This window comes from Lepus europaeus, chromosome 5, assembly GCF_033115175.1.
Source record: "Lepus europaeus isolate LE1 chromosome 5, mLepTim1.pri, whole genome shotgun sequence".
NCBI lineage: Eukaryota > Metazoa > Chordata > Mammalia > Lagomorpha > Leporidae > Lepus > Lepus europaeus.
In genome coordinates, this window is record NC_084831.1 from 104,299,775 (window position 1) to 104,370,181 (window position 70,407).

Genomic DNA, 70,407 nt, shown 5'->3' on the forward strand with positions numbered 1-70,407 from the left:
TACTGTATGATAACACGGAAGGATCATATTAACACAGTAAATGAAAAATAACAAGCCTCAGAAGATTAGATACTGTATGTTCAAATATAAGTTCTTTGTGAAGTGAAAAAAACTAAAAGAAAATGTTTTTAAGTTAAATTTGTATGCACATGTGTGAAAGCACAGATTTATATATGCTATATATAGATGAACTCTTCATGATTGCATTAAAATTTTTATCCCATACAATTTATTTAGTTGAAAAGCAAAGAGACAGAGTAGGAGAGAGAGAGAGAAAGAAAAGATCTTCCATCTGTTGATTCACTCTCCAAATGGCCACCCCCGATTGCTTTCCCAGGCACACGGTAGTGAGCTGGATTGGAAGCAGAGCTGGACTGGAAATGGTACTCTGATATGGAATGCTGTGTCACAGGCGGCAGCTAAACCCACTGCACTACAATGCCAGACCCCCCCTTTAAAACTTTTAAAAAGTTCTGTTTAAATAGCAAGGGTTGCTAAATACTAGATCAGAACATATATAAAGGCAGGCAGTTGATAGGACAAAGGATCACTTAGGTAGATTTAAATACTGGGAATTTTTTATTTTACTGCTGGGTTCATGGAAATCAGTATGTTATTGATAAATAATATAAAATTTAAAGGCCATGGATGAGTCATTAATTACTGTGTCATGAACTAAGAATTATGATCAATCCATACCTGAGTTTAAAGAGAAATATGTTGGTAAAAGCAAACATTTATATAGTCCTTATAATGAGCCAGGTACTGCTCTGAGCTCTTTATATCATTTAATTCATTTAACCCTCCCAATTAGGAGATTCTATGATTATTCCCATTTTATATACAAGAAAACCAAGTCACAGAAAGGTTAGTAGTAACTCTTTCAAGGCACATGGCGGAGTTGGGATTTTTTTCCAGGCTGGCTGGTTCCAGAGTCCATACTCTTAATCACTACTCCATAAGGTGTCCAAATAAATGAAAGATATAATTATATTAGGGCTTAGTCATGTAGAAGTCACAGCAGAGTGCTTTCTAAACAATATTAAAGAAGGAGCCACATGTTTAGCCTGGTAAGTATATTAAAACCCACAGAATTATATACTTTAAATGGGTGAACTTTATGGTAGATAAATTATGTCTTAATAAAACTGTTTTTAGCAAATCCACAAACCACAAATAAGCAAGCCTCCTTGTAATGCAAACTGGGTTCTAAGTGATTTTCTGCTATTTTAAGGATTTAAATACATGCCTAAGGCTAAAATATACTCTTTCTGCAAGCCAAACAAAATAAACATCACTGTGAAGATAGCATTCACTTCATGAAGGGAGATGAAATACAAAAGTGTGATCTACTACTATTATGAGTGTGGAAAAACTGTCCAATTCCTAGCCCTTTTCTCATCTGCCAGGAAATCAAATGGCCCATAGCTCCCAAGATAAATTTCATATTGCAATCACAATTATCCTTGTGTGTTTTGAGAATACACAAACAATAAAACCTAGGAAGGAAGAGGGTGCAAAGACATTTGGTTGAAACATACTAATATTTTTTAGTTGTGAAATTCCACGTGTATTACTTTTGCTGCTTTCCTTTTAAATCTAAAACTGATTTTAAAGGAGATGGAACTCTCTCAAGCTATTTGTGACTACCAGGCTGTGTGTCTTTAGGGCTTTTGAGTCAAATAGCTCCAAGGGGCCAACATGATGCTCTTTAAATTGGGCTAAGGCAGATTCTCTTCAACATTATTTCTTGGTGTTTGGCAAGGCACTGAAAGGAGAGATGGATCAACATGCTGCGACAATATTCAGGGAATCTGTTGGTTAACTGTTTTCATGACCACTGAAAGATCCCCTCACCCAAGTCAGTTGTCTTCACAGACCTGGGCGTTGATCACAAGATAGAAGTCAGAGTGCACCTCCATAGCTGTATCACCAACACCGAAAGAAGAATTCAAAGTCCCGGCCCTCTACACTCTGGGTCATGGTTATGCTCTCTCAGGCCTCCCTAAAGCACATGTAAACACAGGCTGTTAAAACCTCACTATGCGGCTTCCTGTTTTAAAGAACACAAAGGACATGAAAAGTCATGTATGTTAACTAAAACATGGATCCAACATACTGTTATTGTTGAATTATTACGGATACAGACACACAACTCAGGCTGTATTTTGGATGCTGATAATGGAATGCAGGCCTTTTTCACCTAAACATTCAACTTACCAGTCCTTTTGGATTCAGGCAGACTACTGAACTGAACCTCTTATGCAAGCCTTCCCAGGGCAGCCAGCTGTGGGCGTTAACTTCCAGCAAGCTGCCAGGTATTTCAAGCAGCAAGCCCTAAGCCTGGCATGCCTCAAGCACTGCCCCATGTCCTGGGCCCGTTCAGCTATCTGAATTCTCTCCCTCAACTCTTGTTCATCTTCCTATCAGGAAGTTGGGGAAAGTATAATGATTTGGACATAATCATTTCCTTTGATCACTGAGTCATCTAAGCAGATCAGTTTAGGCCCAAAACAGTCACTCTGCAGTCTGACTTATCTGGATTGCGTATTACATTAAATAATACGATAATTGCCTACCTTCATTTTCCCTTTGTGTTATATTAATATAACCTTAAAACAAGAAAAAAATCCCCTAAGGTTGTTTTTTTTTTTTTTTTTTTTTTTTTTAAGAAACACTGTTTAAAAAATAATACATCTATTGCCTGGTATCTAGACTTTTATCTTTTTTAAAAATTTATTTTATTTATTTGAAAGGCAGAGTTCCAGAGAGGCAGTGGCAGAGAGAGAGAGGGGAGAGAGAGAGAAAGAGAGAGAGGTCTTCCATCTGCTGGTTCACTCCCCAGATGGCCACAACGGTCGGCCGGCGTTGTGGTGATCTGAAGCGGAGCTAGGAGCTTCTTCCGGGTCTCCCATGCGGGTGCAGGGGCCCAAGCACTTGAATCATCTTCTACTGCTTTCCCAGGCCATAGCAGAGAGCTGGATCGGAAGTGGAGCAGCCGGGACTCGAACCAGCGTCCTTAAGTGATGCAGGCACTGCAGGTAGTGGCTTTACCTGCTACACCACATAGCCAGCCTCTAGAACTTTATATTTAAGTATCATTTCCCTCTAAAGGAACTAGAACTTCTTGGAGAAATGGCTGGTTCCATGTCTGGAGTGGAAAATGTATTGACATGATTTCATAATTATTAAAATCAGGTGTTAGGTACATGGAAGATTTTTATTGGATTCTAATTTTCATGTATTTATTTGAAAGGCAGAGTGACAAAGTGAGCAAGGGGCAGGCAGAGAGGGAGGGAGAGAGAGAGAGGGAGAGAGAGAATCTTCCATGCACTGGTTTACTCATTCCTCAAATGGCTATTGTGGTTGGAGCTTGGACAGGCCAACATCAGGACCCAGAAACTCCATCCTGGTCTCCCACACAGGTGACAGGGGCTCAAACACTTGGGTCATCATCTGCTGCCTTCCCAGTCGCATTAGCAGAAGCTGGATCAGAAGCACAACCAGGACTCCAACCAGCACTCAGATATGGGATGCCGGCTTAACTCTGTTAAGCCACAATACTGGCCCTTATTTCTGTATATTTTTAACTTTTTCTATAAAATTGTTTTAAAAAAGCTAAAAGTAATTTCTATTTTTTAAATTCACAGAGTAATAACATGTACATGATAGACTTTATGTATGTATGTATGTATGTATGTATGAAAAGGCAGGGTGACACAAGGAGATAGAGAAAGTGAGGGACCAGCGCAGTGGTGCAGTAGGAAAGCAGTGGAAGATGGCTCAAATCTTTGGGCCCCTGCACCCATGTGGGAGACCCGGAGGAAGCTCCTGGCTCCTGGCTTCGGAACGGTGCAGCTCCGGCCGTTGCAGCCAATTGGGGAGTGAACCAGCAGATGGGAAACCTCTTTGTCTCTACCTCTCTGTGTAACTCTGTCTTTCAAATAAATTAAATTAATTTTAAAAAAGAGAGAGAGAAAGTGAATGTCCCACCTATTGGTTCGCTCCTCAAATGCCCACAACAGCTGAGGCTGGACCCGCTGAAGCCGGGAGGCTGGAACTCTCCATTGCTGTTCTTCCCTCTTGGGCCCATTTGCAGAAAACTGGATCAGAAGAGAGTAGCCAGGACTCAAATCGGCACTCTAAAAGGGATACAAGCAATACAATACAATACAAGCAGGCTCAACCTGCTGCCCCACAATGCCTGCCCCTAAACTTTTTTTTTTTTTTAAAGCTTTTTTTAAAAAGCATACAAAAAAGTTAAGCCAATTCCAGGCTCTCAGTCTCCCTCCTTAGGGCAATCTACTAAGAATTTCCCACGTATTTGTCAGAGAGAGTTTAGCGTATTTTACACATCCTCCTGTGACTTGTTATTTTAGCAGTTGGTTTTCAACACAATGAGTACACATTACAATAATGTGGATTTTCATGCTTTACATCTTAGGCTTCTTTTGCTTTTATTTGATCTAATCAACACACACATATTTTCGCCTTTCTCAGGATTATTTACAAAATGAAAGGTGACTTGGGCTGGGTTAAATAGGTTGCAATCTGCAATCTTAAAAGTTTTCAGGTTAGGTTTCAGTTTGGGGGACATTATCGCTATCCTGAAAAAACGCCGTATTTAAAAACACCCCGCATGCTTTACTACACACTGGATCCTGAGAGATGAACTTGAAAAGAGGATGACTAAGATCCTCAAGTCGCCTCTGCCAGGCGCTTGCCTTCGAGGACCGCAGTCCCCCCCGTGCGGCGGACTCAGCACCACCTCCTCCAGCGGCCTGGGAGCTCCGGGCCGCGCGCTGCACCTGTCTAATCCCGCTATCACCAGCGCTCCGCACAGGTGGTTTCTGGTCTTACACAACGAAGGTTTACGAAAGACCGAAGTTGAGTTTTGAGGCGGATAAAGACCAAAGGAGCCTGAAAGGTGGATTTGGACCGGCGGCAAGGTGGCCGTGTTCTACACAGAACTACCTACCCCTGGTGCCGGGAGGTAGCAGCCACCGCGGGGGAAAAAAGTGACGTATCCGCACGGAGCGGAGATGACTCACTCGGTGCTGTGCAGCGGGGGAAACGCTGCTGCACGCAAGCAAGTGCGGGACGACACAACACGAACTCAAACAGCCGCGGGCTGCGAGCTCGCGAACGTGGGCCGCCCCGCTCCGCCCCCCGGGCTGCTCGGCGGGAACGGGGAGCGCGGGGCAGAGCCGGGCTCCCTCGCCAGGGCTGCGTCCTCCGAGCGCCGCTGCCCGGCCCTCAGGGCTCCTCGCGGCAGCGCCGCCCCCGGGCGTCAGTGTGACCCGGGGCCTGGTGAACCGTGAACTCCCGGCCCCGGCCTGCCCCGCGGGCCCCAGTGACCGCGGGCGGCGCCTTTTCGCGCACGGGAGGTGGGGCTTTTTCAGGTTATTCTCGTAGCGGCCAGAGAGACGGCGGTGGTGTCCGCTGGGAGCCCCGGCGGCGGCTTCCTGAGGGATCTCATGGGCTCCGGCAGCCGGGGGGCTTGTCCAGCCCCTTGTCCGGTACAGGTAGGACGGCGGGGGAGCCAGAAGTTTCGAACTTCAAAGGGCAAGAAGCACAGCCAAATGCGCCGCGGGACCAAACATGTTTGAGGGAAGAGCGCCGCCGGCGCGGGGAGGCGGGCCTAGTTCACGGTCACCATCTCGCGACATCCAAGCGACGTCGCCCAGCAAGTGCGTGTTCTACTGCTTCACCTTCAGTCAGCCTCCTCAGCATATGGGCCTACCCCTTTAAGCGAGTGATGGACAGTTACTTCAGCCTATCAACTTCCTCGACCACATCCAATCAGATTTAAACTTCTTTCGGCCGCCAGAGGAGTTGGAAGCGAGGGTGAGAGAAAGTGAGACAGGAGCGCTCTGTGTCTCTCGCGAGATCGCTGTGAGCCGGCCTCTCAGAAAAAAAACGCCAGAACGGATGGTCTGGCTTCCTAAACAGCGGGATAAAGGACGGGGTCACAAACCAATGAAAGGGATGAGGAGGTGGGATCGCTGCTTTTACTGCGCCAGAAGTACCGTTACAGAGCAGACTTTTTGCCCAATCAACGCCTCCAGACTTTTGGTCAAGTGACCAGAGTGCGCGGGGCGGAGCCACAGCCTGGCGCGAGGAACCGTTAAGATAGACAACGGACTTAACCAATGAGGTACTCGGACTAGTGCGTTGGGAACCCAATAACAGTGGTTGGGCGGGCGCCTTCCCGGAGCGCGGGGAGATGTAAAGATAGACAAATAATTTTCCCAATGAGACTGTAGAAGAGAGAGCTAATTGACCAATGAGGATTTCGGGGCGGGATCCTTCGCCGCGGCGGAGTCCAAGATGGCGGCGTGCGGTTCCGCTGTGTGAAACGAGCGCGGGGCGGCGGGTTAATCTGCTCCGCGGAGACGACCTCCGACGACCCGCAACAATGAAGGGGAAAGAGCGCTCGCCAGTCAAGGCCAAACGCTCCCGTGGTGGTGAGGACTCGACTTCTCGCGGGGAGCGGAGCAAGAAGTTGGGGGGCTCTGGTGGCAGCAATGGGAGCAGCAGCGGCAAGACCGACAGCGGCGGCGGGTCGCGGCGGAGCCTGCATCTGGACAAGTCCAGCAGCCGAGGTGGCAGCCGCGAGTATGACACCGGTGGGGGCAGCTCCAGTAGCCGCTTGCATAGTTACAGCTCCCCGAGCACCAAAAATTCTTCGGGCGGGGGCGAGTCGCGCAGCAGCTCCCGGGGTGGAGGCGGGGAGTCACGTTCCTCAGGGGCCGCCTCCTCAGCTCCCGGCGGCGGGGACGGCGGGGAATACAAGACCCTGAAGATCAGCGAGTTGGGGTCCCAGCTGAGTGACGAGGCGGTGGAGGACGGACTGTTTCACGAGTTCAAACGCTTCGGTGATGTAAGTGTCAAAATCAGTCATCTCTCGGGTTCTGGCAGCGGGGATGAGCGGGTAGCCTTTGTGAACTTCCGGCGGCCAGAGGACGCGCGGGCGGCCAAGCATGCCAGAGGCCGCCTGGTGCTCTATGACCGGCCCCTGAAGATAGAAGCTGTGTATGTGAGCCGGCGCCGCAGCCGCTCGCCTTTAGACAAAGATACTTACCCTCCGTCAGCCGGCGTGGTTGGGGCCTCGGTAGGTGGCCACCGGCACCCCCCTGGAGGAGGCGGTGGCCAGAGATCGCTTTCCCCCGGTGGCGCTGCCTTGGGATACAGAGACTACCGGTTGCAGCAGTTGGCTCTTGGCCGCCTGCCCCCTCCGCCTCCGCCACCGTTGCCCAGAGAGCTGGAGAGAGAACGAGACTACCCGTTCTATGAGAGAGTGCGCCCAGCATACAGTCTTGAGCCAAGGGTGGGGGCTGGAGCAGGTGCTGCCCCTTTTAGAGAAGTGGATGAGATTTCACCGGAGGATGATCAGCGCGCTAACCGGACGCTTTTCTTGGGCAACCTAGACATCACTGTGACAGAGAGTGATTTACGAAGGGCTTTTGATCGCTTTGGAGTCATCACCGAAGTAGACATCAAGAGGCCTTCTCGTGGCCAGACCAGTACCTATGGCTTTCTCAAATTTGAGAACCTAGACATGTCTCACCGGGCCAAACTTGCAATGTCTGGCAAAATTATAATTCGGAATCCTATTAAGATTGGTTATGGTAAAGCTACACCCACCACTCGCCTCTGGGTAGGCGGCCTGGGACCTTGGGTGCCACTTGCTGCCCTGGCACGAGAGTTTGACCGATTTGGCACCATACGCACCATAGACTACCGGAAAGGTGATAGTTGGGCATATATTCAGTATGAAAGCCTGGATGCAGCGCATGCTGCCTGGACCCATATGCGGGGCTTCCCACTTGGTGGCCCAGATCGTCGCCTTAGAGTAGACTTTGCGGACACAGAACATCGTTACCAGCAGCAGTATCTGCAGCCTCTGCCTTTGACTCACTACGAACTCGTGACAGATGCTTTTGGACATCGGGCACCTGACCCTTTGAGGGGTGCTCGGGATAGGACACCACCCTTACTATATAGAGATCGGGATCGGGACCTTTATCCTGATTCTGATTGGGTGCCACCCCCACCCCCAGTCCGGGAACGCAGCACCCGGACCGCGGCTGCTGCTGTGACTGCTTATGAGCCACTGGACAGCCTGGATCGCAGGCGGGATGGCTGGTCCTTGGACCGGGACAGAGGCGATCGAGATCTGCCCAGCAGCAGAGACCAGCCCAGGAAGCGAAGACTACCTGAGGAGGGCGGAGGACGGCATCTGGACAGGTCCCCTGAGAGTGACCGTCCACGGAAACGGCACTGTGCGCCTTCTCCTGACCGCAGTCCAGAATTGAGCAGTAGCCGAGACCGTTACAACAGTGACAATGACCGATCTTCCCGGCTTCTTCTCCTGGAAAGGCCCTCTCCAATCAGAGACAGACGGGGCAGTTTGGAGAAGAGCCAGGGTGACAAGCGAGACCGTAAAAACTCTGCATCAGCTGAACGGGATAGGAAGCACCGGACAGCTGCTCCCACCGAGGGAAAAAGCCCTCTGAAAAAGGAAGACCGACCTGATGGGAGCACACCCAGTACGAGCACTGCTTCATCAAAGCTGAAGTCCCCTTCCCAGAAACAGGATGGGGGGACCGCCCCTGCGGCAGCTGCTTCTCCGAAACTCTGTTTGGCCTGGCAAGGGATGCTTCTACTGAAGAACAGCAACTTTCCTTCCAACATGCATCTGTTGCAGGGTGACCTCCAAGTGGCCAGTAGTCTTCTTGTGGAGGGCTCAACTGGAGGCAAAGTGGCCCAGCTCAAGATCACTCAGCGTCTCCGTTTGGACCAGCCCAAGTTGGATGAAGTAACTCGACGCATCAAAGTGGCAGGGCCCAATGGTTACGCCATTCTTCTGGCTGTGCCTGGAAGTTCTGAAAGCCGGTCCTCCTCTTCCTCAGCCACGACAGACACTGCCACCTCTACTCAGAGGCCACTTAGGAACCTTGTGTCCTATTTAAAGCAAAAGCAGGCAGCTGGGGTGATCAGCCTCCCTGTTGGGGGGAACAAAGACAAAGAAAACACCGGGGTTCTTCATGCCTTTCCACCCTGTGAATTCTCCCAGCAGTTCCTGGATTCCCCTGCCAAGGCACTGGCCAAATCTGAAGAAGATTACCTGGTCATGATCATTGTCCGTGGTGCGTCCTAAAGTCCATGTGTATCTTGTATTTACTACTTTGACATGGTTCCTGTTTTGTGATGTGTAATGGGATACAGCATCAGATAACTTTTTTTTTAATTAGTTGTTTAGTTGTAGTTTTTTCTTTTTTTATATATTTTTTATAAACCTCTTTAAAATAGAAGGACAGTTTAGTTATTATTTTAAATGAAAGGGATACCACAAAGGTAGCAGGCAGACAGATTGGTTTGCTTCAATTAGGAGTTCCTGCCTTTATAAGTAATTTCTTTCCTTTGTCTTGAGTTTTTTTTTTATAACCTTGAGCTTAAAAAAAAAAAGTCCTCAAAGTTACAAAACCAAAATTTTGAAAAGTTTGGAATTTGGAGAAAAGAATCCACTGACTATTAAGCTGGTAATATCTAAAAACTGCTTGACTGGTATATAAGTAAATAAGTCCTGTACCAGAAGTAGTTGTGTGACTAAAATTTGATCAGGGATCCCAAAAGTTTATGCTAGTAAATGTGTAGCAATATAATTATTTAAATCAGGTATTTCTCTTAAAATACAAGTTATTTCCAGAGAGTTGCTTTACCATGCATTTTTATCATTAGTTGTTGAGTTCTGTATCCCCTAAATGCACTTTTGGTTTGTAGCTGTAACTAACTGTTCGGTAAAAGTTGAGGACTATGTTACAAACCATTGGTGTCTTATGCTTACAATAGTATGCAAGAAGTGAGTAGGTGCTTTTAAAATCAGAGTTCTTTGGTCAGTTATTGGTGTGTGGTGGTGTTTTTACTGACTTTTTCAGAGAGGTATAGCAGGTATAATTCTAATTGTGCATATTTCAGAACTAAGTGTTCTTCATCAAAGATGAGTGTTTTTGTATCCATTCAAATTTCTGGTTTCAGTAATAGAAAGAAGAGTTGTCTGCAGGCTTGTAAGTCATCTTCTGTTTCAGTGGGCATTAATCAGCCATATCTGGATTGCAGAATCTTTTTTTTTTTAAGTCATGGTCTTAAATTTTGCTTGCATTTTTATTTTCATATTTGCCCGGTGATTACATAACATTATTGAAAGTTTTTGGAATTTCGTGCTTAAAATTTTCACTGCTGTCCAGCCACAGATTTGAAATGTCAATGTGGGAAAACCCTTTTTTATTGCTTTATTTTCCCAGACACTTGGAATTAATACAGAATTTTTTTTGAGAAAATTTTTTCAAAGCTGATGATGGTATCACCTTCTGGTTCTTAACAAGGGGTTTTATTGCTTAACAGTAATGATCCCCCCTCCCCTCCTTCTACCACAGCCTTTACTTTCTCAGGTCATTAGTAAGTATATTTTTCTCTTTTGATATAAATGTTGAGACCTTTGACTCAGGCCCTTGATATTTAATTATGATTAGAAGCTCTAGGACCTCCTGGATCATGGTCATGTTTCTATTCTGTGAAAGTGACTTATTCAAAGCCTGGCAGAACCCAACTGTTCTTTCTGTTATCAAAGCTGGTAGTTTTGAAATAGCACCAATAATAACCCAGGGAAATGTCATATAATTTTTATTTTCCATTATGACAGGTGTCTAGTGCATGTCAGCATGAAAGCCTCATCACTACTGTGTCATTCTTTTTGGTTTGTGCATTTATGATTTTTTTTAGTTGTTTTTTTTTTTTTGTTTTGTTTTTAAACTGGAAAAACTAGCCATTTTGAGAGAAGGAAGGTAGGAAGGTACTAGGCTATGAGCACAGAAGTCCTTGATGTGCGCTTTAGGAAAAATGTCTGATATCCTACAAGTAGGTTTTGGTGCTTTTTCTTTCAGAAAGCAGTACTTGGCATGAAGTAGACACCTGTTCAGAAACTAATGCAAGTAGTCTGCATACATGGGATCAAAGTACAATTTGTGGCTAGATACATTTTTCCAGTTTAAATATCTCACTAACCATTAACTTTTGGATATCTTTCCATATGGTAGTAGACAAATGATTTTGCTCTTTCAGAGAGTGAAGTCCATGAAATGTAATATTACTATAGTCCAAAACGTGTGTGGTTTTTCTCTCTTTTTTTTTTTCAAGTTGGTGTGACAGCTTACTGAAGAGTACTGTGGTTTTTTTCCCCTCATGTTTGTTTAAATTCGTATCTGACATTGCTGCTTTTGTTAGACCTGGGCAATTGTGCTTCAATGTTTTGAAACAATGACTTGATGCCATTTCTAAATGTATGTATAAGAAACTAATTATGTTAGTTTGGTGCTTACCTGCAGAGTGCCATCATCCAGATGAATCTTTTATTTGTGTTGCCCATTCTGTTGTGCAGATTTATAATATCTGTAAACTATTTACTTAAACATTCAGAATTTGAATGAAAGCAGTTGTCTAAACATGGTTCTAATCTTCATTAGCTAGAATTTCATAATCTCAACATTGGATGTTCTTTGTAACAACCAATTTTTTCTTTTTAAAATTACGTTAATTTTTTTGGGGGGGAGAGAACTCGATTGAAATGAATGGGAAGGAAATTTCTTCAGTATTTCAGTTTATAATGACTTATTTAGTATTACTCGTAAAAACATCAAGATAATTAAGACTTTTAGATCGAGACTTCAACATCTGTGGAAAATTAAGCAATCACTCAGTTCCTTTACTTAATTTTTTGTTATTATTCTGTTTATTGTTATTGAGATTCCTGTAAAGAATTTTCCACATGAAAAATTTGAATTCCTGGCTTAAGATGTGTACTTTGAGAGCAAATAAGAGTTTTCCCTTAAGGCTTACATCTTAAAATGTCTACCCTCTGGCGGTGTAAGCTTTGCTTTTGTCACGATTTGAAGGTAATACATTCTGACCCTTCTTAACTCACTTAGATCATTTTGAGATACAATGGTAAAAGTCAGGTGTTTGGTTATTGTTTTCAGAGTCAGATACTATTTATTTTAAAACTATTTTATGAGCAGGTACTCACAATGCTATTTTTTTGGGGGGAGAGGGAGTTTAAATCCACTTTCTTGAGATAGTAAAGTTGTTCATTATGCAGGCATAGCTTGATCTGCAGTTTGGGTCCATATAGGAACCATTCATCAAAACTCTGTAGTAACAGAATTAGGAAATCCTCTTGAAAAGAGGGCCTTAATGACCTTTTATGTGAAAAGAGTTTTTGGAGAGAATTTCTGGACATCTTTTTTCTGTCTGCTACAGTGTTTGATTTTAAGATAGGAGTTAGGTAAGAGACCGAAAAGAAAAGTGGAGCTGTCCCTGTTAACAGTGATGTCCCTAAAGGGAGAAAATGATTTCAGGTAACCACAGTGAAATGCCAAGCCTAATGAAGAGTTTTTTATGTATGATTTAAAACAGTTGAAAAGTGAGAGTCTTGAAGTGTTCTTTGACTGTTTCACAATTGTTTTGAGTGTTTTCTTAAAGTAACAGCTGCTGTCTTTGGTAATAGAGATGAAGGTGGATTTTTAAATGGCTGTGTCCCTTTCTATAATGGAGTAGTCTGTGTTGCTCCAATATAAATTACAAAATGAAAATAGAAAGGGTGAAAGTTTCACTAAACTCCACCATTTTATAGTTTCATTTAAGTTATATCTAGAATATACTGGTAGACTAAATTGATGGTCAACTTTTTTTCTGAGTTTTGACATATTTTACTCAGTTACATGAGTATAAAGGATATTTTCAGTCCTGCAACTCTCAATTGCAGTCTTTAAAGAAAACTCACCGTATTGTTCTACTTGTTATTTGTCTATTCATACAGTAAATTCATTTCAAGGTTTGTGCCAGTGGGTATTATTGGTGCTTTTTGAAGTTGAGTTGGGACTATCCAGGAAGGTCTTGTTAATGTAACGTTCATCTATAATGGCATAGGGGAAATATATATATTTTTAATATTGTAAACATTTGTACTGAATAACCTTTTTTTCCCCCCCGCAAGCAAAACTGGTGAACAGCGGATGAAGATATGGAATTCAAAGCTCTAATGGACCTTTTTGAAGAGAAGTTGTGGCTTATGTGGAGTTTACATGGGCCTCTGATGGAAGAAAGCTAATCTGTTTAGTATTTGTGCATTTTACTAAAATGGCAGCTTAAAGTTGTGTATCTGCTATTGTGATGCCAATGCCGGTGTTTTAAGTGGAAAAAAATGACCTCTTTGCTTTGTGCTGTGTACACAAGATTTCTGGAAAAGTAAAGAAAAACCCTTTTTATGGCTCACACAGCTTAAAAGTAGCTGTCACTCAAACGTGCGCTCACAGTTGAGCTGCTTTTGTTTTATTCTAAATAAATTGTTTCTTTTGAGGAAAATGTTTTTCTGCCTGGAAGTGAATTGACGACAAACCTTTGACCCCTTTGTTTGCAGCCAAGGGGGTATTTGCCGCTGCTCAGATCTTGTATGTTTTGAGCAAGAAGCAGGGAGATCATCAATTTCATTTTGACTATCACGGTGTGTCAATTCTGAAGGATCACTAGTGTTACTGTGACCCCCTTTGTTTGCAGTGAAGGGGATCATTTGCTTCTCGGTCCTCAACGTGATGAGGAAATGGTGCTGTTTGCTGGCACGCAAGAAGCCGGGGCAAGCACCCTAAGCCTCACCACAGTGCACGAGTCGGGGGCTTTGCTGGTTTGAAGAGCCGGAGTTGCAGAAATTTAAGTTGTGATTTATTTTGTTCACCCATCACGTTTGACCTTAGTTTCATTTTTAATTTGAAGAAAAGTTTGAAATTGCTTTATCTTGCACTTAACATTGCACCAAATTGCCAAAAGAAGGAGAAATGCTCCGTTTGCTTTTTAAATGTTAAATGATGATGTTAATAAAGCCTTTCCTGACACATTTGAGGAGCTCCTCCGTCTCCAGGGGCTTCTTACGAGAGTTATGCAGTGATGGGTTTAGTTCTGAATGGATGAAGAGTTCCTGAGAGCTAGCGTTTGTAATTAGAACCGTTAACTTGGTATCTGTGCCTTATTTGACCTGTGGTTCCACGTGCCTTGGATGTGCATGCACCGTGACGGTTTCACAGGTACGAACGCACACTCAGGCCCAGTCACCTCGGTTGGTAGTACAGATTGTGAGGAAAAAAATGGAGGCATCCTTAAGGAGGAAAAAGTGTTTGCCTTTAGTTCCTGCATTATCCTGTACAGGGGCTCCTGAGCTTTGGAAGCCTGTTTCCAGTACAGGAGAACAACACCCCTGTTGGCCGCAGGAGACTTCGGTGCACAGTGACAACGCTGGAGTTCAAGAGGAAGCCAGCAGTGCTGCACCATTGGCTTCAGACACCATTGTTGTTGTTTGCCAGTTTTAAACGTAACTAGTTGCAGACGAAGACCACCTTGAAATGCAGGCTTGTTGGGCTTGTTTTGAATTGTAACCTCGGATGGAAGAGCCCTAGTGCTGTCTGTCTCCATGCGGGATGATGATTGCCTGGCAACAGGTGATTATCAACAACGATGCCACGGTTGTAACTCTGCAAGGTGGTGTTCCAGTGGCAAACAGCTGTATAAACTCTTGTAAACAGGTAAGAGAGTTTTGAGAGGTCAAAATGCATTATAATTAATAGGGTGATGGCTTTAAATGTTTTGGGTTTGTTTTTCTGGTTGGAAATCTTGAGGCACTCTGCTGCCACTTATCTGCCTGCCTTTGCTGAAATGTCTTAATTACAAAATTCCAGGCCAAACCTTTTGTTCTACTGGGTGTGTTTTTTTTTTAAATTTATTTTAACATTTGAAAAAATGCTTTGAATGTCGTAGTTGAAGTTTTAAAATCTTGGTTATGGATTTGAGCCTTATGGATTTTGACATTTTTCCTTTAACCTTGGCCTTCCTTCACTCTTTGTTGTGATTTAATGATGCAGGATTTAGCAGTGTAAAAATGGTGCTCATTTACAAACCCTGATTTGTAAACTTCAAGGGTTAGGGTCTTAGAGTATACAACAATAACGAAGAATGTTGTCAGATTGGTGATGATACTTCCGCTGAAATGTTTCTTTTTTCCCTTGTCCTACAAAGAAAGAGATTACTTATAAAATCAGGCAACTGCAACTTTAGGGAAATAGGCAGAATTATTAAAAGTCTGGCTTTTGTTTGCCCTTAACATTTTCATTGTCCATGTGGTCCTACCAGCCCCCACTGTTCATTGCTTGAGTGTGAGGTTTTAGCAACTTAGCATAGGCACAACTTTTTAAGTATATATTACAACTTAGGTCTCGCTTTATGTTAAATGAGATAAAAAATTGGGTAGAAGTTTTCTTTCCTCCCAAACCAGTTAGTCTTTGCTAATTACAGTTGCTCATCTATAGTAGCTACTTTTCCCACAGGTTTGCTTGAGACTTGGATTGTTTACCTGGACAATTTGTGTACTTATACTTTGATACAGTAAAAAGGAAAAAAAAATTTTTAAATGGGTTTTTCAGGCTTTCAGTGTGCCATTTGCAAGTGTTTGAAATGTTTGCTTATGAGGTGGCTGCCATAAGACTTTGCAAAATAATGGCTCTGCATTTCCTTAAACATTTTGTGCTTGTTGGAAATGTCAGTTTTCAGTGTATTTTCTTTCTCTTGCTGGTCTACTCTGTAAGCCCCTTAAATGGTTTTTCCAATTAGTAAGCAAATGTTTTAAATCCCCGTGGAGATTTAGGAATATAATGCAATACTTACGTATTTCTACATGTTTGTTGTCTAAGTAAGATTTCATGCTTTATCACTCAAGAGCAAGAAAAAGTGTTGCAAAATGGCATTTGTTGATTTGTATATAAGCCATATTATGTAAAATGGGAAAGTAGCCAGAATGACAATTTTTTGAACTGTAGTACTCCTGAAATTTCAGTTATTCCATGTTGCAGTATGAAGGAAAAATTATTAACTGAGTTGAGTGTTAGGTACAGAGTAGTGATTTTATAAATTGTAAACTATCCTTTTGACTTGTATGATTTCCCAGTGTTTCCTGTGATCTGAGTGGGATTCTGTAAGGGAAAGCATTTCAGGATCACCTCAGAATCGGGCTCATTTTGAAGTTTGGCTGTTACTAAAATTGAAAGTAGGGATTACCCTTACTTCCAACTGTGTAAGTCTTTTAATTGTTTACAAATCATAATTCTTTATAAGCTATGTATCTGAGGCAATAAATGTGCTTGTGACTTGTACAGCACTGATTTTTCTTTTTGCAGTAGTACAAGAAATGTTCAAAAAGTTCACAGAAATTGTGTATTAAGAACAAAATTGCATGGAAATCAAAAATTTAGGCATCAAAATAAGCTTGTTTTAAGTCCATTTTCCGTGAACTCTTTGAAGTATCCTTGTGTATTTCTGATTATGGCTTCTCTGACCACCACTTCCGTCTCCTAATTACTCTCTGAGTGTCCCTGCTTAAAAGAGCCTTTCATTTAATAGCTGCTAAGTTTTTAATTCTTAGCAGAGGAATTGATTGAATGACAAAATTTCTCCAAACCTCAGATACATTTGGTCTTGGTAACCAAGAAAGCATTTTGACCTTGAAATAAAATTATTTAATGTGCTCAACCATAACCCAAGTAACATTCTGCTTCCAGCTAAAGTCTCTCTTTAACTGGAATGCTGGCTGTATCTTAGTAACTAATAACTAAGGTGCTGAAAATAAGAGGTAAAACACCAGTCTTTTCCTTCTTTAGCAATTTAGACTCTTAGTTATGGAAACTAGGTGTAAACAAGTAAATAGTTCAATATTGGGGAGAATTTTAACAATTTTAATATAGCTATAGGAAAGATGTCCCAGGCCAGTGTTTGGTTAATTGCTAATGAATTTTTACAGGTGATCTTGGTATATGACTGTATATTTCAGACTGGAATAGTCAACAAAGAAGGACCTGGCATTTTGGTGGAGGTCATTGGTATTGACAAAATCAGGCAGACAGGCATGAGTAAGAATATAGCAGCCTTGTTGATTGTTGGAAAAGATTGTTGGGTCAGCAAAAACAGGGAATCCTGAAGGGCAAGCCAATGTGAGGAGGGTAGGAGTGGAAATGGATAGTCAGTTGGGGCATATTGATAGCCACCATTTATTGAATGCTCATTTTAGGCCAAGCACTGTATACATGTGTCATTTAAAATCTAACCATAAACCATAATCTGACAGCTAGTAAGTGATGGAGCCAATGTTTTAACCATGCTTTTGTCCCAGCTAGGGCTATCTTGGGCACTATGCTGTTGTACTTTCCTGGAGGCTAGGGACAGAATTAAAACTGTGAGCTTGAGAAATTACCTGGTCAGTGGATTTCCAACTATTGTGGCTCAACATTATGCAAAATTTGGGAAACAGGTTGTTGGCTCTACCCCCAAATTTTTTTTATTTGTTGAGACCAGGACAGTTCAGAAGTTGTTACTTGACAAGCTCCTAGGTAATTCTGAAACATTCTGTGGTCAGTGAGCCACATGTTGAATAATGGTGGCCTCTACAGACGGTAGAGTGCTGAGGTGGAAACCTGGGATCATGTCATATTTTATAAGGCATCAACAAAAAATGGTGCTGGAAAAAAAGCTGAGGTAGGAGAGCAAGAATATGTTGTCTAAGAAACTGAAAGGAAGAGCTTCTAGAAGGTACATTTAGAAGGCACCTTCTGCTCTTCTAGCAAACAAGGAAAACAAAATGCCATGGAATTTCTAATTTTAAAATGTCACTTAGGAGTTTTATAGTCAAGTAATTATTTCTCCAAGGAACTCAGTCTTTAATTTTACTTTATAACCATCTGAAGAAGGACTGCTGTTCTGTTTATGAAATGCTGAAGGAACACCAGAAACACTTGTTTTTACTTGGCTAAGGAATACACAGCCAGGAACTGACTGAGATATCCTTGTGTTTTTAGATGTTAATGTAAAAATGATGTGACTAATCTTTTAAAAATTAAAATAGTGATTTTTTTCATTGTATGTGTGCACATGAAAGTTGTGTGCACTAATGGACAATCAACTATCTACTACATTCTAATTAGGTTACTAGCAGGATTAATACAGAAAGGAGTTAAAGATTGAGTATTCCTAATCTGAAAATGTGAAATCTAAAACATTCTGAGTGCCAGTGATGCTGACTCTCAAAAAGTTTCAGGTTTCTGAGTATTCCAGCTTTTTGAATTTGGGATGCTCACTTGGTAAAGCTAACATTCCAAAATCAGATTAACTGTGAAATCTGAAACACTTCTTGTCCCAAGCATTTCAAGTAGGGATACTCAACCTGTATAGATTAGGTTGAGTGTATCTGCCCTGTACATGATTGAACAATTTCCTGTTTTGAATTATGTATACTGTGTTTGTGTTTGTTAAGTGTAGCAGATATTTGAGTACTGGTTATATCCCAGGCATTATTCTAGATCTTGGGAGCATATTGGTGAAGAAACAGAAAACTTTCCTTTTTTCTTATGGTGCTCACATTCTAATGAAAGAAGGGAGTCAGTTAATTTGTAAGTCAGTGCCATGTGGCCACAGACAAAGGATTTGGGTTGTAAATGCTGAATGCAGTGGAAGCCATTGGAGTTGATAAGCAGGGGAGTGACAGGATTTGATAAAGGCTTGACTCCCTGTCTCAGGGAAGTTACATAAATTTCCTTCATGTGTCAAGGAGAATAAGTAATTAGCATTTCAGATTTTCTCCAAGACTTGGAATGTGTTCTTGTTCAAAGAGAAGCAGTGTTTTATTTAAATGCAGTTTCATTGTTGACTGCCCTGAGCTTTCAAAGTGGTCTTCCTTGTAGTTCATCCTCGTTTTCTCAACATGCCACTTCATGTTCTTTCTGTTCTCAAAAAACTGTCATGATAGTTTCTGCTGTAGTCATATATGAGTGTACTTCAAAAGTTTGTAGAAAATGGGAAAATCTGTTTTGGTGAAAAAAATTTTGACGTTCTTGCAGTTTTTTCATAATATGTATTTTCTATGAACTTTTACCCTCATATAGTTTCTGATGTAACATACTGATCATGCATTTTATATAATTTTCAGTTTTTCTAGTGGTATCAAACCAGACTCCCATGCTGAAAATTAATTTAGAGGATCTTGTGAAATAGCTGTCATATTATGCAAGCCAGACATGTGTGTGAACACAGTTTTTAAATGCTGAATTTGTTATTTGACCTTTCTCAGTTGACCAGCAGATTTCCTTTTTGCTAGAAGGACTTAATGAAACATTTTTATGCATAAGATATTACATCAGTTCACAATGAAACCATCATTATAGGCAAAATTAACACTTTAGTGTGCTGTATGTGCATATATTTTTATTACGCATTTTAAGGCACACTCGGAAAATTAATGTCCCACAAAACTGATTTGTATTTTAGCATAAAGAAATTGGCTATCGGTAGGTTTATCTAGCCCCCAAGTTTCTTATGTACTTATAGGAACACTTCACTAAACTGGACTGCTTAATCAGAATATTTCTGCTTTCTACAGAAGACATCTGAAACCTGGCTACATGGTAGTCACCTGAGGTTCTGTAACACCAATAGGTAGGGCTCTTAGTGACTGATTTAAATTGATATTGAGTAGGGCTCTGGGAAGTCCCAAGTAGTTTGAAATGTCCCAGCTGGTTCTAATGAGTGCAGCCAGGGTTGAGAACCATGGCTCTAGGGAAAAATCTTAGCTGCTCACAAACATACCCATGCAATCTTTTAAGGGCTGTTTGAAAATGAAAACTATAAACTTTGAAAATATAATGTGTCCCATTGAATGGAATGCGATCCCCAGGTGATTCGTGTGTACCTTCAAGGTTGAGAAGCAATGCTTTAGATGTAGATATATAAATATTCTGTGGTTGAAATTAGTGATTAGAATCTTCTTTGTGTGTAAGATCCTATGATTTGTGCATTAGTCAGTGACTTTTACTTTCAAGCATTAAATAGTTTCAACAAGAAGACATAGGAAGTGAGTCTCAGGTAACCAGACAATTACCAGAGACAATCTCCTCAAGTTAGGGGCAAGAGTTAACTATTCTTATCTGGGTTAGTTAGGGTTGGGTGATTCTTAATTATTTTGTTATGCTTGCTTTTTTTTTTTCACCCTTCACATTCTGTTCTGGTTCACTGTCTTTATTGTGAGATAGAATATTATTTATTTATATTTTTGACAGCTACAGGTGATTTGGCTTAAGATACTATGTTTGCTGATAGGTGCTTTGTGATTTAGAAAATTTGATAGAGGTAGATTTAGAACTTAGTGTGGGAGGATGGAGATGAGTTGGACTGAATAATAGTTGCGAATTGCTTTTGTTTTTTAATTGTACTGTGGTAGTACTAGCTTCATAAGTAAACTGATTGCCTTCACATTGCAACAAATAGTATAAATATTAAAGCTCATGGATTAAAGGGAATGGTCCATTATGAATGTTTAGAGAATACTCTTAAATTGCAATATATCAATTTAGATACAGGAATGATATTCTTAATGCTTAATGTCAGTTTTTATAATAAGATTTTAAATTACATTTACCAAGCAACCATATTGATGTCAGATAAAAACTTGTGGCCAGATTATTCTCACATCCTGCAGTTTTTTTGTTTTTGTTTTTGACAGAGTTATAGACAGAGAGAGAGAGACAGAGAGAAAGGTCTTCCTTCCATTGGTTCACTCCCCAAATGGCCACTACGGCTGGTGCTGCACCGGTCCGAAGCCAGGAGCCAGGCACCTTTTCCTGATCTCCCATGTGGGTGCAGGGTCCCAAGCTCTTGGGCCATCTTCCACTGCCCTCCCAGGCCACAGCAGAGAGCTGGACTGGAAAAGGTGCAACCGGGACTAGTACCTGGCGCCCACATGGGATGCCGGTGCCGCAGGCGGAGGATTAACCAAGTGAGCCACTGTGCCGGCCCCCATACCACAGTTTTAAAATTTTTACTTTTTTTTTTTTTTTTTGTGATTTGGAGGGAGTTTTTATCAAGCACAGCAGTGTCGGTAAGAGAAGCCCATGTCATCAGTATCTGGAAAACTTAAGGGTTTATTTATTATTTATAGATGAGAGGTTTTTTAAGTACAAACTTATATCATCATTTATTTCTCCTGACAAATTTTTCATTTGTGATACAACACTGAAGTGTTGTAATCTTACTGAAAACTCGTTAAACAAAATGATTGAGTTCATCTGAGGTTTAAGATTTGGTGATTGGAATTGCTTTATTTCTGTGATACATGAGTGTATTTTCCTTTAATGTAGCAACTTACAGGTATTTTAAACATTCAAAGACACCTTTTCTATTTGCTACTCCCTAAGTTTAGTGATGTCTAAAGCGGTATAATTTTTTTTAATATGTATGTATTGAATCTCCCTCCTCTACTTTAATAGCCAGTTTTAAAGAGAACATATCTAAATACAGTAATTGGTTAAACATATTTTTTCCCCTTGGGTTTCTTTTTAGGAACTACTGACAATCAAAAACCTATAGTCGACTTTGGGATCTGGCTTTATTATTCAGCAACTAAAAGATGAGTTCTAATTGGCAGACTTCTGGCACTGGCACTTGTCCTCCTGTTTCTATAGAAACTGGGTTGGAAGTCAGAGCTGCACAAAGGGAAAGGGTAAGTTTCTTTAAATTCCATATTTATAAACCCGTATCTTAACTGGCATGGTGTCAGTTTTCACATAAGGATATACATCAGTGAACTAGAACTCAAATATGAACTACCAATTTCCACTTGAGTGGAAACTGACATCAAGTCATTAAATATAGTAGGGTTTAAATATGGATTTATTTTTCTTGTGTCTCTGACTTCATATTTCTTGAAGCAATAATCTCAATATGATAATTCTCACTTCGAGTTACTTTTAATTTGGAGGTCATAAAATTGACTTATCCTCATAGATCTTATTCTATTGTACTTTTCTAGTAAGTGAAAATTGGAATATAAAATATGTACAGAGGACATTTACAAAGTCTGCATGAATTATAAGTCTCTTTATAGCGAAGTCTGATTCTTATTTCCATTATAAAGCAACTACTATACTACTGACCAGTTTTTTAAGCCTTTCTCCTCCCTTAGCCAAGCGAGATGAGTTCATCTGTTGGGGCACATAGATTTGTTATCACCCAGGCAGAAACCCATTATTCGTAGAACCTAAGATACCAACAATTGGTGAGTCACCTGATTGCTATGGCTTCAGAGGGCTGTGCAGCACGGCTGGAGCATTTAGGCTTAAACTTGTTTCATTAAGGATGATAAACTCTTGATTTACAGGTTGGTATATGTAAATAATTTATATTAAACTGTGACTATCTTTGAGATATTTTAAGGAAAATATTATGGGGCCAGTGCTGTGGTGTAGCAGGTTAAGCCACTGCTTGCAACACTGGCATCCCATTGGACACTGGTTCAAGTCCCAGACGCTCCACTTCTGATCCAGCTTCTTGCTGGTGTGCCTAGGAAGCTGCAGATGATAGCCCAAGTAATTGGGACCCTACACCCACATGGAAGGCCTAGGTGAAAGGTCCTGGGACCTGGCTTCAGCCTGGCCGAGCCCTGGTCATTTCAGCCATTTGGGGAGTGAGCCAGTGGATGGAAGAGACAGTTATTATCTCTTTCTCTTCAGTTTCCTATCTTATTTCCTTGGTCCTGGCATAGTTCTCTCTGTCTCTCTTTCTCTAAGAATTAATTATTCATTTATCTGAAATAGTTACAGATTGAGAAAGGGAGAGATATCTTCCATCTGCTGATTAATTCCCTAAATGACTGCAATGGCTAAGGCTGGACCAGGGAGAAGCCAGGAGCCTGGAACTCCCATCCAGGTCTCCCGCATAGGTAGTAGGGGATCCAAGCACTTGGGTCATCTGCTGCTGCTTTCCCAGGTACATTAGCAGGGAGCTGGATCAGAAATACAGCATTTAGGACTTGAACTGGCACCCATACGGGATGCCAAGATCACAGGCGGCAGCTTAAACTCCTGTGTCACAATGTCGGCCCAGCATAGTACTCTTAAAGGATAGACTTCTCTTTTCCCAGCTAAAAGAACATTAATATTAACTGACACAAAGCAAAGAGGGGGCCTCTTGGCTTTATTTCCACTCAAATCATATTTTACAAAAATAGCCTAAGAAGTAAAAGCTGAAAGTTTGTCAGTGTGTAAAGTAAAATCATGTTAGAAAATTTTACTTCACAAGTTCTTAGTTACTTTATTTTTTTTAAAGATTTATTTATTTATTTGAAAGGCAGAGTTAGAGAGAGGCAGAGGCAGAGGCAGAGGTCTTCCTTCTGCTGGTTTACTCCCCAGATGGCTGCAAAGGCTCAAACTATGCCAGTCCAAAGCCAGGAGCTTCTTCTGGATCTCCCAGGTGGGTGCAGAGGCCCAAGGACTTGGGCCATCTTCTGCTTTCCCAGGCCATAGCAGAGAGCTTGATCAGAAGTGGAGTAGCCAGGACTTGAATCGGTACCTAAGCAGGCAGTGGCTTTACCCGCTATGCCACAGCACTGGCCCCCCCCTTGGTTACTTTATGATGGAAAGTGGATTCTCATTTAAAATGTTGCATGTTTCTCTTATTAGCTTTTTTTTTGCTCACCAGGACTTGCATGGAGTAAAAATAGAATTAAATTTGTGGGCTTTTTTCTTTTGGAAGGTGGCTAGAAAAAACTTCACTGTGTAGCTGTGTGCTTTCAGGTATCTAGCCATATTCTCTGCTCCTTAATAAGAGTGGCCAACTTGTCCTGACTTTAACATTCCTTCAGTTTTCAACAGCTCCCTCATTTTTGACCAAGCCCAGACAGTTCATTACCCTAATATTAGTTTATTCCCTGCATCCTTAGAAAAGCTTCCCCAAGGTGTTATTGTTCATTGTGGATTGAAGTTTTTATAATATACTAGCTTCTGTTGGAATGTACTAGGGACTAGGTTCTTTTTTTAAAATTCCTTGTCTCAGTGATCCAAGGGAATGCCAATTTATGGCTTACAGAAATAAAACATGAAGAATTTTAAGTTGACTTTAAAAGTTGATTCCATGTACTTTAGTCCTTCATTTATGTGTATATGTTAAGTTATAGATGATAAAATGAGACAGTTGGTAGATACTTGTGGCAAATGAGTAGCCATATGAGATACCTGTGTAGACATCAAGCCACTCAAGACTTGTAAAGTGTTGGGCTTTGGTTTTATATTGAGTGGCTTGATGTCTACATAGTTGTCTCATGTGGCAACTATGTAGACCTCATAGAGAAGTCACCATCCAGGTTTTTGCATTATGTCTCAAAGACAGAGATGCTATCAATAATAATGGATTTTTCCCCCTATGGATGAAGCTGATTTTATGTTAAGCAAGTTTATTTATTAGGGAGCTAATTTTTTGCAAACATACATAATATATATATCAATATGCCTAGAATATATGAAAAATATAAAAATTGACATTTCAGTTAATTTAAGTGTGCTTGCTGGTATTGTAACTTTAAACTCCTAGAAAATCAGAAGAAAAGCCAGGGCCATGATTTAATCAGCACCCATAATTTGGTTTTAGGGTTGGCTTTACTTAGGACTAGACTGTGTATAACCTTAGGCAAATCATATGGTCTTGATTTGTTTTTGTTCATTATGTGTGAAGTAAGAATAATAATACTTACCTACCTCACAAAGTTGACATGATAATGAGGGTTATAGCTAGGAAAGTACTCCAAGAAATTAAAAGTACTAATTAGTGTCTTAGTATTAGAGATAGTATTTTATAATCAATATATTTAGAAAATTCCCTCTTTTATAATGATGTGGCATTTTCTTAGAGTAAAAACAGTAAGAATTGATATCTTAACTGTTAATGCAACTCAGTATGTAGCTAAGAAGAAAGCATACTGAACTTTTACGCTTAAATTATATCTGTTAGATAATTTTTTTTTTTTTTTGATGTGCAGAGTTAGACAGTAAGAGAGAGACAGAGAGAAAGGTCTTCCTTTTTCCGTTGGTTTACCCTGCAAATGGCCACTACGGCTGGTGAATTGCAGCCGACGCGCTGCGCCAATCCAAAGCCAGGAGCCAGGCGCCTTTTCCTGGTCTCCCATGCGGGTGCAGGCCCCAAGCACCTGAGCCATCCTCCACTGCACTCCCGGGCCACAGCAGAGAGCTGGACTGGAAAAGGAGCAACCGGGACAGAATCCAGCGCCCCGACCAGGACTAGAACTCAGGGTGCTGGCACCGCAGGCGGAGGATTAGCCTAGTGAGCCATGGCACCGGCCAGATAATGTTTTACACAAATACACACATACATACACACACACACGGAAAATGATTTATAAAAAAAGCTAAAGTAGTACCGAGGGGAAAGTAAAGAATTTTGCATCAGATTATGTTTGTTTGAATTGTGATTCTACTACTTTGTGTGTCAGTTTGTTAATCACCTCAGTACCCTAATTGTGCATATAAGTTAAGTCTAATATCTGTTTTCTCTTTGTTACATAGGCACCGTTGAAGGTTAAAAAGAGACAAGCAGTGACAGTTGTGCTTTTCTTGCAACCCCGTGTGTGTCTGGGATGATAATCCTAAATTGTAGACTCCTAGAAATGTTAAATGACATCTTAACAATGCTGTCTATGAAAATGACAATATTACATTAAGTGTTCAGGAACATCATAATTTTTAATATGTTGAGCACATTAGTTATAGAAGTTTTTAGCTTCTTACAATGTAGGATTCAGGCTTTCTTAATTCATACCATCTAGATTTGGAAGGAGCTGTTACCACTGAATAGGATGAAGAAATTCTGTTACTTAAGATTCATGAAGCCTGTCTAGAACAATTCAATTTAGGGTTCTTTAGTTGGTCCTATTTAATATATGGTTGCTTAGATAGGAGGAAAAGAGCTAGTTGCCTAGGTAATTTAAGTCCCTTTTGAAAATGACAACTGCTCAAAAGGGAAGCGGGAATTAACGAGAGCAGATCCCAGTAAGTCATTGATTTTTTTTTAAAGATTTATTTATTTATTTGAAAGGCAAAGTTATAGAGAGGGAGAGGGAGACACAGAAATATCTTCATTTGCTGGTTCACTTCCCACAAAGGGCTGCAACTGCCAGGCCAAAGCCAGGAGCCAGGAGCTTCCTCTGTGTCTTCCATGTGGGTGCAGAGATCAACACTTGAGACATCCCCCACTACTTTCCCAGGCATACTAACAGGTAGCTGGATTGAAAGTGGCTTAACCTGCTCTGCCACAATGCTGGCCCGTCATTGATTTTTTTTTGACAGGCAGAATGGATAGAGAGAGAGAGAGAGACAGAAAGGTCTTCCTTTTTACCGTTGGTTCACCCTCCAATGGCCTCTGCGGCCGGCGCATCGTGCTGATCCGAAGCCAGGAGCCAGGTGCTTCTCCTGGTCTCCCACACGGGTACAGGGCCCAAGCACTTGGGCCATCCTCCACTGCCTTCCCAGGCCATAGCAGAGAGCTGGTCTGGAAGAGGGGCAACCGGGACTAGAACCTGGTGTGCCGGCGCCACAAGGTGGAGGATTAGCCTGTTAAGCCACGGCGCCGGCCTCTGTCATTGATTTCTTTTATCTTCTGTGTTTTGTTTGTTTGCTTCTTTTGTTTTTAATTTATTTGGGAGGCAAAGAGAGAGAGAGAGAGCAAGCTTCATGGTTCATTCCACAAATACCTCCAATGGCCAGGGGCTGGGCTAAGGCCAAGCTGGGAGCCAGGAACTTAATCCAAATACACCATGTGGGTGGGATCAGAACCCATTTACTTGAGCCATCACTGCTACCTCCCAGGGGCTGCATTAGCGGGAAACTAAAATCAGATGTTAGAGCTGGGAATCAGAACTTGAAGCTAGTCTCAACTCCCACTCCTTCTGTTTTGATGCAGCAGAAAAAAAAGGTAACAGCTACTATGAATGAAGGGTATTTTACATTTAATCCTCATAATACATCTATGAGGTAGGTTGGTGGTATCCTCATTTTACAGAGGCAGAGGGGTTCCAGAGGTTGAGAAACTTTGATGAGATCATTTGATGACAAGTTATCAAGGGCTAGGATTTGTTACTAATTAATAAATTTTGTCATTTGTGAGTGGGAAAGGAGTGGTATTTTTGTTTTCTTCATACGGTCTTGTATGTAAAATGTAAAAAGTGTTAGACATTACATTTAAATGTAAAAAATATTTTTAAAAATATTTATTTATTTATTTGGAAGGTAGAGAGAGAGATCTTTTATCCGCTGGTTCACTCTCCAAAGGCCACATAGCCAGAGCTGGGCCAGGCTGAAGCCAGGAGCTAGGAACCTCTTCAGAGAGTCCCACGTGAGTGCAGGGGCCCAAGGATTTGAACCATCCTCCACTGCTTTCCCAGGCACATTAGCAGGGAGCTGGATTGGAAGTGGAGCAGCCAGGAGTAAAACTGGTGCCCATATGTGATACTGGCACAGTAGGCAGTGGCTTAAACTTCTACACTACAGCGTTGGCTCCCTAAAAACTACATATTAAGTAGGATCTTAGACAGACATTTGGCCTAGTGGTTAGGAAATATCCCATATGGGGTTATCTGGGTTCCACTGATCTCTCTGGCATCTTACTTCAGCTTCCTGCTAATGCTCAGCCTGAGAGACAGAGGTGATGGCTTAGGTACTTGGGTCCCTACCACCCATGCAGGTGACTTGGATTGAATTCCTGGCTTCTGGCTTCCATCTTCAGCTAGGGCCATTGTAGGCATTTGGGGAGTGAACCAGTGGATGTGAGCTCTCTGTCTCTATTTCTCTTGAATAAATAAAAGTTAAAGAGTATTAGCTGGATGCCAGTGTTGTGGCATAATGGATGCTGGTTCGTGTCCCAGCTCCTCCCTGTTTGTGTGCTGGGAAGGCAGCAAAGGATGGTCTAGATGCTTGGGCCCCTGCACTGAAGTGGGAGATCCAGATGAAGCTCCTGGCTCCTGGCTTTGGCTGGGCCCAGTCCCAACTGTTGTGGCCGTTTGGGGAGTGAAAAGTGGATGGAAGATGTCTGTCTATCCCTCTCTGTAACTGACTTAAAACAAAACTGTTGTCTTTAAGATAGCAGATTTGAATCTAGATTAATTTGGTTCCAAAACTCATGCTAAGCCTTGGGGAATACAGAGATAGATAAAACATCACCCATCTGGTTGATTTTGCACATTAATGAAAAAGATTAACATGTGGGCACATATAGTATAGTACTCTTTTGAAAGTTGGATGAGATTCCAGATGAGAGAATGACATTGCTGGGTTGGGTTTTCTAGAGGAGCCAGTTTTTTTTTTTTTTTTAAAGACTTATTTATTTATTTGAAAAGCAGAGTTACAGAGAGGCAGAGAGAGAAAGTCTTCTATCCGCTGCTTCAGTCCCCAAATGGCTGTAACAGCTGGAGCTGGGCCAATCTGAATCCAGGAGCCAGGAGCTTACTCTGGGTCTCCCATGCGGGTGCAGAGGCCCAAGGACTTGGGCCATCTTCTGCTGCTTTCTCAGGCCATAGCAGAGAGTTGGATCTGAGCGGAGCAGCTGGGACTCGAACTGGCACCCATATGGGATGCCAACACTGCAGGCGATGGCTTTACTTGCTATGCCACAGTGCTGGCCCCAGAAGTGAGTCTTTGGATGAGTCAGATTATGAAAGATAAATGAGAGTGTGCATGGTGGAGACAGGTGAGCCTTTGGGAATGTAGCACACAGTGAAGCTTGTGCAGAGGTGTACATAGGAAGAGACAGGTTATGGCTTCTTGGAGTTTAAGAGGCTTTCAGTTTAGGATTTTTCTCTATAGGGAATCAGTAGACATTTTAAAGCAGAGAGGAATAGAAAGATAGAATAATAATGATGATAATAGTTATAAAAGCACTCTAAAGGAGATTGTAAGCGAGGTTGATGTTACAGAGAACTCTGTTTTTACCTCTTAAAGATCACCAAAATAATGGAGGACTCTGTTCACATACGAGCTTAGTCTAAGTGACAGTGTTTTAGTCCACATATAATAAAGGTCTTTTAAATGTATTTCCCATTAAAACAACCTTCAACTTTCCTATAGAACTTAAGAGTTTTTTTTTTTTTTTAAAGATTTATTTATTTTATTTGAAAGTCAGATTTACAGAGAGAGAAGGAGAGGCAGAGAGAAAGAGGTCTTCATCCACTGGTTCACTCCCCAGTTGGCCACAATGGCTGGAGCTGTGCCGATCCAAAGCCAGGAGCCAGGAGCTGCTTCCGCGTCTCCCATGAGGGTGCAGGGGCCCAAGGACTTGGGCCATCCTCTACTGCTTTCCCAGGCCATAGCAGAGAGGTGGATCAGAAGTGGAACAGCTGGGATTCGAACCAGCACCCATATGGGATGCCAGCACTTCAGGCAGTGGCTTTACCCGCTACGTCACAGCGCCAGCCCCAGAACTTAGGAGTTCTAATGTAACATCTATTTATATAGTGTGAATATTTTATAATTAGAAGTAGCGTGGGAGAGTGTTGTAGTGTAACGTATAAAAGCTACAACCTGTGACGCTGGCATCCCATATGGGTACTGGTTCATGTCCTGGCTGCTACACTACTTTTTTTTTTTTTTTTTAAGATTTATTCATTTATTTATTTTAGATTTAGTTATTTATTGAGAGAGAGAGAGAAGGAGGGAGAGGTCTTCCATCTGCTGGTTCACTCCCCAGTTGGCTGCATCAGCAAGAGTTGGACCTATCCGAAGCCAGGAGCCTCCAGGTCTCATGTGGGTGCAGGGGCCCAAGGACTTGAGCCATCTTCTGCTTTCCCAGCCCATAGTAGAGAGATGGAGCAGAAGTGGAGCAGCCGGGACTCGAACTGGCACCCATATGGTTTGCCAGCACTGCAGGTAGTGGCTTTACCCACTACGCCACAGCACCAGCCCCTGCTAGATGGCCTGGGAAAAGCAGTGGAAGATGGCCCGAGTGTTTTGGCCCTTGCCACCCATGTGGGAGACCTGAAAGAAGCTCTGGGCTCCAGCTTCAGCCTGGCCATTGTGGTCGTCTGGAGAGTGAACCAGCAGATGGAAGATCTCTCAGGGATTCTCCTTTCTCTTTCAAATAAGTAATAAATAAACCTTAAAAAAGTAATGAAAAAGTAATACTACTTGGGCAGAAATGCTTTTGGAATGATCTTGATAAAGATTTTCTTAGGCAACTTTTATTTTTTAATACATATCAGTACATATTTATCAGAAATTTAAGAAACAAAGTAATAAGAAAATAAGGATTACCTCCAATCAATAAACAGTTAAACTTTTGCGGGGGGGGGGGGTGGTATATACCATTCTTGTCACAAAGCAAGATTTTAATATGCATTGAGATTCTAGAATTAGTCAACCAAAGGATTTATGTAATACTGCTTTAAATTAAGAAAAACAGTTTTCCATCTTCACATATTTCAGTGACCAAATTACCCTGGCACAATTGAGGACTCAGATTAATTTCTTTTAATAGTCTCTGCTTTTCATTTAATACTTAAAGCTGAGTGCTTCAAAGAGATTAAGATTTTAGCGTATTTTATCAAATACTAACAATTTATGTTGCAATTCCTCTCTTTTTTTTTTTTTTTTTTTTACTACCAATTAGACATTCCTCAGAATGCTAAAGCAAGAACCTTAAAAACTGGTTTACCTTCTCATTTTAAAATTTTAAAAAGTTTTGAGGAAACTTTTCTTTCAAGCTTTTGTTTCCAGTGACTTACTAGTTTAGATTTTCTTGTGTTCAGCTCTTACTTGATTGCCATCCTCTCTCTTTCTGGTCAGACTGTTTTTCCATTTCTCAGCCAGTGGTACAAAGAAAAAAGACACTGAAGAGAGGAGGTAACACGTGCCAGAGAAGTAGAAAGAGCCAGTATACGTCTGGGTGTGATCATACAACCAGCCTGGGAGGAAGGAAGGGATTTCTGTTAGTGAAGCAGATCTTCACAACAACACTTCTCAACCATGAACTGCACGCGGGGGAAGGAGCCTGCTGTGCTTACTGATCTGTATTGGGACCCATTAGACAATAGGTTAAGCTTCTTACCTGTATTATTTTTCATTGGTAAAATTAAATCAATGCCCACTGAGTTAGGGACTTAAACCTGTGAAAAAGACACTGTGGACTTAGAACTCATCTCCAATCTCATAAGGAAAGTTGGAAAATTTGGGTAACATAGCACTTCACTTTGTGATGAATCTCATTGGAAGACCACTATTCTTAAAAAGAAAATAACCATGAAAAAATATTTTCCAAAGAGAGAAGTGAAATCAGTATTATTTTTTTTTCTTTGCCCAACAAACATTTGAGTACTGGCTGTTCCTGCCATATATGCTTGGTGTTCATACAATTCTGAGCCCAAACAGGGTCCTTCACTGAGCTTAAAAAGTTTAGTGGAGAGGTAGGTATTAACCATATAGATTACACACGATAAGTACTGTAACAGGAGCTGAGAGAATGTGAGATAATTTTTTTCTTTTTAAAATTTATTTATGTGAAAGTCATAGTTACACAGAGAGAGAAAGGCAAAGAGAGAGAGGTCTTCTATCCGCTGGTTCACTCCTCAAGTGGCACAGCAGCCGGAGCTGAGCCAATCTGAAGCCAGGAGCCAGGAGCTTTTTCCCCATCTCCCTCGCGGGTGCAGGGGCCCACAGACTTGGGCCATCTTCCACTGCCTTCCCAGGCCATAGAAGAGAGCTGGATGGGAAGTGGAGCAGCTGGGACTCGAACTGGTACCCATATGGGATGCCGGCACTCCAGGTGGCAGCTTTATCTGCTATGCCACAGCATTGGTAATTTCTTGATCAAATTATGACTAGTCCTCATGATAGCAGTGCTTGCTTGCTTCCTTGCTTTCTTTTTTTTCTTTTTTTTTTTTTTTTTTTAGATTTATTTACTTATTAGAGTAACAGAGAGAGGGAGTTGTCTTCCATCCCCTGTTGGCTGCAATTACCAGCCCTGGGCTAGGTAGAAAATAGGAGCCAGGAGCTTCTTCCAGGTCTCCCATGTGGGTAGCAGGCACCCAAACAATGTGAGCCGTCTTCTGCTAGTTTTCTCAGATCATTAGCGGGGAGCTGGATCAGATGTGGAGTGGCCAGGGATGCAAACCTGCACCCATATGGGATGCCAGCATGGCAGGCATTAGCTTTACCCAGTAAACCACAACACTGGCCTGGAAATCAACTTTTAAAAGCAGGAGTGGAAGGGGTCTCTAATCTTTTGGCTAATGGCACACGTTAGAACTTGTAACTGAAACACTTTTTTGTTTTTTACTGAATATAGGGTAGCAAAAGATAATTGTGTTAGGGTACCACACACATTGTTAAAAAAGTAAACACTGAAAAAGGCAAATAACTTCCTAGTATTGTTATGAAATTGTGTCTGGCCTTGTGGACTTCCTCAAAAGGCCCACTGACTTCACTTTTCTCGAGTTGTGTTATGTCAGATAACCTATTCAAAAAATTTTAGTGTTGTATCTTTCACAGTTTGGGATATGCATGTAAACAAAATAGATGAAAAAAGTACATGCCCTCATGAAGTTTGTGTTGTCTTTATTTTCTCTCTCTCTCTCTCTCTCTCTTTTTTTTTTTAAGATTTTATTTATTTATTTGAGAGGTAGAGTTACAGACAGAAAGGTCTTCTGTCCGTTGGTATTCTTCCCAATTGGCCACAATGGCTAGAGCTGTGCTGAATCGAAGCCAGGAGCCAGGAGCTTCTTCCTGGTCTCCCACATGGGTGCAGGGGCCCAAGGACTTGGGCCATCTTTCTGCTGCTTTCCCAGGCCATAGCAGAGAGCTGGATTGGAAGAAGAACAGCCAGGACTAGAACTGGCGACCATATGAGATGCCGGCGCTGCATACGGATGATTAACCTACTGCACCATGGCGCCGGCCCCTTGATTTTCTCTTCTAAGATAATTCTGCTTCATGGGATATGTATAGTATACTTAGTGTGTTTGTGTGTGTATGAATATCTTCCTCTGTTTTTATGGCTCTAAGACTTAATTTTTTTTAAGGTTTATTTGTTTGAAAGGCAGAGTTAACACAGAGAGAGAAGGAAAGGCAGAGAGAGCGAGAGCGAGAGAGAGAGAGAGATGGTTCACTCCCCAACTGGCTGCAGAGAGAGAGAGAGAGATGGTTCACTCCCCAACTGGCTGCAACGGTCGGAAGCCAGGAGCCAGGAGCTTCCTCCTGGTCCTTCATGCGAGTACAGGGGCCCAAGGATTTGGGCCATCTTGTTACTGCTTTCCCAGGCCATGGCAGAGAGCTGGAGCGGAAGTGGAGCAGCCGGGACTTGAACTGGCGTCCATATGGGATGCTGGCGCTGCAGGCTACAGCTTTGCAGTCTGCGGCTTTACCCGCTACGCCACAGCACTGGCCCCAAGACTTAATTTTTGAAGAACAGATTTATTTTACTTATTTGAAAGCAGAGTTAGAGGGGGAGAGACAGCGAGATCTTCCATCTGCTGGTTTGCTCCCCTAATGGCCATGATGGCTGGGGTTGGGCCAGGCCAAAGTCAGGAGCCAGGAGCTTCATCCAGGTCTCCCATGTGGGTGCAGGACCTCAAGCACTTGGGCTATAGTCCACTGCTTTCCCAGGCACATTAGTAGGAAACTGGATTGGAAGTAGAGCAGCCAGGACTCATACTGGCACCCATATAGGATGTTGGGCGTTGCAGGCAGCAGCTTGGTAGGCCATAGTGCTGGCCCCAAGACTTAGTTTTGTGTTTCCTGTTCTAATGTAATAAATTAATGAATGGAATGTCTTACAGCCTTTTAAATTCAGCTAACTACATTGATTTTTTTTACTTATTGACTCCTTGTTCAACCAGGGACCTCAATTAAGTGTTTATTAGAGATAAGTGAGAGGAGTGAAATGAACTAGGACACATCTTTGTATTAAATTGATTGTGATTGGCTTATAATCTCAGAAATAGGTGAGCAGTCACTGAACTCTTCTAGTAATTTCTAGAAAGGAAGCATTGGAGACAGCAGCATCCCTTCCTATTTTTGTCATTCTTGTCGTCATTGCACCAGCATAGCAAATTTACCAGTACTCACATGTTAACTGACTTAGAAGGTGAGGTGCCAGAGGTAACACTCTAGGAAGAGACTAGATTGTTGGTCAGAGGTCACAGTGCAACTAAAATGTTAGGACTATACAGCTGAAAACAGTGAAAATGGATTGAGGGGAAAACTGCTTATGAAATAAAATATATTTACTCTACTTAATCAGGGCAGGGAATCGTTTAGCATATTTTAGAACTATTTCCATGTATTATACAAAATTAGATGAGTCACTTTTAAATCTGTTTCTCCCATTCATACTTGATAATCGAGATACAATTTTTAAAATACTAATTAAGACCCAATTACTATTCAATAGGATAATAATGTACAGTTAAGTAAGTTCTTAGTTTTTTTTTTTTTTTTTTTAAAGATTTATTTATTTGAAAGGCAGAGTTAGAGACAGAGAGGTCTTCCATTCATTTGTTCACTCCCCAAATGGCCGCAATGGTTGGAGCTGGGTGGATCCGAAGCCAGGAGCTTTATCCAGATATCCCAAGGACTTGGACCATCTTCCCCTGCTTTCTCAGGCCATTAGCATGGAGCAGGATCGGAAGTGGAGCAGCAGGGACTAGAACTGTGCCTGTATGGGACGCTGGTGCTACAGGCAGCAGCTTTCCCTGCTGTGCTACAGTGCTGGCCTCAAGCACTTAGTTAAAGATTTGTTATTTAAAAGACAGAGTGACCCGGGGGAGAGAGAGAAAGAAAGAGATCCTTTTATCCACTGGCTCACTACTGAACTGTCCATAATATCTACATCTGGGCTAGGATGAACGCAGGAGCTTGGAACTCTACCTGAATCTCCCGCATGGGTGGTAGGGACCTAAGTACTTAAACCATTGTCTGCTGCCTTTCCAAGTATATTAGCAGGGAACTGCATCGGAAACAGAGTAGCTGGGAGTTGAACCAGCACTCCAATATAGGTGTCCCAAATGACAGCTTAACCTACCATGCCACAATGTCTGCCCTATGTCATATTATTATCTTAGGAAAGTACAGAATATCTAAAATCCAAATGTTCCGAAACCTGAAACTTTTTGAGTGTTGACATGGCTCTGCAGTAGAAAATTCTTTAACTTTAAATTGTTTTATATTCAAAATTATCAAACATATTGTGTAAAATTACCTTTAGCAAAAGTATATAAGGTGCATTTGAACAATAATTTAATTTAGACTTGGGTCCCATTCCCAGGCTATCTCTTCATATATTCATAATTGCAATATTCCAAAATTCAAAAAAGTCTAAAATTTAGCCTCATGGTTGAAGCATTTTAGATGAGATACTTAACTTGTATTAGCTGTCATAATCAAACTTAGATTTAAGAGACTGCTATGTAAATTAAAGTTCACTCGTATTGAAACATCGCCACTTACTTGAAATAAATAGCCTTTCTCTACCACTGAAAGTAAAAGGAGATTATAATTTGATCTGATTTTATAAGATTTTTTTGGGGGGTGACAACGTGAAAAAGCTGTATACAAATGCACTTCCAACCCTAAGCAGTTTACTGCTTCTAAGTAAAATTTTTTTAAAGAAATTACTGTTGATAATTCAGAAACTGTTGTTTTCTAAACATTTTAAATGAAAGCACACATACAGGTTGCTATTCAAAAGACTGGATTCCTTTGTCATCATAGCACAAACATTGTGAATGACAGGGAAAGATGAGACTGTGCCAGCCATAATGCAGGATAACATGCATACATCTGAGTGTTCACTTCTTGCTCAGTATGACGGGATGTAGCCAGCACTCTCAGGAATAAACTAGAACTGATGCAGACTTAACTAAAGCTTGCAGTCCTCTAGTTTTTCAGTGTCTGCAGGCCACCTGATACAAGTCCACCTGAGGTGCTTGTTAATGCACACACTCACTGACTTTTCTCCAGCATACTTCATCCTGAGTGGCACCCAGCTAATTCCTATGCTACAAAATTATTTAATTGAAATTATTTCATTTTAAATTATTAATGCAAATTATTTCCTTTTGTCTGTGGCTGTAACCTTGTTTGGCGTAGGACTGTCTAATGTTTCCTGTGATAAGTTAAAACCATTTAGAAGATTGGGCTGAGCTTCTTTGAATAGTTTGCAAACCAGTTTTCTTATAATCATTAAAAACATAATCTTTCATGTTTCATCAAAGTTTACTCTTGGTCATCTAGCTAGATGTGAAATATTCCTAGAAGGTTGTTAAAAACAAAGTTCCTTGATGCTAGTTCAGGTAGGTAGTTGAGAATTCTGTTACTAGCCAGTGATGAATCAGAACTTCCTGCTGTTGGGCTTGAGCATAGGGGTGGACTTCAGGTTCTACAGAAACAGCAAATGTCTCCCATTTTACGGCCACTGGCCACTAGCTGGTTATTAGCTGTCTTGTCCTTTTACTGTGGTGTATGTGCAAATATTTTCTCTCTGTGTAGGAATAGCCTCAGGAAACATGATTTTGGAATGTTGAGCCTCTGGGCCTTTTTAAGATAGGAACTCACTAAAGGTCCTGGGATAGAAATTTGTATTAAGATTTACTGGGAATACTTTAAGTCTTGACTCTGTACTGTTCTTTTTATTAAAAGGATTGTGGTTTCTATTAGGATTTGGATACAATTTCTTGGCCTGGCATAGTGTTATATTTGCCAGGGAAGGGCTCCTTCTCACTTTTAAAACACAGTAGAGTTATTTGAGATTTATTTTTAAAGTTTTTATAGGTATTCATCAGTCTTAGGAATACAACTCCAAATGAAATTCTGTGTGGCTTTGTTGTTTGTGGGGAAAATTATTCCTAGGTAAGAAGTTGATTTGCATCCTTTTCTTTTGCCTCTTCAGGGTATGATATATTCCTCAGGATTTTCAGAGGACAGAGAACTTTGCTCTGGCAGAGTTCTCAGTTGTCCTCCACTCACCCTAACTTCCATCATGGTTTTTAGCAGACCACAAGGTTGAGTTATTTTGTTTTCTGTTGGAGCCATTGTCTTTTCCTATAAAACACAATTGATGCAAAATTACCCATATCACTCCATGGTATTTCTGATGAAATGTGAAGTTGGTAAATGATAACAAGAGGGAGAGGTATACTTCTTTAGGTGCTAGCCTTAACTTATTGGCTTTAATTTATTCTAGAGTCTAATCAGCTTATAGTTAGCTATTCAGGATTAGAAGTGGTTTTCCTAAAGCTTGTTGGACAAAAATCACTTTTATGGGATATCTGCTTGATCAAGGTTAACATAGTTTTTTAAAAATAAGTACATTCTTTTGTTATTTCTCTTTATTTTTTATTTGTTTGAAAGGCAGAGAGAAGGAGAGAGAGAGAGAGAGGGAGAGAGATCGATCTCCCATCCATTGATTAACTCCTCAAATGCCCACCACAGATGGGATTGGGCCAGGTCAAAGGCAAGAGCCCAGAATCCAATAGAAGTCTCACACGTGTGTGACAGGGGCTCAGATATCTCAGCTGTCACCTGTTCCCTCCTATGGTATGCATTGGCAGGAAGCTGGAATAGGTAGTGGGGTTGGGACTTGAACCTGGGCACTCCAAAATGGGGTGAGAATGTTCCAAGTGGTGTCTTAACTGATGTGCCGGATGGCTATCCCAAACATCAACATATTTTAAGGTCATTTTTATTGCATAGCTCAGAATGTTTTCAAGTAAAGGTAAGAAAATGGAGAGATGGGTTATAGTAGCTTAACCAAATTTTCAATTAATGAAGTAGAACAATGCAGATTGTACTCCGTGTTAGAAGTTCTTTTGTTTTGTCACTATCAAATTCTGGCAGAGTGTAGCAGGGAGAATCCCTCCAGGACCCAGTGAAATATGGGAGGATTTCAGGAGAGCAACTTTTGTCTTCTCTGTGTCCCATGTAGCATCTAGCGGAGTGTTATGATAATAACTTGCTTGATAATTATTGAGTGGATACTTAGTTATAATCAGATAATTACCTCTGGTGGTTTAATTAAATATGTATGAAAGTATATATTAGCATAATGTATGCATTTGTTGGTTGGGTATGGGGGTTGTATGGAGAAGAAGGGAATTGCATTGTTTTACTTTTTTAGGCAGCTAATATGGACCCTTGATGAAACTGAGCTTTTAGCATTTGAGCTCACATGTCAAATGCCTTGATTGCAAGATTAGGAGTTTTACAAATATTGTATTTCTCTTATGTTGGAGGATATGATTGTATGCTTGCTTTTCTACTCAGAGTACTGTTTTTGTATTTATATTGCTTTTGCAAGTTTAATAAAACTGTAGCTAGGTTTTGAAGAGCAATGACATTTGGCCCAAGACTTAAGTCTGCTTACTTCCAGCATTAGGGAACCTAGAACATCCCTAAATTTGCTCTAGTCTAATGCAAGCCATGTTGTTAACTAAAATTAATTTGTTACTGAGTATTAGAGATGGAGTGGGTTGGAGTGGGCAGGGTTGTACCTAAGGAGGAGGTAGAGTTAAAAAGTATATTTCTTAAAATATATAATGTACTTTACATGATTCCTATGGATTTATTATGCTTTTTCTTTCCTTGAATTAAAAATATGTTATATAGCACTAACTGTTTTTTTTTCTCGTTTTCATACAGGAAGGAGAAAAATATTGCTCATGTAATCAATGTTACCATTTTTTCCTAGAGTTTTGACTGTGGATTGTTGTGAAAATTTTACTGTTTACCATATTCCCAATTTAAAATGCCTGTAATCTTTTATAGGAATTTCAGCTTTTACAATTTGATACTAATAGCAGCTGTAGGTAAGTAAAAATGAGAATCTCATTCAGTCCTGAAGATCTGAGTTTGAGAATTTAATATTTGTTTTATCATCAGTAAGCCTTTTGATTTAGTTAAACTGAAGGACAGTAATCTGACTGCCCACATCTGTTGAGAACAATGTTAATTTGTAAGTCAACATTTCAGTTGTTGATTTAGTAGTGATGCCAGAGTGATAAGTTAGGGACAAATCTGAAGCTTTTCCTGCAATCCCTCCCTTCAGCAAGCTGCTTAGCAGTATAACATTGTGGTCAGTGAGAGATCATGATATAAAGGAGATTAAACTGAATTAAATATCCATATGATCTTGTTTAAGAAACTACAAGCAACTTGTGGGCTAAAAATCTTTCTATATGATTTCAGTAACATCTGTGTAGCTTACTTTTACTGTTTTGTGGCCCTTATAAAATTTTTGATAACTGCAATAATATTCTAATAATTAGTGGATACACAATATTATGAGCTCTCTTTATCCTCACATATAATGATACGATAGTCTAGACTTTGGGTAATAAGAAACTTCTAAACTTTTTTTTTTTTACTAATTGACAATGAGACATAATTTATATGTTGTATATTTTACGCTATATAGATGCATGTGTGCATGAAATAAAAGTTTCACAATAAAGTTATATATTTTGTTTTCTAATGTACTCTGTTGTAGTCTGCTGTTTTTCATTAACAAAGTAAAAAAAGATCATTACCCAACAAAGTGATTTGAAGACTTACATGAACAACTTTAGCTTTTTCTTTTTAGGAAATGGTTCTTACCAAACTTGCTTTGTCGTCTCATGTATTGAACCCTCTAAACATTTTAAAGTGTATACAGCAACATATAAAACATTAAACATTGCTGTAGGTTTGTTACTTTCCTTTATCATTTGAATAAGATATTTTATACCTGGTACTTTTGGCCTAATAGACTTGAAAAACTCCAGGGCACCTTTGGGACAGCCAGTGAGGAAGGATCAAGACAAAAAAAAAATGCATCAGTGAACTGTATTTGTATGTTCCCTATCCTGAGTATTAATAATGGAGTCACTCTGCTAGGTAACTCTGATAATTGATTTCTTTCTACCAGTCAGTACATCACAATTGTGGACTTGACTTGAAAATTTTAGCCTCTTTCCAGGTATGAAGTGTAGTCTCAGAGACAAACAGTATGGGAGGTGGTATCTTCATAAATGTTCATAAGGGAGTTTGTTGAATATTTGTATAATTTTTTCCTTTAGAATAAATATGTCAAAAGTGAATTTCAGAGAGTGCTGTTTTTCTTCTCCTAGAAATAACAAAGACTTATTTACTTATTTGATTGAAAGTCAGTTACAGAGAGATACAGATATCTTCCATCCCCTGGTTGACTCCCCAGATGACCACAATGGCCAGGTCAGGCCAGGATAAGCCAAAGCCAGGAGCCAGGAGCTTCATCCCGGTCTTGTACATGGGTGGCAGGGGTTCAAGCACTTGAGCCATCTTCCACTGCCTTTCCCAGGCCATCAGCAGGAAGCTAGATTGGAAATGGAGCAACCAGGACACAAACTGGCACCCATATGGGAAACTGGCATTGCAGGCTGCGGCTTTACCTACCACACCACTGTTCCGGTCCTTTGAAGTAACTTTTGTATCTTAAGTTTATATTCTTTTTCTTTTATGTTTAACATTTTACAAATCTTAAAAATTACAGACTTAACATCATTATAAAACTTAGTTATTTAAAAAAAATGAATAGTGGCGTAAAATCAGATCCCTTCTATGTTTTCTTCAGGGCTGAAGAAAGTGAGTGTAAGCTAAGTTCCTTTTTGTGGATGATTAGAAATGCTGTAGCAATCTGTATATTCATGTATGTTTAGAACTTATTGTGTATATGAAACTAAGGTTTAATTCTGTTCCCTAGAAATATTCTTATGTGATTAGTCAAGATTTTAATAGGATTGGATTAAATGTCCAAGCACAAAATATCCATTCAGGGAAAATGTGAATGTAAGACTGTACTTTGCCTTAAAGTTAACTTAAATAATCAGAACTCCTCCAATATACTTGCATATGTTTACCAGTGGCTTCAGATATGCCCTGCATAGAGAGATTCTGACCCCAAATATCCTCCCACACCAGCCCAGATAGCATACAAAGCACCTGCCTCCATCTGTTCTTTGGAAAGAACAGATCCCAGGCAGCCCTAGATAGCAGTTTTGGCACCTCAGAGAGCAAAGCTGCCAGGCCAGCAGCCTTCAAATTGTGACCCCTGTTTAGATATAAAGATGCCAATGGTTCTGGGGTGTTTTTGTTTTTGTTTTTGTTTTAAGCATTTGTGTCTTTGAGACAACTCTGGATTGTCTCCCCCAGACAAGTAGACGTACATCCAATTTCTGCAACAGGGCCCCTAAGAAAATATAAGCATCTGCCTGGGATGCATTTTTTGGATGACTCCTCGGATTTTGTGTTGTCCTATTGAGAGTAAGTACTGGAAGGGCAGGGATATCAGTTTCTTTACCTTGATATTGTCATTACATGTTACCATTAATCCTCATCAGTGTTTTCTCTCATTGCTTTTGCACTTTAAGTTGTTACCTGCTATAGGTGGTCCAGAAAGAACAGCCATCCCAGCAAAGAAACTGGCAAGTCCCAAAAAACTGTGCACCGTAGAATTCTTAGACAGATCAACCTGTAGGGATTAGAACTCAGTGTTAGCCATGTTAAGGAAGAAATTTTGTAGAGATCTTTGCCTACAAAAGGACAAATTCTGTTTATGTCATCTCGCTTGGACTTCTGAGGTGATTTGGATCACCTTTGCCCCAGTAATATGAAAGAGAATGGAGGTCGAATAGGGAACGGTAACTTTGCTATGTAGACAGTATATTCAGTTTATTAGTAAAGCACTTTTTAAATCTCTTAGGTAGTTTGGGAGTCCGACATCACAAGGAGTTGATTTCAGTTTTAGGAAGCTTGATTTTTGCCTGTGCCCACAGGTGTCCAGTACTTAAGCTAGTGTTGACATGAGACCAGAAATGTTTAGGATTCTGTTCCAGGACACGAAGGACCTGGTTCTAAGAACCCATGGGATTCAGTTTGGGGTAAGACCGGAGAGGATGTGAAACCCCCTGTCCCTATTAAGGTCCATAGGGTCCAGGCAACAATCTGAGGAAGAGAGAAGCCACACTGGTCAGGAAACCCCTTTGAAGTTCTCAGGGAACTCTTCAAGATTGTGTCTAAGAACCAGAAGAATTCCTGGCGCTGAAGGAGAGACGTGAACACAAGCCTAATGGAGGAGGATGATAAGCAAAATGGAATCCTGCTGAGCCTTCTGCTTTCACCTCTGCCCTGTCCCATGGAGAGAGTCCTCTCGTCATCCCTTCCCCCAAGGTAAAATGGATAACTGGACAGGAGGTGGCTACAGGGTTTCTGAGGCTTTTGGTGTGAAGAAGAATACAGATTCTTCTGGAGAGATTGTCACTGGTATTTTTACTGAATGGTTTACCAGTGTTAATCAGTGTTTCTACTCACCAGTACAGGAAGTATCAATGCCAGGTAACCACCAGTGAAAATGGCAAAGAAGATGGTATAGGTCATAAGTAGTGGAAATGTTGTGGCTAGAGGAGCAAGCAGGTTAATGATGCCGCAGAGGATGAGGTAAGACTTGTGGTAGTGATACTTCTTGATCCAGTTTTGATCAGCAACCCATCCAGAAATTATCTGACTAACTGTTTCAGTGATACCTGCAACAATATAGAAGTCGTCTTAGAAAATCCAAATTCCATTTTCCAGGTCCCTTTGCAAAATGAATGCAGATATCTTTTCTCAATGTGACCCCATCCCAAGGTCAAAATGTGTGGGGAAAAAAAAAAAAAAAACTGGTTTAATTTGTGTGCTGATAGGATCTACCATTTCTTACCTGTTTCAAACAACATTTCATAAAATACCAAGAAGACTGCTCCAGGATTTGGTGGAAGACCATCATGTTGCCACAAGTGTTTTCTGATTGTGTTTGGAAATCTCATACTGCTGAACTAAGAATCCCTAGTTACAGTGGACCCTAAACTCAAGAGGCCTTGCAGTCCCTTTGGTCCTACAAGTGAGGAAATGAGATTGCTGAGTAGCTAGGAGACCCTCAGGTTAGTGTTCTGGGGAAGTCATGTGGTGAAAGGTTGGAGTACAAAAGTCTTAGTTTTTAAAAAAAATACAAAGATGTTGGTGCTTTTATTTTTATAATTGCATATGAAGTTTGGGGGATTAAGACCTTCAAAGGTCATTAAGCTTAATTTAAAAATATGTAGGAAGTCTGGAAATGGGAGATCCTATTTTGAATATTGGAGCTACGGTATAACTTGAAAAAGTTAAGAATCACGTTTTTCCCCTACTCGGTTTCATAATAGAGTATTCTTACCCTTTATTCTAATACAGATAATGTAGCAATTAAATACTGAAATAGAGATCTTCACCAAGAGTAGCATGAACTCCAGTTGTGTTGGCCTTCATATTCTTCCTGTGGTTCAAACATCAATTCCTCCATTAAAAAGGGGAATTAAAAATGGACACTGTCATTCCTGTGAGGGATCTTCAAGAAGTTCATAGAAAATGCATATCATGAAAAACCTAAATGGATTTAAAAAATGTTTTTTGCACCAAAATGAATTTTGATCTTTCACTTCCATTTTCCCTAACTTTTTGAAGTGTCCTTGTAAACATGTGGAGATCGTTATTTCCTAGGACACATCTTGATGCTTTATGTTATGCTTTTTATTCCCATTGTATGGCCCTGATCTGATTTAAATTGATATTAGCAGACATTTTAATGGGAGAAAATGTGTAGTCATTTGTCTTGTGTGTATAAGTTTTATTTAATTAAGGCAGAAGATCTTTGCAATTGGAATATTTGAAACTGTATATATTCAATTTTGTAAGGATATGATAAATGCAGTTTTTTTTTTCCTGAAGAAATTAGTACAAGGAAAGTTAAGCTGCTGAGAATTTCCAAGTAGTTTGAGCAAATCAGTTTCATGTCATCCCTTTTCACTGTTTTGTCAGTTAAGAGAGTCCTGTTTCCATTTTTATGAATATTCAACTAAAACTGGTTTTTATTTTTAGTTTACATTCTAATTTATTTAAATATCAGCCAACCCATTGACTAGCAATACTTAGCTACAAGTTTCAGTAGAAAATTATTCAATATTTGCTGTGGGCCAGGCACTTTATTAAACTCCACCTGCATTACTTTTTAGTCCAGACAGCCTTATGAAGGTAGATGCCATTACCCCTATATTACCGATGAGGAAATTAAGGTACAGAAAAAGCAAAACACGGCCCAAGGTCACACATCTCAGAAATACAAAGCAAGAACTTAAACCAGGCTTCTTTGTTGTTGTTTTTCTTTAGTTTATATTAATAGTAAATCTTTGTAAAATTCAGTTCATTTTTCTTTTTGAGTAGGAGGCTGAAGTAGGCTTTCTTACCAGCTACAGAAACGAGGTAGGAGGCATCCATTACGTCAATCCCCAATGTTTTGGCTCTGGCCACCAGATGAAAGGTAGGGACGAAATAGGCTAACTGACTGAGAAGAAAAGACCAGGTAAATATGTAGAAGAAAGGATTCCCAAGGAGAGAAGTATCAAAGAGTTTCTGTTTGCAGCTCCATGAAATAGCCTTTTTCTCATAAGTTTCTTCATTACTTAGTAGCAGCATTGTGTTCCTCTGAGGCTCCTTGAACTCTTCCCTTTGATTTCGTGAGACTGTTAAACTTTTACCAGCTTGTCCAGCCTTCTGCTTGGGGCTGCCCTTGTTGGTAGATTCTTGTATTTCATCGCCATATGTTTCTGTCTCACATAGTTCCACTGGACTGCTTTGGGGCAAACTACTGTCTTTGTCTTTAATATCAGAATTGTTCTTACTTTTGATATATATGGGTCTTAAGAGCATACTAGAAGGCACCAAATTCAATGCAATAGCTCCAAATAATATCAGGGCCCCTAAATAGGAGAGAGAAATTGAGATGTTAACCAAACCTCTCATTTGACAACACCTGTATTCATAGGCTTGGAAGAGACCCTACTACAGAGTCCAGTAATAATTCCACTGTTGTAACCCTCTAAAAATGGAGTCTTTTTGAGATAGAAAAACCAGAAAGCTTTACCAGTGTTGGAATGGGAGGAAAGGTGGTTGTGCTGAAGGAAAAGAATAAATCGAGTGGTTTTTTCCTTGAAGGATGAAAGGGGGAGTATTTTAAATGGTAGAAAGTAATGTGTTTTAAGTGGGGATTTAAAATATCCTGAATTGAGAGAATAGATTTAGGTACAGAAAATGCAGAATTAGTTACAGGACTGAACTGACAGTACACTCTGCTTTGCCATATAGGAGTTTGTCAGCTGCTCCTGCTCACCCAGAAACTACTCAGTAGTTTTTCACTTAGTAAGTTCAACAAAATTGCTACATAGATGTAGGTGTACTTGCATATACACGTATTTTCCACTAATTTTTTGAAAACATTTAAAAATTTATTTGCAAGGCAGAGTTAGAGGGGGAGAGAGAGATCGTCCATCTGCTGGTTTATTCTCCATACAGCTGCAGTGGTTAGGACTAGGCCAGGGTCAGGACCAGGCAGAAGCCAGGAGCCAGGAGCTTCATCTGGGTCTCCCACATGGGTGCAGAGGCTCAAATACTTGGGCCATCCTCTGCTGCTTTCCCAGACACATAATGGAGCTGGATCGGAAGTGCAGCAGTTGAGACTGAAACCCCACAGGGGATACTGGCTTTTTAGGCAGCGGCTTCAGCCATTACGCCACAATGCTGGCCCCTATTTATTTGTTTGAAAGAGAGGGAGAGACCAGAGAGAGATCTTCCATCCACTGGTTTACTCCCCAAGTGGCCTCATAAGTAAAGCCAATGGTCAGAAGCCAGGAGCTCCATTCTCATCTCCCACATGGGTGGACAGGGGCCCAGGCTTATTGGCAGGAAGTTGGATTGGTTGGGGAGTAGCCAGGACTTCAACTGGTCTAATATGCAATGTGGCCCTGCAAGTGACAGCATTTTTTGTTTGTTTTATTTGCAAATGGCAGCTTAACCTACTGTGCTAGAGCACCAGCTCCTTCAGATTATTTTAACGCAAATGTTTACTCTCAAGAACAAAAAAATTGTGATGGAATGGTATTGTGAAAATTTATAATGGACAATATATAAAAGGTTAGCTATTAAGGAACATAATTCTCTTTACTAAGCTATTTCTTTGATGAAGGACGCTATTTTAAATGCAGGTTTTTTTCTAAAGGAAAAAAGTGAAAGTGAGCACTTTGGTGAGGGAAGCAGGGTGCCTTGTTAGCCCATGAGTGTCGCTCTTAACTGCAGGGTGTTTTCAGCTGCACCATAGTGCCCTCCATCTCCTCAGACACTGAATTCTGGTGAATTCTGGCTTGCCAGTGTGAGCAGGCAAACCTGCAAGGTGTTCAAAGTCTCTATTGTCATATTTGCTAAGGAAGAGGGGCATGTTTAGCCATGATGCTCATTTCCTTTGGGGTAATATGTTGTGAAATCGATTGCTCTAAAAGTCTTCATTTTCAGATATCTAAGGGAGAGCACTGATCATGAACTCTTGCAGAGTTAACATTTTATAGAAACTTAGAATGACTCACCTGTCCAGTCATAGAGATCTATCAGGAATTTTGTAAAGGGCGCTAATAGAAATGTCAGGCCCATCCCAGAACGGGCAATAGCTGTAGCAAGAGCCAGTCGTTTTTTGAAGTATTTGGTCATTACCACAGCAGCTACTTGATACAAGAAAGCAGAACCTAAACCTAAAAGAAAAATAATTGTTTGGAATCAGTGGAATCAGCTTGGTACCGGAGGAGATAGTCTCCTGGATCTGAGAAAATATAAATAAGCCTTTTGGATCCATTGACAGTAGATGGAATGATTTCTTTGCTGTCTTTTCTAGTCTTAAATTTACAGTGGACTCACCAGGTAAAAATCCCATGGTCACACAAAGAAAGGGAATGCTTGTAGCCCAGCTGCTGATCAGGTATCCACCAGAAACAAGGAGAGTCCCAAGAATGGAGGTAGTTTTCTCTCCAAGTATGTCACAAATAATGGCAGCCAGGGGACCTGAGGAGAAAAAGCAAAGGCAAGTACTAGGTAAATATACTCAGAATCTCTGGCCAGCGCCGTGGCTCAACATGCTAATCCTCCGCCTAGCGGCACCGGCACACCAAGTTCTAGTCCCGGTCGAGGTGCCGGATTCTGTCCTGGTTGCCCCTCTTCCATGCCAGCTCTCTGCTATGGCCTGGGAGTGCAGTGGAGGATGGCCCAAGTGCTTGGGCCCTGCACCCCATGGGAGACCAGGAGAAGCACCTGGCTCCTGGCTTCGGATCATCGCGGTGCGCCAGCCGCACGGCCATTGGAGGGTGAACTAACGGCAAAGGAAGACCTTTCTCTCTGTCTCTCTCTCTCACTGTCCACTCTGCCTGTAAAAAAAAAAAAAAAAAAATACTCAGAATCTCTTCCCCTCTGATCCATGAGAAGAATGAGTGATTGAAGGAAAACAAGGGGAATCTACTTTGCACTCTGTGCATCCTTCCAAAAAAGTGCTTGTGTTGGGTTTCTTATACTACCACTCTTTCGCTTTTAGAAGGAGGGTTAAAAAAAAAAAAAAAGCAGGTTTGGAGGGAAGGCTTATTGAAAATGCATTATGAAACATCTACAAAATGAGATTGCATATGACAGTCTATGATTAGAATAAGGCTAATCTGATCATCTATTATATTATAACTTAAAAAACTAGAGGAGGAAAAACTGGTTCAATATTTTGAGTGTACTTCAGTGATTAGAACTTCATAATTTGTTTCCAGTTAAGGGCCTCCTCAGTGAACTTAAATGAAGGCTTTACTAGAGTGTAGAAAGAAAATCCATAAAAAATTGAATCATGGAATTAAGTAGTTGATGCGTTAACTTTGTTTGAACCCTATTTTTCTCAACTTCGTCATCCAGTCAGGGAGAGGCTAAGCATTGTCATTCTGTACCTTCTCAGCACTAACGTGTTGATAAATGAATGTGAGTGTTAGCAGTGCTTAGTCTTGAATGACTGATGCAGGAGTCGCCTTGAAATTGCCCTTTGTGGCCTTTCTTCATGGACAGCAAGCTTACTACCAGTTTTATACCTGCAGAAAAACGAAGTGATGACATGATGGATCCAATCCAGCCAATTTGCTCCGATGTACCTTCAAACTCTTCTTTAAAGACCACAAAGAAAATTGCAAAAGTCTTGGTCATTGCCATCACAAACACATTTACCTAAATCAGAGCAGATCAGAGTGCAGGTCAGGCAGAATGTAAGCAATTGCAGAGGAGGTTACAGCTGCTAGACTTAGGATTTCCCGTCCTGCCAGTATTCACTGGTGTGCTTTATTGGTGGTTATCTGTACATCTTTTATGTTATAGGGGAGTTCTTCGATTAGAGTGGCTGAGCACTTGGCGTTAAAGCATCTCATTTAATTCTCATTTCCAGGCTACAGAACAGATTTATGAATATTAAAGAGATCTGCAAGTTGAAGTTCAGAAAGGAAAAAATTGCTTACAATGGGGGTGTTGGAGCTGACTCCAGACCAACCACTGCTTTACTCTGCTGTTACCTTGGCGTCTGATATAAACTGGATTCCAGTTACCTTTGTGGGATAAAACAATTGTCCAGCCGGTGCCATGGCTCAACAGGCTAATCATTCGCCTAGCAGCGCTGGCACCCTGGGTTCTAGTCCCGGTCGGGGCGCCAGATTCTATCCCAGTTGCCCCTCTTCCAGGCCAGCTCTCTGCTGTGGCCCGGGAGTGCAGTGGAGGATGGCCCAAGTGCTTGGGCCCTGCACCCATGGGAGACCAGGAGAAGCACCTGGCTCCTGCCTTCAGATCAGTGCGGTGCGCCGGCCACGGCGGCCATTGGAGGGTGAACCAACGGCAAAGGAAGACCTTTCTCTGTCTCTCTCTCTCACTGTCCACTCTGCCTGTCAAAAAAAACAAAACAAAACAAACCCACAATTGTCCAAGAGGAAGAATTGGTCCTCTCAGTTCTTAGGTTAGCTTTGTTGTAATTGCCCCTAAGTTGAGAACCTTCCCTCGCTTGATCCATCAGTAGGTAGACTATGTAATTTATCAGTCCAAATCGGGACACTCTGGAGTGAAAGGGAGTGCTTAATGATGGCAGGACAACGATGGTTAACAAGGTTAATGTATGGATCCCCTATGGTTGGGTCATGTGCCCGCCCTTTATCCCACCTAATCCTTGGCGGGCACAACTATCCCTCCAGTAGGAGAATCCTTTAAATGCTGATTCCTTCTGTGGGGTACTAACTTGTTTGTAGGAATTTAGCCTGCAGGCAATGAAGAGTTATCCCTCCTCTCCCTTTGGCTTGCTAGCCAGTTTATCCCTTCTAGGGTCAGGAGCAGGGACTCAAAGGGAAACCTAACCAGGGGTTGTGTTCACTGTCCAAGCCCAGAAGCCATTGGATGCTCACTGTCTTCAGTGGCTTCCTAGCTTCCCCTCTTCCTTTCTTTGTTGTGTTGGCTCTTTTCAGGGCCATCTTGTTTGCTTTCAATGGCTGTGTACTGCTTAAGAAACCACAGAACCATGGGTTCCCTTTCACTGGTTCCTCTGTGCTCTGTCCTAACATCTGTTCCCTGATCAGTCATCCACTCTGAAGGTTTTAATTACCACCCACATACTCATGGAGGGGTAGTTTATGAGTATGGCTCTGCAGTCATCTTTGGCTTGCACTGCGGCTTAGCTTCCTACTAGAGGTGTGATCTTGGGTAAACTTCAGCAGGGGTTATGCTTCCTCTTCAGTAAAGTGAGCAGAATGGAATTATGAATTAGCTCAAAGGGCTATAAAGATTGATGAGATTCTGGGGACGTGTACTTAATTCTTGGCACCTAAGCAGTTAATGGTGATTTTGTTACTGTGTTACATCTCTGTTTTCCCAAGAGCTTCCCTCCCCTAACTGTCCACCTTATCTGTCTACCTTTGGTCAAGTTGGCCAAACCCAGGTGGCTCTTACCCTTAGCCCATGCCTTTTCTTTTCAGTTATGATTCAGTCCATCCACCTCCTCACCTGAGTCAGAGTCCTGCTTCCTCTTAGACCCTTTACCCTCTTCCCCTACTTTCTAAATAATCTTCAAGACCTTGCTCTCCTTTCATCCCCATCACTGAGTTCTTGTCAGCCTAGTATTGTCTGGGGGCAATGAAGTAAGAGTCAGTGGTTATGCTCAGGGGTTGGGCTGGTGAGGAGGAAGTCTCATAGCAGATTTACTTCTCTTTCTGGTTTGATAGAAAAGTATAAAACTTAGAATGAGCAGTGATATAGACCACAGGGCAGTATATTCAGAACTGAAAGAGATTTTATCAGGCCCCAGTTCAGGTTATTTAGAACCATGTTTTTTTTTTTTTTTTTTTTTTTTTTCAGGGCAGTTACATCAGGAAATCAAACTAGAAAACATACACAAACCTCAGATGACCCAGACTTGTTTCTCTTATTTCAGAATAAAGGATGGCAGTTGTGTCCTCTCATGAGCAAGAACCCTAAGATGAGGTGTGTCATTCTGTGAAACAGGTGTCCTTATTCTGTGGACATGGTTTCTGTGCTGGTGTCTACAGGCTGCTCGCCCCTTGAGTTCTTAGCCACCTGAATTTGGTCAGTTTTCTTCTTTGATCTGTCTTTGTGTCTAGGCATAGCAGCAGAGTGGATAGAACTTGCTTTGATAACTTGGTCTGTGGCTTCTGCTGTGTGTGAAGGCCAAGGTCAATGCCTTTGCATTTGCTTTGCTCCCCTCCCTTAATTTGAAGTGTTCTAGCTTTGTTTCTGTTTTGACTCAGATGAATGAGAATCTCTCCTGCTGGAGCCAGTATTGTGGCATAGCAGGTTAAGTTGCCACCTGTAACACTAGCATATATGTTTGAGAGCCAGTTCGAGTCCCAGCTGCTCCACTTTCCATCCAGTTCCCTGCTAGTGTTCCTGGGAAGGCAGCTGAAGTTGGTCCAAGTACTTGGTGCCCTGCCATCCACATGGGAGACTTGGATGGAGTTCCAGGCTCCTGGCTAGAGCCTGGCCCACCCTAACCATTGTGGCCATTTAGTGAGTAAGCCAGTGTTTGGAAGATCTCTTACTCTTTTATCACTCTGCCTTTCAAGTAAATAAATCTAAAATGATGATGATGATAATAATAATAATGGAAATCTCTCCTGAGGTCTAGGTTTTCCTTTAGTTAACTAAGTAGACTCCTGGAGTTTATTATCTTGTTTAATTGAATGCCTTGCACCAAGCTTGGTGGGTTTCCCTCCTGTCCCCAGACTTCACATCCATTATGCACACTGTAGGCAGAGCTGTTTTTGTGAGGTAAATCTGATCCCATCACTCTCCTGCTCAGTTTTCCTTATTAGCTCCTCATAGCCTCAGGAGACACTGTTCTTAGCCTATCTTTCAGCGCTCCTGCCCATCTCTCAAATTTCCTCACCTGTCCCCTGTCTTACTCACAAATGTGTCTCAGCTCATTTCATCCATCCTTCCTGTGTCTGCTTTGCTCCATTGGCTTGGTATACAGTCAGTGGACACTGAGGAGCCTGCAGACGTGGTCCCTGACCCCATGGGACACTGGTGAGACTGACTGAATACAGAAAACTGTTACACAGAGATACAAAGTGTGGGGAGAAGGGAGCTCTGGAAGAACACTCTGTTATTTCGCACTCATCTTTTCAGGAGCTCATCTACTGTAGAAAAGTACATTTAAAAAAATATTAATTTATTTGCATGAGTTACAGAGAGGGAGACATACAGAATATCTTCCAAACTGGTTCACTTCCCAGATGGCTGCAATAGCCGGGGCTAGGCCAGGCCAAAACCAGGAGCAAAAAACTCTTCTGGGTCTCCCACATGGGTGGCAGAGATCCAAGCACTTGGGCCATCTTCTGCTGCTTTTCCCAGGCCATTAACAGGGAGCTGGATCAGAAGTGGGACAGTCAGGACAGAAACCAGTACCCATATAGAGTGTGAGTATTGCAGGCAGCAGCTTTACCTGCTATGCCACAGTGTCAGCCCTGAAAAAAAGTAACTCACACAGAAACACAAGCATCCATATCACCACTGTGGGTGATGAGCCTGTAAGGATTCAGTAATTTTTGTGTGCTTTAAGAAGTGGCTTCACACTCCCCAAATGGGCTAATTAATCAGTTCCCTTTTTTTTCTTAGTAGCAACAACTAGATTGGTCGAATAACTTCCCATCCACAGAGGATAACAGTAAGAGTGGTTTCTTGGCAGGAGAACGGGAGAATGCGAGATTCTCACCACAATGACAGTTCTGCAAAGCCTGACTTGGGAGGTGGCCCAGCCACAGGAAGAGCTCTCAGGGCATCTGCAGTCTTCCTTTAGTAACACATCTGGGGAAAAAAGTTGACATATCTTTCAGTAGTGAAGCTAATGTTTAACAAATAGTGTTCTATTAGGAGTTTGACATTAAATAAGTCCTGGCTAGAAATCTGCCCCTGCTTCCCCTTCTTGTTCCAGCTGTAGTACGTGTGCTGCCAGGGGGAGCCCTGCTTTCCCCTTTTCTATCTTGGAAGAATTCACGCTGTATGCTATATTACCAGTCACCTGGACCCATGTTTCTAGCCCTGTGAGCTGCTTGCTGAAGGCGGACCAGGAGAGGAGCAACCTGAGAAAAGGGTGTTTCTGTGAGTACATCTCAGTGAACAACTTACCTGGGAGCCCTTCAACCGTGGAGCTGGCCACTCAGCGGGGCAGTTTGGGACCCAGCTGAGGAGACTGACCAGTATCAGAACGGCAGGCTGGTGCAGGGGTCACTGCTGTCTCATAGCATGCCCTGGAGCTCCTGGGAAGCTGAGGGGAGTTAATTTAAAAACAATGCCTAATGCAGTTACTTAGGGATAAAGGAGAAAAGTCAGTCTCCTGCTTCAGAATCCACATCCTTTTCCAGATGTGTCAGGGATACACTTTGGGGTGGGAAGTGAGCACCAAGCGGAACAGAGGACAAGCCCAGCCTTTGTCAGGGAAGGGAGCCACTGCTGCCAGGGTTTCATATATGCTGGGCTGAGCTGGGGAGCTTGCCCCCAAAAGCACATTTCAGGACTCGCAGTGGGGCTTCAAGGAAGGTACAGAGTGGCTGATGATGACTGGAGCGTTCTCTGGCTTAAGGGATGGTAGGGAGGAAGAGTAGAGGACTGGATGTTGCTGCTGTCACTCAAGGAAGATGAGCTCAGCGTGGGCCTCTGACCTCTGACTTCAGCAGTTATTGGTAGTTCTGGTCTCTTTTGGTATTCCATTTTCATGCATACGTCAAGAAATTGCTAAGTGGTCTTATTAAGCTGCTCTGATCCCCTCTCCAGAGAGCCTAGGTAGTAGGAAAGGGGAGAACAGGTTCTTACCAGGAAAAAATGAAGCACAATCATCCATCCCCATCCTCCATCCAGGGCCTCAGTGTAAGGTGGAGCCTTCCCCTCCCTCTTCAGCATGGTGCTTCTCTGAAGTGCAGCAGTCCTATGATGAGTGCAAGACACAGTTCACTTGACGAGGAACGTATCTAACTTCCACCTCTCTTCCAATATAAAACCGCTTGCACTGTATTTTAACCTCAGTTACATGTGATGTCTGCCTCATGTTACTAAGCATTACAAATCCTGCCCTCTGGTTGTGGAATAGCCAGGCCTAGAATTATGGTCCTTATCCTTCCCCTAGCTCTGCGGGTCAGTTCCTGGGGACACACATCACCCTTCTGGTCCTCTGGGTGAGCTCTTGACTTCAGGAGGCTGGGGAATCTTTGTTTCTGCCAAGGGCCATGTGGATATTTATAACATAATCCATAAGCCATACAAAATTATCAACTTGAAAAGTAGCTGGCTGTAGATTTATTTAATTTAGTGTCTCATCTGTGTGTCCCACCTTGTCAGGGCTAGACCAAATTATTTCATGGGCCTTAGGTGTTCCGTTCCCCACCCCTGCTTTTAGAGACTTAATAAGGGAGGAGGGGAGCACTGGGTTTACGCATTCCCTTTACAAAGCACTTGCGAAACCAAGTATTCTAAAGAACTAAGTAGATGCGACAACAAAATGCAATGCCTGTTTCTTGAGTGCATATTGGATTAGGAAAAGAAAAGTTGTAGAGGACAATTAGGAGGCAGTGGGGGGAATTTGAGTCTGGACTGCGTAATAGAGAATACTGTATCAGGGTGAGGGCTCTTGGGTAGGATGTCTTGTGGCTGTGCAGGAGAATGTTCTTGTTCTAGGGAGACACATGCTAACGTGTTTAGGACTGCTGCGTTTTTAGGAATGGTTCAGTAAAATATGTGAAGAGAGGTGGAAAAAGAAAATGTGCAGAAGAGATTGAGCACTCATTTCCCACTGTGAGGTTGAAGACAGTCTCCTTACTGGGAAGGGGAATGGGCTGTGTGGTGAGCAGGCTGGATGGGGACAGGGAGATACCAGTTGTGCAAGACGGGGTCAGCAACCAACCCAACCCAACCCACGGTCGCTCCTCCATCTTACCCTGGGTGTGCTCAGCGAAGGAATCTTCCACAGACCAGGCAGTTTCAGAAGGAATACACTGTCTTCTAGAACGTTTCTCTCCTAAGGCATTTTACCCCACTGCTCCGTGAAAACAAGTGAGCACTGTAAGAGCTGAGGAGAGCAGGCCAGTTTAGGTGGACTGCACTTCCTGAGTGGAGGAGGACAGGCTGTAATGTGATTCCCTCCAGGCCCGCCCTCCAGGCACCCTTAGTGAGGTAGAGTTTTTTTTACCCGGGGCTCAAAAACAGTCATTGAGTAAACCAAGAGGAAAATCCTTTCCGTAACTGCCCAAGGCAGGGGCGGGGCTCCAGGACTCAAATACCAGTGTCCCAGAAGTTCCCATGGGAGATCCTGAAGGCTTGCTTTTCCTACGGAAGAAGTATGCAGCTGTCCAGACAGTGGGAAGTACTTCCCTGCGCCACTCCAGCCAGTCCACCACTCCATAAGAGACCTCTGTGGGTGGCCTTTGTGTATTGACCCCAGCCTTCAGGTTACTAGTTTGGGCCCCATTTTAATTAACTTTATTGCTATCTGATTACCTCAACTTCAGGCACCTCCCATGAAAGATGTCTACTTGTAATAATGATTTTTCTTAGAGTAATTGTAATGAAACTTTCTTACTGCATTTTGAAAATGGTAAAGGCTGTGTCTCCTAAATTATGTGGCTATTACAACTCCACTTCCCCCCACCCTGTCTCCTTCCTCTGCCCCACCCTCTGTATTAAAAAAAAAAAATCTTAAAAAGTCACCAGGAAATTGCCTTTCATCCCCCTCACACCAACATTCCAGATTTTAAACCAGAGTTTATTGTAGACTAAAGTGTTTTTCTTGTTTTATCTGGAAAATTGTTACATACGTATGCCTGTTCCTTTTTTGAAAGCAAGGGGCTTCTCAGGCTCTTAAAACCAAACTTTATAATAATTTTTGATGAAAGTGCTTGCGGGACAGCTTAGTCTTTGGGGAGGGTGTCCTTGAAGTGTGACCATGGGACGATTATGTGGTTTTGTGGGGCTTGGTGGTAGGGACCAAATAACCTTTCAACAGACAGCAAACATCCAATGAGAAGGTAAATGCGTTTCAGAGCCAACACATTCCAGAAAACATTTTTAGTTTGTGTCTGTAGGACTGATTGCTTAGTGGTATGTCCGTTGCTCTTTTGAAGCAGGGCTGTCTTTGATTGTAATCACAGGGTGAGATGAACCGAGGCTTGATATTGATGAACTCTGAGGTTGAGGGCTGGGCTCTGTTTTGAAATGTGGCAGGACAATGAGTCATTCAGAGGCTAAGAGGGCTACATAGTTCTCAGAGAAGTTCCAAACCTATTTTCCTGTGGGTATATTAGCAGGAAGCTTTGAGTCGTGGTAGGACATGTAGACTGGGTTAGAAATTCAACTTTTATTCATGCAGAGTTTGGTATGTGCTAGGTAGAGCTTCCATTCCATATGTGCCCAGCACCTCCACCCAGCCCCCGCCTGCCACTTGGAGTCCAAGGAGTTTCCCTGGTTGACGGCAGTTCACAGGTGTTGTCGTAGCTTGTTGCCGTAGGGATGAAATGCATCCTGTGCGACTCCACTCTTGGAAGTTTACATCTGGCATTTTCTGTACTTTGTGTCTCTGAATGTTTCCAAAAGTAAAATGGAAGTAATATGATCTCTGCAAGGTTGCTGTGAGGATTAACAATAGATACCTAAGGTGAATGCACATTATTAATAGATCTATTCTGGTTAACCAGGTGGGGGCTAATAGCAAGAGCAAAGAATTCTTAAGCCACTTTTGAGATATTAGTGAACATTTTGGCATCTTTACCTAGTGGACTTAATAAAACTGATAGGGTCTTTAACTAAATATGAATGATTCCTTCAAGCTCTAACCTTTTTATTTTTAAAGATTTATTTTAATCATTTTAAAGATAGAATGACAGAAAGAGACACAGAAAGAGATCTTCCATCCTCTGGCTCACCCCGGAAATGGCCCCAATGGCTGGGGCTGGGCTAGGCCCAAAGCAAGGAGTCTAGAACTCCATCCAGGTCTCCCAAGTGGATGCAGGGGTCCAAGCACTTGGGCCATCTTCTGCTGCTTTCCTGGAGTACATTAGTAGGCGGCTGGATCAGAAGCAAAGCAGCTGGGACTTGAACCAGCTCTCTGACACAAGAAGGCAGCATTTCAAGTGGTGGCCCAGTCTGCTGTGCCACAACAGGAGCCCTGAGCTGTAACCTGTTAACTCTGTCCTGAAGCTATTCAACAAGAAAGCCGCTCGCTTTCCTAAGCCACCACCACTGCCCTCATTCCACTGGCAAATATAGCCAGTGGAGAATTCTCAACATTTAGGAACTTGAGAGTTTTATGCAGCATTACCATCTAGAATGAAGAGATTCTATTGTTAACTAAATCTTTGCCTGTCCTCATTCAGTTCTTGTGCAGGGAAGAGTTAAACATAGCAGCCCTGAGACTGCTGTGCTCCGAAAGGCTGGCTTGCAAGGGTGACGCAGACCGGTGTCTGGGCGCTCTGATTTCATGAGGCTTCCCGCCACTCCCTGCATGATGAGCAGCTCACTGTGCCGGCACTGCAAACACTGGTGCTGAACGCTTGCCGTCCTCTGGAGCCTGCGAGTCCGTGTGTGCTGGGCAGGGGGAGCTTACCTGGCCAGCCCCCTCCTGGACTTTGAGTCTCCAGTGACTCCCTGGTTGGCAATGTTTCACACATGTCACACCTCATTTGCTTCAGGAATAAAGTGCATCTTGTGTGACTCCACTGAAAAAGGATTCTTGGAAGCTTGCGCCTGGGTTCTTTTGGATTTTGCCCCATCCATCTTTTCTCAGCTAATTCTGCTTCGTATCCATTTGCTTTAATAAACAGCATACACAGTCCTTTGAGTCCTCTTAGTGAATCATCAAACCTGATGTCTGGGCTCTCCAGAGCGGGAATGAACTTCCGGGGAGAAGAGGATTGAGATTGATTTACTCCAAGAAATTGGTGTACACGATTATGGAGACTGAGAAGCCCAAGATCTGCAGTCAGCAAGCTGGGGACCTTGGAGAGTTGGTAGCATAGGTCTATTCTGGCTTGAGTCCCCAGGCCTGAAAACAGACTTGTCCAGTCCGAGTCGAGGTCTAAAGGCAGAACAAAGACCAATGTCCTAGCTTGAAAATGCACAGAGAATTCTTCCTTAGACTTTTCTTATATTCTGGCCTTTGAGGGATTGCTTGAGGCCCAGTGACATGGGGGAGGGCCATCTTCTTCCTCAGTCTGCTGATTGAAATGTAGAAATGCTCTAAGACACACCCAGAAAAAAGTTAGCCAAGTAGTCAGTTGGGCACCTTGCGGCCCCATTGACAACACAAAGGTAACTTTTAGATGCAGTGCTGGGAAAGCCCCAGTCACCCTTCAGCTTTAGCTCTGTACAGCCTGGAAAATCTGCCACTTGGCATCAAGTACCCTAGAACCTACCTGAAATGGTTGTGAAGGGTGAGAAAGGGTGTTAATGTATTCCCTTCATTCACTTCACAGTTGCCATCTGTGTACCAGACACTGCTAGACAGTGGCGGACTGAGGCTAGCAGGAAATGTGGGGCTCTGGGAGCAGGGCCTGCGTCATGTAGGGCCTGGGCGGCCGTGGCAGGAATTTTGGATTTTGTTCCAAATGCAGTGGGAGACTTAGCACTGTGACTAGCACATAGAAGCACTCAGGTCGTGTGTGTTACTGAGCATCACCACCAGGAGGCTCTGTCAAGTCCAGTCTGAACATAGCCAGTCAAACCCAGATATTAGATGTCTCTAATCTTTTCCTCTGCTCGAGTTGACTGGCTGGCTCTAAGGCACTCATTATTCCTGTCACCTAGACTAGAAAATTCACCTTTCATTCTTCATTCTTTGTTCCCTTTCTGCCAGTTTGCTTTCTCTCATATTTGTTTCTGAGCTAATTGTCTTCCTGAGACTATTTATTCTGTAAATTGGGGATAATACCTCATAAGGTTTAAGATTAAATGGACTAAATGCTTGCAAATTACTTAGTATTGCCTAGCATGTAGCAAAAACTCAATATTGGTTCTTAATAGTTTAGGATAGGAATTAAAGATACTTAGATGAGTAAGAGGAAGTTTTTCTTCTGGAAAAAAAATGAGTTTGGTCTACAGATCAATCTTAAAATTTCATATGTATGGCTGGCGCTGCGGCTCAATAGGCTAATCCTCGCCTGCGGTGCCGGCACACCGGGTTCTAGTCCCGGTTGCCCCTCTTCCAGGCCAGCTCTCTGCTGTGGCCAGGGAGTGCAGTGGAGGATGGCCCAAGTGCTTGGGTCCTGCACCCCATGGGAGACCAGGAAAAGCACCTGGCTCCTGCCATTGGATCAGTGTGGTACACCGGCCGCAGCACGCCGGCTGCGGTGGCCATTGGAGGGTGAACCAACGGCAAAAAGGAAGACCTTTCTCTCTGTCTCTCTCACTGTCCACTCTGCCTGTCAAAAAAAAATTTCATATTTACTTTAACCTGTTCCAAAACCCCTTGTTAACAAGATAAGGCACAAGATTCCTGAAAAGTGGATATTCAAGTTCCTCAGGTTAGCTGCCCTACGTAGCTTTCAGCTTTTCCACTCTCTCACAGGCCATACTGAAGTGTTTGTTATTACATATTCCTTTTGGGTTATTCCATCCTCGTCTTCTGCTTGGGAAAGCGTCTTTGCTGGTCCAGTTCTTATGGTAAGACTGTTTTATCAAGTATTCACCTGTTCAAGTATTTATTCAGTGCCCATTTTATGTATGTCAGGTTAAGTGTGGTGAACACACACCCCTTCTATCAAAGTCTTTAAGGGCTGGAGCCATGTCTTATTCAAAATCATCCTCTGGGGCCGGTGCTGTGGGTACAGCTGTCACCTTTGGGTAAAGCGTCCCATATGGGTGGCGGTTTGAGTCCCGACTGCTCCACTTCCAATCCAGCTGTCTGCTATGGCCTCGGAAAGCAGAAGATGGCTCAAGTCCTGGAGCCCTTGTACCCGTGTGGGAGACCCAGAAGAAGCTCCTGGCTTCTGATCAGCCCAGCTCTGGCTGTTGGGGCCATTTGGGGAGTGAACCAGCAGATGGAAGACCTCTTTGCCTCTGCCTCACTGTACCTCTGCCTTTCAAATAAAAGATATTTTTTAAAAAAAATCATTGTCCTCACATAGCACCTTATACATTGTAGATGCCTATTATTTTGGGCTAAATATTCTGGATATCTTTCTATATTGTCAAGTGTTAAATTGCTAAAGAGCAACACATTGAGGACTTTTGTGCCTTTCTATGCAAATTGTTGTGAACTATGTAATGGTTGAAGAGAAGATAATGTTGACTTACACTTCCAAACGCTAAGGGTTTTGTTTTTTGTTTTTTTTTCTGACCAAACATACCTATTTGGTGGTCTGATAAAGAGGACTGGCTGTGAGTTGGGAGTCCTGACTCCAATGGTGACTCTGCCAGTTCCTTAGCTTCAGTTACATGAGTGTAGAATAGGGCAATCAAGAGTACCTAATGTATAGGGTTGGTAATAAGCATTCAATCCTGGCATGTAGTAAGTACTTAATGATATTAACTTATGTTATAATGAACTAGGAGTATGCTTGATTTAAATATTTATAGGCACTTCCGCGAGAATACAGACATTACAGAAAGCTTCTGAAAGAGGAAGTAGAAGAGTCCTTTTTTGAAAAAATTAACAATTTGATAATTTTTTTTAAATGAGCATTTAATAAAAGTTTAAAGAATCCAGAAAAGCTGCAAGCTTGCCTTCAAGCAGATTTATTGGACATAACAAGAATCTAACACACAAGTAACCTAGATCAGTGCAATATAAGCTTTACTAATAACCTGACTGGTCTGTCCATACAGTGTTAGAAAGCAACTAACTCTAAAATAAATAGAATAGTGCCCGTTGTACATTGAACGAATAGCCTGACTTCTAGAACTTTAGTAGTTCCATAATACGTTGGATCGAGTCTCTGACATGCTGCTGGAGAACTGCTGACAGATGTCAAGAGGCCATTTTGTGCACTGCCACTGTGATGCCATCATGTTTCTGGATCATGATGTTCCTGAAGGGCAAAGAGGAAAATAGTCAGTAAAGCATCACAAGTTAGACAAGATGGTGTCTGGTTTAGGACACAATTTTAAAAAACAGTATTTTATTTTGGACACAACTTCTGGGAAATACAGAAAAGTTTAAGGGGGCTGGTGCTGTAAAGCCGCCGCCCACAGTGCCAGCATCCCATATGGACACTGGTTCAAGTCCCAGCTGCTCCATTTCCAGTCCAGCTCTCTGCTATGGCCTGGGAAAGCAGCAGAAGATGGCCCAAGTCATTGGGACCCTGCACCCATGTGGGAGACTTGGAAGAAGCTCCTGGCTCCTGGCTTCGGACTGGACCAGCTCCAGACATTACAGCCATTTGGGGAGTGAACCAGTGGATGGCAGACTCTGCTTCTGCCTCTCTGTAACTCTGCCTTTCAAATAAATACATTTAAAAAAAGGGTAAAATACAAAAATGAAATTAATCCTATTATTCATAGACAACTATTTTTAATTTTCCTGTTTGCATATATGCATTTTTTCTCTTTTGGACAAAACAATATTGTGCATACTTTTGTATTATCTCTTCATATCATTGTATTCTAAAGACCCTCACTTGGAATACGTTTAGTATTTCTATTCCTTTAGAAGTAGTTTTGATGAAGGCTGGCACTGTGGCATAGTGGGTAAAGCTGCCACCTGGGGCACTGGCATCCCATATGGTCGCTGGAGTCTCAGCTACTCCACTTCTGATCCAGCTCGCTGCTAATGCACCTGAGAAAGCAGTGGAAGATGGCCCAACTGCTTGGGCCCCTGCACCCACGTGGGACCTGGAAGAAGCTCCTAGCTCCTGGCTTCAGATCAGCCCAGCTCCAACTGTTGCGGCCATCTGGGGAATAAACCAGCAGATGGAATCTCGGCCTCTGCCACCCGTGTGGGAGACCTGGATGAGGCTCCTGGCTCTGGCCTGCCCCAGCCCTGGCCATTGTGGCCACCTGAAGAGTGAACCAGCACATGGAGGATTCTCTCCCTCTTTGTGTAGCTCTTTCAAATAAATAAATCTTAAAAAAAAAAAAAAAGGCTTGATGCTATGAATAGTTTTCTTTTGTGGTACTTAATTACTTCTGTTTTCCTGGGGGACTAACAGTTTACTCTTCATTTAAGTGTCACTGTGGTGTGCCAGCACATTGGCTTCCAAGATTGTCTGTTCCCATGGCCCAAAGGGTCAAGAACCTGCTCCGACATACTTTGAGTATGGAGTCACTGAGGAACACAGAGCAGGCCTCAGTCAAGTTGTCCCGGGGTGTTTCTGAACAAAAAGGAAAGGATTTGAGGCCTCTACTCACCCGTTATCTGATTCTAGGCACACCACAGGAATGTCGGTGGGGTCAGAGGTCAGCTTCGCTGCTTGCTGCGCTAGAACAGAGATTACTCCAGCGTGCTCATCTGACAGTGTCCCACGGCCTGAGAGAGAGAGATGGGATCAGGGCACCTGGTGAGCCACAGTAAGTTTGGAGCAACAGTGTCTCACTGAATGATTTACAAAGAGGAGGTTCAGGTCCTGGTCCTTTAAGTTCGGTGCTTACATGAAGTGACTGTTCCCTGACGCTCAACGGTCACATCAGTGAGAAAGCCAGGCAACAAAAATCAATAAATCAATAAGCCATAACTGACACTTCTATCACCATCTGTAAACAGCTTCAACACACCAGGACGCTGTAATTCAGGTCACTCTGAAAACCATAAATTCACTGGATAGGAACCTTGCCAAAACAAAAAGCTTAGAGGTGAGCTTGACAAAAAGCAGTCAATATGTGCAAGAGGCTTGCTGAAGCTAATTCCTCATGGGAACGCGGATTTCCCTTGCTGAGGAGTTGTGCCGTCAGATCTCCTCGATGGCATGTGTGAACATTCTGTGAGCAGTTATTTCTGCTAGCATAGCTACTTGGCTGTTTTCAAATGTCAACACGATTGTCTCCTACTCCTGTCTGCTTTAGCCTGTATATGATAACGGAACCTTGGGTCCCAAGCACAAAATGTAATTGCTGAGTTTACTGTTTCCCTTATCTGTGTATGAGGCAGGCCAAGCAGAACCCTGCCTGTGGCTGGTGGGCACAGGGATTTCCTGACAGCAACTGACCGGCACGGCGCCATCTTTTGCACCTTGACGCTTTCTTGAAGGAACTCTAATAAGAGTTTCACACTTCATTTCACTCTCCATTAGTGAGTCTGGCAAAAGCTTCAAAACATTTGCCTTTTTTCTCCAAGCAACTGAGTTATAGATTACCACTTTCAGTTACCCTTGCAGCAAAAATTCAGAGCTTTAAAAATTCTTGCACTAAGTCTAAGAAGTCCCAGGTTTACTAGTTCTGACATTACCTAAATGCTCTAGTTACCTATCATTTTGGGCACTTCCTTATCTGATTGCTGTCATTCACTGAGCATGTTACATCTGGGTGTGCACTGTCTTATGTATATTATATAATCTCACGGCATTGTGATTTAAGAGGCTTTGGACCCTGACACCAATTCTAGCTCAGCCAATTACCGCCCTATGACCCTAGGCAAGCTACTTTACCTCTGTGCCTCACACGTTAGGAGGAGTGCGTGAGTTACCATTAGAATGGTACCTGGAACACAAGGAAGAGCACACTAAGTGCAATTCTGTAATTACTAGTCTCAGTAAACAAGAGCCCAGTGAAGCTATGCCATGGAGGCCAGCGCCATGGCATAGTGTTTAAAGCCGCCATCTCTGATGCCAGCATCCCATATTGGCACCGGTTTGTGTCCTTCTGCTCCATTTCTGATCCAGCTCCCTGCTAAAGGTCTGGGGAAAGCAGTAGGAGATTGCCCAAGTGTTTGGGTCCCTGCCACCCTTGTGGGAGACCTGGATGATTCTGGCTTTGGCCTGGCCCAGCCCTGGCCGTTATAGCCATCTGGGGAATGACTCAGAGGATGCAAGATCTCTCTTTCTCTGTCTCTCCCTCTCTGTAATTCTTTCAAATAAATAAATAAATAAATATTAAAAAAAGTTCTTGAAAGGTTCGTTTAGGCCCAAGTTCACACAACTAGCAAATGAAAGAACGGGGTGGTGGTGGTGGTGGGGTGTTTGAACTCAGCTGTGCCAAACTCGAAATCTCCTATTTTCACCATTGAATGTACTTGGATGAGAACACTGCACCCACCATCATGCAGGGATACTGTGGAAAGTGCAGCAAGGCAGGTGAAGCCTCGCATATGGCTCAGCACATGCTCACAGCTCTCATGGGCGAGTCCTGTCTAGGCCCAATTTGGAAGGACTCAAATACTATTTTAGGAAAGACTCATTTAGTCCTAGAACTGCAGGAAACACTCTTCCCTCCATGAACTACCAGCAGAGGCTCAGTGCTCTAATAGTCTTTGGGATAAGCTCCTAGTCCTGGGAAAAGTGCCCAGAAAGAGGCAAGGGAACAGGGCATCAAGGCTACAGAGTAACAGCATCCCCGCACCAGGTCAACACCAGGTGCCGCGCAGTCCAGCAAAGGGTTGCAGGAGATACTTACAGCCCAGATTGAGGCCTTGTGAGTCTGTGCACAGGACTCCAACGATGGACGGGTTCTTCATCCTAATTCCAGAAACACAGCAGAGGTGAGGCAGAGGACTTGAGAAAGTGGATGCAAACGGTTATGACGCCCGTGGGCCTGCCGTGCTATCGGGCATCGCCTAAGTGCTTTAAATGGGCGTTTCCAGACCTCTTCCCTACCACGCTCCCCAACCCCAAGCAGAATTAAAGTAGTAATTGAAGCCAGCTGCAGAGAAGGATGAGTATCTGCTGGGTTCGGGAAGGCTAGGAGCACGCAACAGTTCGGGTGCGGGGTTTTTCGCCGTTCTAACCGCACGCTTTACATAACAGCTCATGTAGGACAACTGGACAAACTAGGAGGAGTTGCCTCCCGGAAGGGAAGTAGGAAGACGAGGGAGTGGCTGGGAGGGGGGTGTCTGCCCGTATACCTTAGACTTTTGCAGCTTTGAATTTACACAGACGTTAACACATTCGAGAAATTTAAGGAACAGCGTATTTCCTTGAACACCAAATGACAGATCGCACACACGGAAGGAGACGCGCGTGCGTGCGTGCGTGCGTGTGTGTGTACACGGTGCGGCCGACGGCACACCTGCGACACCGTCCTGAGCGACCCTAACCCTGCGGACGGCGCCCCGAGAGGAAGGCTGCGGGCCCCAGCGGGCTATTAACTTCGGGCCACCGGCCCCGGCCCCTCGGCCAGGCTCCTGGGGGTGGCGCGGCGTCCCCGAGCCGCCCCGCCGGCGCTCGCGGCTCTCGCCCGCGGTCCCGCACGAGCAACCCGCGCTGCGACCTCAGAACTGGCCGGAGACGCCCGCACTGCTCACGTGTCCTCCAGGTGCTGCTCCAAGGTCGCCTCCATCCCGCCGGCCGGCAGCGCAGCCCAGCCCGGGCCCCCGGAGCAGCCGCGTTCCGCTTCGCTGCGGGCCTCCGTCACGTGACGCGGGCCGTCCGCCGACCGCGACGGCGCCGCCGATGGGACAAAATTCGCCGCGGCGCCACGTCCGCGTTCTCTCCCGGAAGACGGCGCCGAGCCGTGCTCCGGTCTCCCTGAGGGTCCGGGCTGCGGGGGTGGGGGTCTGCAGCCAGGCCCCAGCGCCTCGGTTCCTGGCCTGCAGTCTGGCCCGGTGGTTCGCGTCCGTTGGTCTCAGTGCAAACGACTCCGAGACCCAAGGACCGGATGGTGTTTGACAGTAACCCTGCGGGCCCGGCGGGATGGAGCAAGTGGCCAGAGGAGCCACAGGCCCGCTGGGGCAGGGTGTACACCCGGGACAAAGGACGAGGTGGCCCGCGGGTAACGCCCGGAGCGGGGCGCTGGCAAAGCGTGTTGGAATTTTAACTAAGACACTGCTTTGCCTGTGATCAGGGCTCAGGAAGGTTTGGGGCCAGAAGGTGACGTGTGATACCCAACGCATAAGGAGGACTGAGGTGACACTCCCTGAAAACAGCTTTACAAGCTGTCAAAGCCACGATTAAAAATAAAGGAAGGAAACCAGCCACCCTTCCCACACTTCCACCGCCAGAGGTGACTGCAGTCCCTTTCAGGTGGATGTGTTTGCAGAGGTAGGCTCTAAATGGCTTTTGTTCTTTTCTACGCAAAATTGCTGTATATATTGGACAGGATTCCTTTGCTGAGCCTTTGCGCAGGTTTTAGCATAAATGTCTTTTCGTGTTAATAGATACTTAGTTTTGAGGCCGGCGCTGTAGCACAGCGGGTTAAAGCCCTGGCCTGAAGCACAGGCATCCCATATGGGCGCCAGTTCGAGCCCCAGCTGCTCCACTTCCAACCCAGCTCTCTGCTATGGCCTGGGAAAGCAGTAGAAGATGGCGCAAGTCCTTGGGCCCCTGCACCGGCGGGGGAGACCCGGAGGAAGCTGCTGACTTTGGATCGGCACAGCTCCGCCATTGCAGTCATCTGGGGAGTGAACCAGCAGATGGAAGACCTTTCTCCTCCCTGTCTCTACCTCTCTCTGCAGCTCTTTCAAATAAATAAAATAAATCTTTAAAAATAAATACTTAGTTTTTATTAATTGCAAAATATTCCATGTCACAGCCGTCTGTGTTAATGTACAGTTAAATTGCTTACGGCACCCCCACCCCTTCTGGATACTAGCTTGCCGGATGAATATCCTCTTGGCTGAATCTTTGTGCAGTTTATAATTTTCCTGGTAAGCGACTAGAAGTGGAATTACCGGGCCAAAGGATGTGGTTGTTTTTAAGACTTGATAGACGTGAAGTGCTGGCACAGAGGTGGTGCCAGTGTGCACTCCGACGGCAGCACTTTGGTGAAAACAGGAGCGCACCTGTGCGTCGTGCCAGCTCCGCTAAGCCTCGCCTCACCGGAAACGTGCTCAAGCCCTCACCTGCAGCTGTTACCCGGGCTACCTGCTGACCGGGGGCCAGCTCAGGGCACTTTCTGCCTGGAGGGCAAAGTCCCTCTTCATTCCCAGAGGTCAGAGGGAAGCTTCCAGCTTCCTTCAAATCCCACTTTGTGTGTTGCTTTTCAAGGGTTTTGGATTCCTGCCCTGGAGGAGTTATTTGTGTTAAAGGACAACACATGTGGACCATAGACATTTTTAGGAAAAAGGATTTAAAAGCTGACCTTACAAGATTGCAATAAGACATGTAAGTGAAGTACTTGTGATGGCTGGCTGGGGAGCCAGCCTGCTTCCTGCCGGTCATGCGTTGCAGCACCGCCCCCTTGTGGTCACTCGGTGTGTGACGCTTTACTGGGCTGCGAGGTGCAGCCCTGGGTTTTTGGTGTGTGTGTGTGTGTGTGTGTTTAGCCTCTTAGGCAGCCTGCAAACAGAACTAAGATGCCAGGGCAATCCTTATGTGAAATGATCTGGTAGCCACATCAGAGAAGTCTAAAAACATGTGAATTAACTTTTAAGAAAATATTTTACATACCCAGACAGTATATCCAAAATATCCTTTCAACGAAGTTTTCAAAATCCAATGTGCATTTCATGCTTACAAGCCCATTTCCATTCACAGGATCCACGTTTCAAGTGCTCAGCAGCTGTGAGAGGCTGGCAGCCACAGCAATGGTCAATGTGGCTCCCGCGGATCTCAGATGACCGCCAAGCCAGATGGTGCTGAGGCTGCTCATTGGTATTTAAGCTGCAAGGAATGCCGGCAAAGGGAAAGGGAGGGAGGAGGATGCCAGTGGGCGCTCACCAGAGGCAGGAGGGCGGCCTGCTCCACCAAGTCACTTGCTCTCTGCTGCTGCGGGTTTGCCCCATGCAGTCTGGCACAGAGAGTATTTGCCTGCTAATATTAAAAAAAAAAGACTTATTTATTTGAAAGTCAGAGTTCTGAGGGGCGAGGAGAGAGAGTCTTCCATCCTCTGATTCACTCTCCAGATGTAATGGCTGGGGCTGGGCCAGGCTGAAGCCAGGAGCCAAGAGCTTCCTCCAGGCCTCCCATGTGGACAGGGGCCCCAACACGCGGGCTGTCTTCTACTGCTTTTCCAGGTGAATTAGCAGGGAGCTGGATCGGAAGTGGAGCAGCCGGGACCTGAACCGGTGCCCATATGGGATGCTGGCATCACAGGCATCGACTTTACCCATTGCGCCACACTGCCAGCCCCTGTACTTTTTTTATGCTCACTTTGTAATGTCGGAAAGAGCTCCTTCTCTGGGTCTGCCTCCCGAGTGCCACAGAGCACCACGGGAGTTCCATAGATTACTGAAGCATCCTGATGGTGGCCCGGGGAAAAGACTGCGTGGCAGGCAAAGAGTCTTCAAGTCCTGAATGCCAATTGCATTATCCTCTCCTGTCTCCCCTCCTCCATAAACCAGTGCCTGGAAAAATGGAAATCCCAGCAGGCCCTCGTCTGCGTGCCCTGACTGGGAGGAGGCAATGCAGAGGGGGAGCCCCAACCCCCAAAGTCATCTTGCTGCTGTTTGCTGGGCCCCTCACACCATGCAGATGTCCCTGAGGGATGCCTCTGAGAAGCACAGCTCTGGCGGAGTCCAGCTGTGCCCTGGGTGCAGAGGACTCCGTTGCCCAGTGCCTGTGGAGCCCTCCTGTGCCACCAGGGGGCACCACCACCACAGACAACCCTGCTCGGATAGCCGCCCTTGGTTGAGAGAGCAGTGCATCCATGAGTCAGAGGGGCTGGCAGAGCATGGTCCAAACAGCATTAGGCCAGGTGGGCGGCCTTGGAGTCAGACTGACAGGGATTTGCATCCTGCCTGCCCGCCTCCCTCCACCTACTCGTGTGATGTAGGGGTACCCACCAGTCAGAGGGGCTGGCTCAGCGTGGGAATCAGAAGTGCGAGTGAGCTTCCCCGAGCTGCTTGTCACCCAGGTGAGGACAGACGTCGGAGTATAACTGACGGTTGGTGGCCGTGAGCCACGTGGTGGCTGGAGACCTCAAGCAGGCTGGTGTAATGTAGCTGCTGTGTCCTGCGGTGCCCAATGGGAGAAAGACACTTGTGAGACCTTCCCAGAATCTAATGTAGCTCATAAAGATTATAAAATACGGCAAGCAAAACCATCACCTGAGATTCTGGCCCTCACGTGCGTGTGAGGTCAGGTAGCATGGGGCAGGCCAGGGAGACGATGGAGGTGGGGAAGGGCCTGCCACCAGGTCCCCAGGAGCCTGCCAGCCCAGGCCTCCATGCCTCTCTGTCCCTTCGTGCTGCAGCACAGGACGCCGGAGGGGAGCAGGTGGGGGACGGGCACCCCATCCTTATTCACGGCGGCCGCCACCTGAGAACCGAGACCTGGATGCAAAGCCGGCTCACTCCTGATGCCAGAGTGCCCATGGCAGGTCACGCACACAGAGTGACAGCTGTGTGCCCGGCCCCTCACAGCCTTAGCAGCCTCCACCTTGATAAGGACAGATGCTATCACTGTCCCCGTTGGCAGTATAAAACACCCCTGAGGCTCGGATCCCGGTATTGGCTCAGACCACCCTGCCTGGGAGAGGGGGAGCCCACTGAGACCCACCCTGCTCCACGGCCTTGACTTCCATTGCTCCGCCAGCAACTGGGTCCTGGAACTCCGAGGCTCTCAGGGGCCCAGTGCAGGGCTCTTGTTCTCCGGAGAGGAAACCCGAGGCTCAGAAAGCAGTGGCCAGAGCAGAGCTCTCAACTGCAAACTCTTAGCTTGCTTTCCGGTGTGCCGACTGCAGGGTGCTGCTGGGGGCTGGCTGTGAGCTTTAGTTAAATTAGCTCCGGCTACATCCTTGCTCTCCAAGAATTCCTGTGTGGAAGTCCTAGCTTCCAGTACCTGAGAATGTGGTGCAGTTTGGAGGCAGGGTCCTGATAGAGGGCACCGAGCCGCAGTGAGGTTGCTGGGGTGGGCCCTCCTCCAGCACGACCCAGGTGCTTGCAAAGAGGGGAAATACGGGTGCAGACGCGGAAAGAGGGCAGGCGATGGGAGGAGATGCAGGCAGCACAGGCCCAGAGCAGCACCTCCCCTACTCACGTTCAGCGGAAGCAGCCCTGCGACATCTTGACCGTGGACCTCTGTCCCACAGAACTTGGGACAATAAACTTCCGTGGGTTAAGCTGCTCGGTTCACTGGGCTCTGTTAGGACCGCCAGCAACAACACACACTGGTGCATCCGTCAGGTCCACAAGTCAGAGAGAACACGGTCGTGTGGCACAAGGACGGGTTGGGAAGGTTGCCCTCGCAGAGCCGAGAGGTGAGAGCAGACGATCTTGCCGGCTTGCCCTCAGCCCTGGTACTTGGCTAAGCAGAGAATTTTTTCTTTCCCTGGACATTTGGCCAAGAGCGGCGGCATCACTCATTTGCAGCTTTACAACTCTGAGCCCGGCCTGTAGGTGGCGCCCAGTAAACGCGTGGAGAAGCAGGCTCCTGGCCGCTCTCACCCCGGCCTCTCTTAAGCCTTGGGCTGCACAGGGGACTAGGACATGAGGCGTCAGTGGCTGGAAGTTGACACCGGACACTTGTCTCTTACAGTTTCGAGCTAAGCTCGAGTTCTGGGAGACTCAAGCAAAAATATAGTCTGGATGCCTCGGGGTGGCCCACGGAAGCCCAAGTGCAGGGAGCTGTTTGCCTGCTGTGGTTATTAGTTTTGCTGTGGAGGATGAATGAGCTACAGGCTGCTACAGCTGAGTCTTCGTTAGATGGCCCGGTAATGCAGCCGTGACAAATGGGAGCACGGCCCTTATGCATAAATACAACGTAAACCCAGTATAAAAAATTGTAGGTCAGAGCAAAGAAAATTTAGAGGAGCTGATAAAATACCCTCCCCTTAATTAGACTGTCTACATCACACATCAAATCAGCCCTAATGCCAAGATGTATTGGTTTTGGAATTGGGGAAATGAAATAAGAGCTTGGAAATGGATGGAAAAGAAATCACCTGTGTTAAGATGTATTTGCACCAAGGCTGTGCACTGAGACCTTGTGCTGAAGGCAGGCTTGTGGCTCCTTTTGCTGTGTACCCGCCTGCATGCCTGGTCCCAGGTGAGCTGCAGAGACCCTGGAGGTGGGGTAGCAATGGGGCCAGT

General features: G+C 43.5%; 3 protein-coding genes and 1 long non-coding RNA gene across 5 annotated transcripts; 1 reads left to right on the forward strand and 3 right to left on the reverse strand.

Annotated features, from left to right (window-relative positions):
• Positions 1 to 152: 152 nt before the first annotated feature.
• On the reverse strand, positions 153 to 5,146 carry LOC133760895 (uncharacterized). The gene is made up of 3 exons (XR_009866018.1): positions 4,979 to 5,146; positions 3,994 to 4,142; positions 153 to 2,005 (listed from the first exon to the last, which is right to left on the reverse strand). It is a non-coding gene; the product is annotated as an uncharacterized LOC133760895 (long non-coding RNA).
• A 236-nt stretch (positions 5,147 to 5,382) lies between these two features.
• On the forward strand, positions 5,383 to 21,788 carry RBM15 (RNA binding motif protein 15). The gene is made up of 3 exons (XM_062191936.1): positions 5,383 to 9,152; positions 13,055 to 14,630; positions 21,478 to 21,788. Exons 1-2 carry the CDS (start codon positions 6,287 to 6,289, stop codon positions 13,075 to 13,077), a joined length of 2,889 nt encoding a protein of 962 aa, XP_062047920.1. The 5' UTR covers positions 5,383 to 6,286; the 3' UTR covers positions 13,078 to 14,630; positions 21,478 to 21,788.
• Positions 21,789 to 30,554: 8,766 nt separating this feature from the next.
• On the reverse strand, positions 30,555 to 54,450 carry SLC16A4 (solute carrier family 16 member 4). Its single transcript, XM_062191937.1, has 9 exons — positions 54,301 to 54,450; positions 53,184 to 53,295; positions 47,921 to 48,053; positions 46,725 to 46,868; positions 46,400 to 46,561; positions 44,231 to 44,743; positions 42,285 to 42,496; positions 41,352 to 41,445; positions 30,555 to 30,874 (listed from the first exon to the last, which is right to left on the reverse strand). Exons 2-9 carry the CDS (start codon positions 53,268 to 53,270, stop codon positions 30,699 to 30,701), a joined length of 1,521 nt encoding a protein of 506 aa, XP_062047921.1. The 5' UTR covers positions 53,271 to 53,295; positions 54,301 to 54,450; the 3' UTR covers positions 30,555 to 30,698.
• Positions 54,451 to 60,016: 5,566 nt separating this feature from the next.
• Positions 60,017 to 64,852, reverse strand: LAMTOR5 (late endosomal/lysosomal adaptor, MAPK and MTOR activator 5). 2 transcript variants are annotated; one of them, XM_062191938.1, is made up of 4 exons: positions 64,744 to 64,852; positions 63,897 to 63,958; positions 61,701 to 61,818; positions 60,017 to 60,382 (listed from the first exon to the last, which is right to left on the reverse strand). In XM_062191938.1, exons 1-4 carry the CDS (start codon positions 64,776 to 64,778, stop codon positions 60,322 to 60,324), a joined length of 276 nt encoding a protein of 91 aa, XP_062047922.1. In that variant the 5' UTR covers positions 64,779 to 64,852; the 3' UTR covers positions 60,017 to 60,321. The 2 variants fall into 2 exon arrangements, with proteins under 2 accessions (XP_062047922.1, XP_062047923.1); XM_062191939.1 differs by lacking the exon at positions 64,744 to 64,852 and adding an exon at positions 64,345 to 64,474.
• Between the last annotated feature and the right edge of the window lie 5,555 nt (positions 64,853 to 70,407).

Coding starts and splice junctions, on each gene's coding strand:
- RBM15 (XM_062191936.1), top strand. CDS start 6,287: ATGAGGATTTCGGGGCGGGATCCTTCGCCGCGGCGGAGTCCAAGATGG. Junction 9,153..13,054: donor GGTCATGATCATTGTCCGTG/GTGCGTCCTAAA, acceptor CCCCCCCGCAAG/CAAAACTGGTGAACAGCGGA.
- LAMTOR5 (XM_062191938.1), bottom strand. CDS start 64,778: ATGGAGGCGACCTTGGAGCAGCACCTGGAGGACAC. Junction 63,959..64,743: donor GAGCAGCACCTGGAGGACAC/GTGAGCAGTGCG, acceptor TTCTGGAATTAG/GATGAAGAACCCGTCCATCG. Junction 60,383..61,700: donor TGCCTAGAATCAGATAACGG/GTGAGTAGAGGC, acceptor TTTGCCCTTCAG/GAACATCATGATCCAGAAAC.
- SLC16A4 (XM_062191937.1), bottom strand. CDS start 53,270: ATGCTGAAGAGGGAGGGGAAGGCTCCACCTTACACTGAGGCCCTGGAT. Junction 44,744..46,399: donor AGATCTCTATGACTGGACAG/GTGAGTCATTCT, acceptor TCTCCTATTTAG/GGGCCCTGATATTATTTGGA. Junction 41,446..42,284: donor CATTGATACTTCCTGTACTG/GTGAGTAGAAAC, acceptor TAATCCCTACAG/GTTGATCTGTCTAAGAATTC.